Genomic DNA, 50,857 nt, shown 5'->3' with positions numbered 1-50,857 from the left:
CCAACGGCCGGCGACGGCGGAGGGTAGGCGGCTGGCGCCGCCGAGCGTTCTCTGACCCGCGAACCCGCCCCCGCCACCGCTCAACAACCCTTGTGCCCTGCCGAAACCTCCGCCACCGCCGGCGGCGGCCGCGGTCTCCGTTTCTTTGTCGTCTGCGCCTGCACGAGCATGCATGCATGGCGGCCACTTAGATTGCGGATGCGGTTGCGCACGCCCTGCGAAAGCTCGTGGGTGTCGCCACGTCGACGCCGCATCATCGCCATGCCTATGCAGCATGGGCGGCATCGCCGGCCTTCTTGACTTCCCCTCAGGCCTCATCATCGATCATACTCGTACCGTCATACCTCTGCATGCGGTTCTCTTTCCTCCGATGCTGATCGCTGATTCGTTGATGCTACGCCCGATTCAGTATACAATGTCGGGTCTCGTCCTAAACCTGTATACGTGCTGCCCGCAACAATAATGGATCAAGTTCGCTCTCGTCAGATTTTTTTTCTCTGTTCCTCCATCAACCATGCTTACATATGGTTATAATCGATGGCCACCAGCCCACAAGTCACTTGTCAGAGTCAGAGCTCGAGGCCGCCCGTACGCAACCTGAAGCAATGGCAACATGTTGCCAACATCTTGTACTCCAACACCAGGATCGACCGACCGGTCTCGATGCTAATCACTTTCTCTTTTCCTGCGACAAGATCGATCCCAACCCAACCCTAACCTAATCAGCATGCACCTGGGGAAAATCGACCGGCTGTTAGCTGCTAGGCCAAGGCATGGTGACACCGCGACGCGATGCCCGCAACTGTTTCGCCTTCCACGGCGACGTCAGGCAGCGAAACCGCCGCGCCTGGATGGCTGGATCTAGAGAAAAGAGGAGATCGCTCGCCACACATATTGCGGCCATTGACGCTAGTCCCCACCCAGCCACCCTGCTCACTACCTGGCTGCTGTCATCTCACCGAGCCGCAGCCGCAGCTTTTTCTCCGATCTTGATGGTCATAGTTCGGTTTCAGCCGCGGCGGACGTCACAGGCTAGCTCACAGCTGATGGAAATAAACATCAGGAATCGTGCGGTTTTCATTTTCTCATAGACAACCTGCTGAGCATCTCACTTAGGAGTACTATAGCAGTATAGCGTTGGATGTACTGTGAGTTGGTGAGGAGAGACCTAAACCAAAATGGACGGAGATCAGGCGGCTAATCAACACCGACATGATCACCACGGCTTTTGTGTTCTTTTATTTGCTCTTCGTTTTCTTCTCCTTTTTCTTTTTATTTCTCCGGCGTGCGCGACTGCTTCCTAAAAGCCCTCACCGAAGAATGAGTGTTAGGCGAAAAGAGGGCGCGATCGAGTTGACCAGGATCAGATCAGGACTGGGACCTCCCCCATTTGTCTCTGCCGGCTGCTTTTGGCGACACATGTATCTCGTTGATCTCGCCCCGCTGTTTAGGATAAGCAAATAGGTGCGCTAACAACAAGGCCTACGTGCCTTAGGGTTTGACAACAAAATATTATCATTATTGCACGGGGTTTGAAACCCGCAGGCAAACTCTGAACATCGCCTGCCGGCCGGCCCTGTGGCTTTCGTCAGGTCTCATTTGATCTGCACCCCTGATGAGGTGATGGCCTGCCTAGCTGCTAATCCGATAGCCCCTATGGCTACTGCTAGCTCGTTAGCACGCTGTCGCACGGCAGTTTTCCCTTGGCCCGGATGGTGTTTTTATGTCCCATCTGAATCGTCAGACCAGCTTTGATTTCCTAGGGTTTAACTTCCACTAGCAGTAGCAGCTTAGGGGGTGACAAAATGCAACGGAGGATTGGACAGGTCTCAAGCGGCAGCACGATCACGACGGTTATTTAGTACAATCCGGCTCTTGATGACCCTGACGAGACGATCACTGTATCATTTTCCTACGCCAAGATATATTTTTTCACACAGCCTACACTCTAGGCCTGAAAACGGCGATTCACTAAGACAGTAACGACGATCATGTGAACTCGAGTTCACAATGGTTGGCGGCAAGATTTGCCGTTTTCAGTCCCTAGAGCAGCGGTAGGAGGGGTTGCCAGGCCCTCTAGGACACCCGCGCCTCGAGCGAGGGAAGGCACACAATACTAGCGGGACGGTTGAAGTGGGCTCGGGGTAACGGCTACGGGCAAGACGACGGACAACCTGTGGGTGGAGAAGAGGTGAGGCGAAAGGAATCACAGTACCACACCCAGTGGCGGAGCTGGTCTGAAATTTTAGGTGGAGCAAACTTACATCTTCATTGGATGACACCGGTACATGCCCATATTGGGTGCTCAAACTTGCAGCTGACAAAGCCCATTCCCACCACTCCATTGTAATATAATCATTGATCAACACTTCCTTTGTTTTTTTACAGAAAAAGCAATACTGAGTATGTGGTGTAGGGGGTTGTGGTTTTTGGAAAAGCTGCTGTGAGCTGTGGGCTGTGGAAAAACAATTGTGGGAAAAGTAGAAGACAGTTTGGTTAGAGCAGCTTGAAACTGTAGGCTGTGTAAGAAATACCTATAATACTCCTAAGGTCTGTGGGTATGTTTATATGCAAATTGCTCGTAACAAAATAATGTGTTCACTAATTCGCATCTAAATGACTATTTTAGAAAGGAAAAAAATAAATTTATATGTTCTTCATCCATTAAAGTGATTAGTGCACATAAATAGAACAATATCCATCATAAGTTTTATACAATGATACCATCCCTCAACATTACTGTCCTCCTCTCGCACTAACCAAAGCATCAACTATCCTAGTACGAATGGTATTCATGGTATCCTCATTATCCACATCGTCACTCTCATCTCCTTGTGTTTGTCTTGTGCCACTTGTATGTTGTAAAAAGTAATCCTCATCATCATCACATGTCTTGAACTCCTTATCACACAAATTGCTATCATGGATAAAATTACGCAATGCAAGACAAACCATAATGATATGCTTCTGAGTACGAGGTGAGAAACTTGGCATGCCCTTCAAAATACGCCACTTCTGCTTTAAGACTTTAAAAGATCTTTCAATGACATTACGAAGAGATGAATGCAAGAAATTGAACATCTCGTACTTTCCTTGAGGAGGTCCCGAATGTTGCTGAAATTCTGGTATATGGTACGTGCTTCCTTTAAAAGGTGCAAGATACCCAATTTGCAATTTGGTTTGGGTAACCTGAGTCCACAAGATAATAATTTCCTACAAAACCAAGTTAGTGAGGAACATAATAATACAAGTATTGCTAACTTGATGAAGGAACCATGTACATCTTTAGGAGGCACGGGAAATGAAGGAAAAATTGCCAATGCATGGTTGAGGATACGTGTGTCATGTGCAGAACCCGGCCACTCGGCAACCGCAAAGGTGAACCTCATGTCAAAGTCACAAATAGCTAGCACATTATGAGATGTATATCCATGACAGCATGTGTGGTTAACTACTTCGTCCACTGGCACTACCACTTTAAGATGTGAACCATCTATTGCTCCAATTGCGCCTTTAAAGTATGGCCAAAAACGGTCCTCTCTCACCCTTTCATGCTCCGTAGAAAAAGTAGGATCTCTTGGCTTAATGTTGTCCTTAGCTAACTTACGCAAACACTTCAACACTTACGGAAACTTCATGTGAACTGTCCAAAGTGACCGTATGAAACGATTTTCAGCTTGTGAAAAAAATTGTGGTCCTTCGACGATCTACAAAAACATTGCCAATGACTCAGTAGATGAAACGTTATTGCTTGAGGTCAATCCGTAGGTTGAGACTAGCAAGTTACGAAGTTTCTCGAAAATCTTGGTGCTCATCCGAAACATCTTATAAAAATACCTCGAACATGACATACACCTCATCACCCATTGAACTCCAGTTTCTGACGTTTCCCTATATTCAGCTTTATGCAAATACCGCTCAATATACAAGTTGCCCATTTCTCCAATAGCACCAACATGCTAAGCAAGTTTAGCTAGCAGTAGTATTCCTTTTTGCACATATGACAAGAAAATAATCTGACAAACATGGAAATAAATCAGTGGTGCTTCATCATCTCCTTTTCTAGCTCCCTCTCAATCAAATCGAGCCTTCCTTTAGTTGTTTCTAGAGAGCTAAAGAGCTTCCTAAATTCAGGCTTAATAATTAGGGAGACGGCTGTGTACATTAGAGCAGTTCCTTCTTGCACCCTACATTCTTTCACCATCTTCATAGTCTCTGCAATGGTAGGTACTGGGTTGGTTGGAGGAGCTGATGATGCTTCAACACTTGTGGAGATCCTCTCTGCAGCATTTTCTATCTGCAAACAAATGTTCTTATACAAACGAAAGAATGGGCTCTTCTCATCCTTCTCTTCAACACCAATGGAGGTACCCTTGTGTTTCTTTTTTCCTAGGTTCATTGTCATATCCTTCTGTGTAGATTTTGGTACCTCTTCCACATCCTCATCACTTGCCTCATTGGAGGATATATCTCCAGGATAGGATGCAGAAGACCCACTGACATGTGCCTTGCCAAACAAAATATGTAGGTCATCAAGGAACTTCGGTCCTCGTTTTCGAAACTTCACATGGTGGCATTTGATTCCTTTCTCACGATTGCTGCATCTCTAAAATAAAAAAATAGCAAAGCAACCAATAACATAGAATGAGAAAAATATATTTAAAATGACAACATAGTTCTTACAACAAGGTGTTCGTTCCACCATTCTTCTGAGAAGTCAACAGTTTATTTTACCTCATCCCATCCAAGACCAGTAGCACAATTCTTGAACTCCATAAATATTGAGTACTCATTTTTCAAAAGATCTAACTTGTTCTTCAATTATTTTTTTTCTCTTATCATCGGATTTTTCTGCAATCTTGAAAACAACATTCTTCCAACTGGTAGTAGAGAAAATTCCCATCAGCCTATTCCCGGCTTCAATCTTTTCTTTGCAAGCATCAATCAAATACCTTAAAAAAGCATCACCCCAATCTGCCTTGTCACCCATTCCAAACATATTGTTTAATTCAATTCAGGGTCATTAGATAGCAAAATGGATCTACTGTCAACCGCCCTAAAAAATATTAAACATTAAGGAAATGCACCTACAATCAACCATTGCAAATGATCCAAAGTAAGGAAAAAGACTTCCAGAGTCATTAGATAGCAAAATGGACTTTTTTCAGGTAAATTCACACTCTGCTAATGTATAAGGACAGGGTCGGTGATTGGGAATTCACCAAATCCTCAAGAACCCCATATGTACAGAAGCATTCTTGCAGTTGGACATGTACATCACGTACATCAGATGCTAATACTTTTGTTTCTGCATGGTATATTCTACTGAAAGAGTAGCAACGCAAAAAAGGCCAATCCAAAACCCTACAACAAGGCCTCTACCAGATGCTATTTCGTTTCAGGTAACAGAGTACGATTGAAGATAAATATCAGAGGGTAGACCTCAATGCATACAAAAAAGGCCAATCCACGCTATCAGTTTCTTTCGTTGAAAATCATTCAAATTCTGCGCACTCTTTCATGCTTAAACCAATCTCAAAGGGGATAACGCACATCAGTGCTAGAATACCAAGAAAATTGGACGGTACCTCGCAGAGCAGAGCGTGCAGGCGCCGCGCAGGGGTATGCGGGAGGTGGACGGCGGGATGCGGTGGCCGGGGGCGGGGTCTGGCGGGTGACCGGGGCCGGTGACCGGGGGCGGCGGGCGGCGACCGGGAGCGAAGGGAGACGGTCCGCCAGGGCGGCGCTCGAATGTGGGAGGCGAACGGATGTGACGGATGACTTGCAGGAGAAATAGATCGGGAAAAAAACGAACCGTTACTTTGATAAAGAGTGGCAGGTGGGTAATTTTTTACCCCTAAAGTACTTCAAAGCAGGAGATGGTGCTTTTGCATTTGTACTAGACCAAAAGCAGCGTTTGGGCAAAAGCAGATAGAGCTTTTTGGTTCTTTGGTTGGCTTTTGGCTTTTGCAAAAGCAAAAGCAAAAGCAGGTTCAAAAGCCCAACCAAAGGGTAAGCCATATATAAAAGTGAACATGGGTCGATGTCCCGCCTAGGCAAAACCTCGAACACCTTGCTTGCATAATAGGTATAGATAAATTTAACCCGTAACAATTCATCACGTAAGATAATAACAAACAAAACATCCGTAGCCAATGCCATGTAATGTTGGAGGTATGCCCTAGAGGCAATCATAGAGATGATGATATTCTATTTGTATCCATGATTTGTATATTGTGTTCATTGAATATCCATTAAAGGCTACTTGAATTGATTTGCAATTATGTGAATTGTATGTGAAACTCTTTACTTGTATGGTTATTCTAAAGTTGTCCCTAGTCGGAGTTCATGTGAGGACACACATGAATATTAGACTAGCACATGTATTAGTTGATGACTATGTTTCATAAGTCATAGACATGGAGATGTTGAACTGATAATGTGGACACATGTGGAGACATGTGCTAGGACTGACCCAACACGAGAAGTAGTTCTCTCTTTAAACAACATATACGCTTTGTCCTTAGACCTGAGATTGTCGCATGTATTCAAGATGTGGATCGACCTACTTAGGGGCTATCAAACGCTACGCCGTAACAGGGTAGTTATAAAGGTAGCTTTCGGGTTTGTCAAGAAGCATGCTATGAGACATGGTCAATCAAGATGAGATTTGCCCCTCTCTGATTGAGAGTGATATCTCTGGGCCCCTCGAGTGATCGGATCCAAAATGCATGGCCATGCTACGTACGGTTAAGAGTTAACCTACAAAGGGATTCCAAATCACAGGATCGAGAAAGAGCGGTCGGCTTGAAGCTAGACCAAATATCGTGAGGCAAAGGGAATAGCATGTATATTATGTTGTGATGGTTCGTCTGATATGATCTTCGTGTGCGTATAGGAGTTGGCACGTCTTGCTAGAGGACGCTACCGACTATTAGGCCGAGTTGGAGTATTCGGGCCATGTCTACACGTATCCGAACCCATAGGGTCACACACTTAAGGGGCTGGAAGCCCAATTCGGATGTGATCCGAGTTGGATTAGGTTTAGAAGTACTAATGGGCCTCGGACCCAGAGGCTTGTTGGGAACCTCTATAAATAGAGGGGTGGGGGCGCCCTAGGGTTTACACCTTTTGGCGAAACACATCTGCCGCGTCTCCCACGCCCTCGCCTGTTGCAACTCGCGGATCTAGCAGTCCGGCTTGCGACGCTTCCTCCCTGCACGTGTGGATACTTTGGAGGTGTTGCGCTTGGAGCACTTGGACGAGCTGCCGACGAGCCACGACGAGCCGCCGATGAGCCGCCGACGAGCTACGACGAGCCGACGACAAGCCGCGGCACAAGGGCGATCTTGCTGCACGTGGACGAGCTGCTGAGGAGCTGCTGGACGTTGACGTGATCGACTACGTACGACTACGTTGATCGACTACGTACGACTACGTTGATCGTCTTTGCTGCATCGACGCAAATCTACATCTTCCGCACCAGTGCGTCGAGTGGTAATCCCGTGATCCTTATACGGCAGTTCTTCCTAGTTTTACGCGGTAGAAATTTTGATTTGCGCTAGTGTAGCCTACCTCGTATCCCAACATGTAAACCATGCATACGACGGTTGACTAGTCCTGACTTCTGAATCCAATTACAAGTACTCCGTAAAGAGGAAGGATGCAACACTGAAACTCACGGAGAGAGGGAGGGAGCTTGCCGCCGGATATGGCGCACGCAGGCTCAGCGGCTCCACGTCTCCCGGCTCCCCGGATCCAAGAAGACGCGGATGCACGGCTCACCGGCGTGCGGTGGCTTGGTTCGTCGGGCATTTGGCGAATACTCGGCGTCGGCGACGAGATGATGAGCCACGAGGGAACAAGCGACGCCCAACACAGAGACGATGAGAAACTTAACGTTTTGGCATTTGGGCTTGTTGACCTGTTGGGCCGCACGTTATCTATTGGGCGTGCCAACAGATCGACTTCCACCGCCGGCCCATCAACGGCGCTGCGCGCTGTTCTTCTTCTTCCTCAGTCTGCGTCCACTCGACATTGCAGCCACCAAACCAAATCGCACTAAGGAAGAAGGAGAGGGGGAGAGGGTCCTATGACGCAGGTAGGTGGGGCACCTGCCCCACCCTGGTGTATGGGGAGCTCCGCCTCTGACCACACCGACACAGGCACACAGCCGATCAAGCTTGGCGAGGTACGGATTTGGTGGGGGAGGGATCTAGAGATTTCAGAACATGAACATGGCAAAATAGAGGAAAAACAAGTGGCAATGTGACATCGATGGCGACCAACTTCACCCGAGCATGCTAGTACAGCTGTACACCGTGCAACACAGAGTCCAGTAGTTAGCAAACTCTGAACTCCCCCGGAAACAAAATGAAAAGCTGCCTTGACGCATCGACGGTCCTGGTGGTTCGGTTGGTGCACGCTTGCACGCACTGTTGCTATTCGGCGCACGCCGCATCAGCACGTGTGGTTGCCCGGAACACTAGCTAGCTGCACGCCCTAGCGATTCCTGACGGAACAGCCGCCGAGATGCAGGCAGGTTAGCAGGCAGATGTCACGGCTCACGCCAGGGAGGTATGATGTGCCGACTCTTTCTCCGCGGAGGGCGGGCGGACGAGGATGAGATGCGCACGCGGCGTGCATAACTGAACCGACAGTCTGCTGGCCGGGTGTGTTCCCCACGTCCTGCGCCGACTCTTTCTCCGCGGAGGGCGGGCGGACGAGGATGAGATGCGCGCGCGGCGTGCATAACTGAACCGACAGTCTGCTGGCCGGGTGTGTTCCCCACGTCCTGCGCCGACACCGCGGACGACGCGGACGCGCACGTTTCCGGGCGCGCCACGCGCTCCCTTTCGACGGGGCGTGGCGCCGGTCTCGCCCAGGAGGCGGCGGGAGCGGCGCGGGTGGGGGAGAAAAGACGCGCACCCAAGCGGCAAGCCCAGCTGCTGTTGTAGGCTCGCGGCGCGTGCCATGCCATCACGCTTGGGGGCCCGGGAGTCGTCGATTCAAGCTTGTGAATTGCACGGCCCAACAAAGACAGGCCGGCACCAAGAATTATATATATATATATTATGATTTTGCATAAATAAATAGCGGAGGAAAAAATTAGCACGTATTCCGCCGGATGACCGTTTCAACCGGCGGTGAAACCGGCAGTAAGAAAAGTTACCGCCATTTCAGCTGACGGTACCTGTGTAACGAATAAAAAAATTGAAAATGAGGTGTCGGCCATACATCCCCGGGCCAATCAGAAGATTTGTACGACCCACTCACGGGGACGTACTCGAGACATATTAGGACATGAAGACTACGCTACAGGGCAACGTAGACTATCTGGACTCCTGAAGAACTAATCGGAAGACAGTAGGACTACTCTACCGAGTTAGAATAGAACCCTCTAATCGCATCCGACTAGTACTCTTGTACAAAAGCTACCCTGTAACCTTACTCCTACGATATATAAGGGTGAGCAAGGACCCCTTCCAAATAGGTTCAATCGAATACAAGCATACAACACACATGACGTAGGGTATTACGTGATCTAGCGGTCCGAACCTGTGGCCTGAACCTGTCTAAATCGTGTTCTTGCGTCACCATCGACTCCTTGATTTTGGCAACACCCACCAACCAAAACACTATCACGGGTACTCCCTTGATAGGTTTGCCGGGTTAAAACACCGACACGGGGTGCCACGTCAGCAACCCTACGACACCGTGGCGCAAGGTCAAAAGGCAGCGGGGTGAAACCGCTTACCGCCGTCTGAAACGGCGAGCAGCACGCGGAATCCTGGCGGCCAAGGGGCCCACGGACTTACCGCCAGATGAAACGACGGTAGCTGGTTACCGCCGAATGAAGCGGCGGGAACAACCTTCCGCCGATTCAAACGGCGGGAGCGGGAAGGTCTCGCCGGATTAGTCGGCGGTAGGCGGTCCCACCCTTTAAAACACGAAGAATGGCCAGGGCCGGTCCAGAGGAGCGCGCCGGTTCATTTGGGGAGAAGAGAAGAGAAAGCGAGGGAGAAGATGAGAGGAGAGGAGGGGAGAAGAGAGGGAGGGGAGGAGGGTGGAGATTGAAGCGAAGCTCTGCCAGATCTGCGCTTTGCTTCAGGTATTATTTGTAATCTCGCAGTTTATCTTAACTCGTAGTTAGTAGATGTAGTAGTCGATATGATTTATAAATGGTGTAGTGTTAAGTATTAGATCAAATCTAGGTGTACCTATGAGGCATAGACAAATATTAGTTTGTCGGTATAGTGTATTTAGCTTAGTTATTTTGGTTAAAGTAAATTTAGTTTGTTGATTTATTTAGATAACTTTAAGATTAATATTATTGGCAATGCACGAGTTATAATTTTATATAGTTATTCAGAATGTAGGTGTTTTTGGGGTTAGTTCAAATTAATAACATTTAGTAATAATGTTTGTTCATGTCGTGTATAACTTTATATAGTTTTTCAGAATTTAGGTTTGATTAGGGTTAGTTAATATTTATTCGTGTATATTGACAGGGTAAAGTAAAATTAATTTGTTGATATATTTAGATAACTTTAAGATTAATATTATTGGCAATGCAAAAGTTATAATTTTATATAGTTATTAATAATGTAGGTGTTTTTGGGGTTAGTTGAAATTAATAACATTTAGTAATAATGTCTGTTCATGTCGTGTATAACTATATAGTTTTTCAAAATGTATGTATGATTAGGGTTAGTTAAATTTAGTAATATTTAGTAATGATCTCTCATGATGTCGTGTATATTGACAGGGTAAAGTAAAATTAATTTGGTGATATATTTGGATAACTCTAAAATTAATATTATTGGCAATGCACGAGTTATAATTTATATAGTTTTTTAAATGTAGGTTTTGTACATTTAGTAATGATATCTGCTCATGTCGTATATATTGATAGGCATGTTGGACAGTTTACTTTTCCAAGTGTTCTATGATCCGAGGAGGTTAGATATGGTTCAGAAGGGGTAGATTTGTCTGAATTTAAGTCGTTCTAGAAACAAATACCAAGAGTAAGAAACAAATACCAAGAGTAAGGGAGGACTTGTGCATCAATATGCAACTGGCTATTTAAGGCTTTCAAGCTTGATAGAGCTGTCTATTAGGGCTGTAGTGAGGTTTCAAACTGACATGATATTTTAGGAGTTAATGCCGCTTGAAGGAACCCATAACTGGATGGCCTATGTAAATGTTGCTACTGAGCGCGGTTTACCGCTGATATTATTTGTTGAAGTGTTTCAGAAGATTGGGTCTAGCAATCAGTTGCAAGAAGAAGTCGGTGATGGGGAAGTTAGATGCGAGGAAGGTCTAGAGATTACCGATGGGCAAACTGAAGAAGATAATGAATATGGGGTAGAAGAAAGAGATGTAGAGGATGAAGAGGCACCCCATGAGCCAAATGGCAAGGCTGATGAGGGGGAACACATCCCTAGGTTAGTTGAGCAGGTAGAGAGTGAAGGAGAAGAGCACCTTCATGCTATGGATGATGACTCGTTGGATGAGGATGATGCTAATTCTATCCTGCAGAATTGGTCAAGTTATGACCATTCGAATCTAGTAGTCAATGAAGGGTAAAATATCCCTTAGGAGTACAGGGAGAATGAGGTTTGTGTTGGTGCTTTGCACCCTAGTGGGGATGAGGTGAAGACAGCTATAAAGCGATGGTCGACTTTATCTTTGCAACGGCTGTTCAGGATGGTGAAGAGCAGCCTTACAATATATGATGTGTGTTGTGTCAAAAGCAATTGCCCGTTTAGGGTGTACGCATATAAGGGTAAGTGGAAGGATTACTGGGAGGTGACTAGATTGGTGGAGCACGAATGTGTGTTGGATGAATTGGAAGCACAGCACCGCAACCTCACTGCTGATTTTGTTGCTCAATACATGTATCCTCAGATAATCGAGAATCCTAACTATGAGCTCTAGTCGATTATTTGTGCCTAGGGAAGAAGTTCAAGTACAAAATTAGTTACAGCAAGGCTTACCGAGCCAAGCAGAAGGCGTTAGAGATAAAGTGAGGTACATACGAAGCATCGTATGATAACCTCCCTACTTTATTGCACACCATATGCTAGAGGAATTCAATAAGCTACTATGACCTGAAAGCCTATCCCTGTGCTCAGAATCCAGGCAAATAGGTTCTACAGCGGTCATTCTTGGCCTTGGGTTCTTGCATTGAGGCTTTTCAGCGATGTCGCCCAGTCATTTGCATTGAGACTTTGTGTATTTGCATTGAGACTTTGTGTACTCATTCATATCTTGAATGCATTGATATTAGAACTACTAGTCCTGATTGTGAAATATTTTTTTTTGGGATCGTGGTTGGAGTTCAAACGAAGAAGTCGTACCCAGATTTTGTTGGGCAGTTTGACGCTCTTGTCGACATCGACGTCAGATGGACACCTTACACCGTAGTGGAAATCCAGGCTCGTGTCCCGCAAGGGCTGCCTTCGTTGTGCCTACGAGACCAGGAGTATTGGATGACGAAGAAACCACTGGTGTATGACATCCATGTCGAGGAGTACGCGGTACAGCGTGTGATGAGACAGTTCCACCGATACCAGGACTCACCAGTTCTAGTGAGTCACATCGTCCCGGTCCACGTGCACAGGTAAGCCACATCTAATCATTTTTTGTCTAATAAATTTTGCATTAGTGAACACGTTGCACGATGGATATGTTAGGTGGACACATCAGGGTGGTGGGCCAGCGATGTAGTGGGGTCCAAAGCTGGTTTCGTACGTTGAGCTGTGGGCGGGCGCTTTTGGGGAATTAGTGTAGGAGGACCGTGTACACTCCGACGAGGCTTTCACAGTGTACCTATAATGGACCTACTGAGGACACGGACACGCGTCATGCATGTTCCCAGGCAGCCACCGATGGAGACCGCACCATTGACACAAACGTACCTGCATTCCACAGACGTACCTGCATTCCATGGATCAGAACTTCGACATCGTGGTACGCTTCTCCATCATTTGCCACTCATACTGCATTGGGTTATGTTGCACTTTGTACAGATTATTTTGTGCTTAGCTTGAACTATGTAATTGTCATCAGTACGACGTTATTGCAACAGTTGAGGTGACAATGTGGACCGGCATGGAGAACTACATGCACATGAACTCGCACGAGCACAAGTTGATGTAAAGGAGGATCACGGCCCTGTGTGCTAGGTTTCGGCGGGCCGTCAGCTGCCGTGGTGGTGACACCGATGTTCTACTTCCACCACGGGCTGCCTACCCCAATTCATCTTCAGCACCACCTACACAGCACCCCAATTCATCTTATGCTGCACCCACATGGCCAGCGTACCACGCGTCGTCTTCTGCAGCATAGGCACATGCAGCCTCCCTCGGGGCATGTACTCCTCCACATGCATTGTCTTGGGCAGCAGCTCGACCAGGTCCCTTCACTTATGCGCCAGGTTCATAGTCTTTCACCCCTACAAGTATGTGTTCCTTACTTTCTCATTTTCCATTAACCAATTCTATTCTAATTGGTCGTACTAACTTATAATTTCATGATACAGTGCCGCAGCACTTTAGAGGACTATCTTCACATGGACTCCATGTGGACGACATAGGTGCGTCATTAATACATGCATTCTATTCCATTACTAATACGAATTGAAATTGATAATAACACTTCTTAGGTCGATCACAGCGTACACAGACCAAGGATGGACCAATGACAAGTTCGTAGAGGACGATATGCAGAGGATGAGTACAGGGTGGAGTCCTTTTTCAACTGCAGCGCTGAGGAGATATGTCCTTCACAGTTGGGTGAAGTGCCAGTGCCTCCGACACTGGGCTCCACCCAGGAGTTTGCAACACCAGTTGCAGATGCACGAGGACGTCTGGCTCGCGAGGTTGCCCCTTTGGAGCCCTCTACGTACGACCAGCTGCAGACTAGAGCAGCGCAGTGGCCCGCGAGACGTGGTGCTGGTGCTGTGCGTCACAAGTGAGGACGCATTTAGTTTATAGGGCCTTCTTTATCTTTTGTAGGCCAGTGCATGCTATGATGTGTACGATGCTGTAGACTATAATGTGTGCTCCTTTACAGAATATATTATGTAGGCTGGTGCGGAGACTTTGATAGGTAGGCCGGTGCAGACTATGATGTCTATGCATGTTCTTTCCCTTTACCATGATGGACATGGCCCACGGACCATGTCACTAGCGTTCTATATAATACACGTCCAAGCAACATTCAAACGCACCACTACCATGGTCGAACCTGAATGCAACGCTTGTAGTGAGGCTGCTTGTCCCTCTAAGAAATGTCATCATGGAGGGATGACCAAAATAGAGTTCCACCATGGAATGAGCGTCCCAAATGCCACTGCGGCTTCCATGCGTAGTTGCAAGTATGGGAGGATCGATTAACTCGGAGAAAGAAGGGATGTAGGTACTTCAAGTGTCCCGACATTGACGATGATTTCAAGGTCCGTTCGTTCATAAACATTTTAAATATGTTTTCTATGTACCGGTACCTAGAACAATCACGAATCAACATGCAGGCTTGCACATTTATGGAATGGATCGACACTAGGCATTTAGGGGAGGTAGGCATAATCCCAGTGGAGCTAGAGACGAAAGGCCAATACCATGCTAGACATACAGAGGCTCGAGAGGCGGCACGTCTTGCTCGGCTTGAGTAAGAGCGACGCATCTGCCAACAACTGATCTGTTTGAAGGGTAAGGAGGATGAACTGTAGAGGTGGCGCGAGCAGTTAGGTGCTCGAGAGGCAGCACTGAAATGGCAGGAGGAAGAATTCAAAGCTCGTCAGGCGCAACTCCTCCAGGAAGAAGAGCGACATAACAACATGAAGAAGCAGGATGGAGAATGTTCCTCCAAAAAAGCGAGGATGGGGAAACTCCCTGGTTCACCCAGTAGAATATTAGTTGTGATCCACCAATTTACATTACCTAAGGCATTTTATCCTAGGCAAGGTGCTGTTTAGGTTTGTCATGTTAGGCGCCTCACATACCATTGTACTGTTGTTTGTACTGTGATAATATTTTGTCTCGATGCTTCAAGTACTCAGATTCCACCCTATTGCCATTATACTGCTCTGCTGCCAGTATAGTACTCAAATAGTGCTAATCCACTATTGACATGAACCATCACTAAAAAACCTATACAATAGACTGCAAGGACCCTAAACGTGAGCCTTCTTAGGCAGATGGGACTCCACACTAAGCCCTACTTCCCTGCACCTGCAAAGCCTACATCTAAACTTTTTCAGGATGATTGAACACGATAGGGTACTGAACAAATAGGGGCACATTGCACCTCCATCTCAACACTCCTTATATGGACCTCCCTCTCCCGTATCCTTCCACACCACTAAGTAGGAGGAAGAACAATGGCATCCACAAGAGGAAGGAAGATGAGGGGATGCTCTTATTCCCACCATTACTTGGCCAGGTTCTTTTGGCCCAATGGAGTATGAGGAACCCCTCGACGACTTCCCTCTGTATGATAGGGCTAACTACGCCCCTCCAAACTGCCTTATGACAATTGACATGATGAGTGGCCAATGTGTCACCATGGCGTGGTTTGCGTCGTGCAGCTGTTTGATGGCTATGATGATGGAAGCTGGCGTTTCTTTCGATGCCCGTATGGCTTGGTGAGTCATGTTATTACTTCCTTACTCTTGCTAAGCTTTTCGTGCTATAAACTAACATCATGTTCAGTCTTATCTCAATGAAGAAAACTGCCGCTATGCGAAGTGGGTCGATTCTCCACTTCCCGAGTCAACCCAAAAGTACATCCACTACGATCTTTGACCTCGAGCGTAGGGTGGAGGATCTTCAAGCCAAAGTTGATGCAAATCCTTGGACGGTTAACATCACAAGTGAGCCGATTTGTACCGATCTATGGTGCAAGTGCCCCTACCACCACAACAAGGATCGTCCATCGTCACCGCCTTCCTCTGGGGGTTCTGGATACTATGAGGCTGGGCCTCCTAGCTCTCGCAAAGCTAGTTCTACTAGAAAGTAGAGATGGCTCTATCCCCAGCTATTTCAATTACCTAAGGCGTGTTAGGTTTAGCAACGGCACATGTTTAGGATAGCCATCCGTGTCGCACATGCCACTACAATCTATTGTTTAGTCTAGAGTCATCGGTGTTCGTATGTTCAGCACGAATTTCATTTTCATGTGTTGTAATTTCGCTGGAAACAGCTATATATTTCCATGGCCGGGAAGTAATTCAATTTCTAATATTTTTTCGAAGCGCGCTCTCTCTCTCTCTCAAATTTGGAATTTCATATTCAAACCAATAATGACATATTCAAATACTTCGTGCTTCCAATCTAACTTTATACTCCCTCCGTTCCAAATTATAAGTCATTCTAACTTTCTTGGAGAGTCAAAGCATCTCAAGTTTGACCAAATTTATACAATAAAGTGCTAACATTCATGATCTCAAATAGGTACCATTAGTTTTTTCATTAAATGTATTTTCATAGTATATCTATTCGGTGCCATAAACTTTTGTGGTTTTCTCTATAATTTTGGTCAAACATAAAATGGTTTGAATCTCCAAGAAAGTTGGAATGACTTATAATTTGGAACAGAGGGAGTATATTTTTATAACTAAGGAAAAATATCACGAAATAAAAAAAAATTACACGAAGTTATAGGCATTTGAAACGGCTATAGCGTCTCCATCTCCAACAGCTGCCGACAGCTAGCCGTGTCGGCACTAACAGCGTGGCCGGCAAAGAAGAAGGGTGGGTACTTACCGCCATTTCAAATGGCTATAGCCGTTTCAACAGGCGGTAAGCTCTAGTGCTCCTACCACGTCACGTGACATGTAAGCTACCGCCGGTTCAAACGACGGTAATAATTTTAATTATTTTTTGGGTTAGTACCGTCGTTTGAAATGGCTATAGCCGTTTCACCGGCTGTATAAGTATACATCTGCAATTTTTTTAATCTGATATTTATTTTTGCAAAATCGTAAAAAGATAAATATAAAAAAAATTCCAGCACCAAGCAGCAGGATGGGCCTAGAGCCTAACACAGCAGCTGGCGGCCTTGCAAAAGCAACAGCAACACGCGGCCCAGAGCCGAGCAAAGTTTCCACTTTTTCCAAAAAAAACATATGTAAAATTGATGCCAGTATATTCTGAAATAATAGATTCAATATTTATTTAAAATCTAGTTTAACAATTGCAATAAACTATTTCAAAATTTATTTGATAATGTTGAACTAGTATATCTATAATGTTGAAATGGTATATTTAGAATGTTGAAATAGCACTTCCAATTTGTTGATTTTTTTAAAAAGATAAATAACAAAAAATATATTGTAAGATCCATGTGTGTCGACCAACTCAATTACCTACAATATCCTTTCAGGCGGCTTGGAATTGGAAGATTGGACAGGAAGCTAACCTACAATTTATCTTCAGTTTGAATGAATGAACGCGGCATAACCATTTTTTCAATTCAAATGCGGTAGAACCATAAGGACGACTAAGGTTGGGCATGGACGTCACCGTCGCCAAACACCACCAAGAGATCCTCTCCCGTTGCGGGTTGTTTCTGCTTCATTCCTAGCGTCACGCTTCGAGCTTCTCTCCCCCGAGAACTCGTGCCTCGTGCGCCGGCGCCTCAAGGGACGGGAGGACAGAGACACGCAACAGTCGGGGGCTTAGGTAGAACCTGTAGTACGACGCTCAATTTGAGCATACTAGCAGATCCTTCTCTTGCATTAGGTGCCATTTGGATCTACTAAAAATTATGCAATCCGAAAAGAATAATCACTATCCAATCCAAACACCTGTAAACCTCTCCCCCCTCCTAGTTTTTCCTGCTGAACGTCTACTGTATAAGCAATTTGATCTACACAAGGCCTAATGAAAAATTCAGGTGGGGATCTCCCCCCGTTGACCCTCAAAAAAAAAACATGGATTTTAAGAACCTCAATCCATAATCCACAATCCCATTCAACCTAGCTATCCGAAGATTATCATGAGTTTGGACTTTGGAGTCTTCTGCCTTCACAAATCACAACCAATTCATAATCAACATTATAATCCAGTGATCCGAACAATATAAATTATTTTTACTACTATGGAGTAGAATCGAAATTAGATTGACCGGATTAGATCATTGTGCAGACATTAGGCTAGCCGCTAGCATGGGACCAGCTAACCAGAACTCTGCTGCGCGCGCAGCGCGGTCATCTTCCCCCTCCCCCCAAGCAAGCCAGACCCAAAAAGTCGCGAGAGCAGATGCCGGAATCGCGCGGGCGCAGCGATTGCGAGCCTGGGCCCCGCCTCTCGCCGCAAACTCTGCTCGAATCCCCAAACCGCCCCTCCGCCTCTGCGCAACCAGCACGCCGTCTCCGTGGGCAGCCCGGTAAACTCCGTGCCGCGTCGCCCATTGGCTTTCTCCTCTCCCTCGCCCCCCTGCTACCGCTGCAGACCTGCCGCGCCTGCGCAGCGCTCGCTCGCTCGCTCACGCAGGCAGGCGCCACCCGCCACCAAATTGGAAAGGAAGTTATACTCGGCAACCAGGCCTGCTTCTGAGCTAGCTAGCATCGCGCCATCGCACACCACCACAGCACTGCACGCACTGCAGGCCTGCAGCAGGAAGAGAGAGAGAAGAAAGAGAGAGGGGATGGATGGAGACTTGCAGCGCAGCCCACCCCCGCGCCGCACGCACGGCTCCCTCCCCAAATTACAGACGACCCCGCAGGAGCAAGCCCAACCACCACTTAAACCCGACCACCGCCACCGCCACCGTTACGCTTTAGCCCCCTCCCCGAAGCCCCCAAACCCTAGATCCCCTTCGCCGCGGTGACCCGGCGCGGCGGCGGAGGGGATGGCGGCCGTGCCGGAGGACCTCCGCTGCAAGCGCTCCGACGGCAAGCAGTGGCGCTGCAGCGCGCCCTCCATGCCCGACAAGACCGTCTGCGAGAAGCACTACGTCCAGGCCAAGAGGCGCTCCGCCTCCTCAGCGCTCCGCGCCTCGCTCCGCCGCTCCTCCTCCGCCGCGCCGTTCCGCTCCGCCGCCGCAGCTCGCCTCCGCGACGAGGCCCGGCCCGCGCCGCTGCCGATGGCGGTCGCGAGGCCCCTCTACGCCAGGGTCGCCGGGGAGGCGGTGTACGTGGCGGAGCCCGTGCCGGCGCCGGCGCCGGCGAGGGGGGAGGTCGCCTACGAAGGGCTGCCCCTGGGCAATGCTGCCGGCGCGCGCACCGCGGCGGTGAGTTCGGCTGCTGCCTCGTGCTATGTTACCCGCGCTCAATTGCGTCTGCTGCACTGCTGGGCTCGTGTTGATTGCGCGCCGGTGATTGCAGGAGCTGGTCGGGAGAGGCACGGCGTGGTTGACCGACGCCGGACCGGCGGAGACCAGGAGTTGCCACCAGTGCCGGAAGGTTGGCGGCGTCCATTGGTGTTCCAGCTGCGACAGGAGAGGCTACTGCGCCGGCTGCATCTCGAGATGGTATGTTGCGCCATGGTCTGTCAGGAATCAGTTGCTGACTAGAGCTCATAGTGAATTGGTGCATAGAAAGTACCTCAGGTTTTGGGGTTAGCCATTTTATACTATTGTTATAGGAAAATGCAGCAGTGTCCACTAGGTGCGCTCAAGATCTAGATGACCATACTGAAAGAGACATTGCAATGATTACTGTTGGGCGTTGCATTGCAGTTCTGCCCAAACCACCTTCAAATCAAAAGCACCTGTTATGAAACTTTCAGAAAGCATGAGCCATCTTAGGCACTCGCTTATGAAACTTCCAGAAAACATGAGCCATCTTAGGCCATTGTTATTGCAACATGTGTCCAAAATGCAAGGATATTTAACTACTCATTGTCTTATTCATTTCAGTAGCGTAGCCTCTGGGTTGGCCTCTTAAAGGCAAAATTTGGCGTCAGTCCATTCCAAATCGTCAGATGCGAAAGCAACAACTCACAACTTCAGGTGCAACAGTTGTCATCTTCTTATAAAATAGTACAACTTCTGAGTCATAGAATTAGTGGTATGTTGTTTGGATGTAACCAGGATGATCTCAAGAACTTCGTCTTTTGATAACTTGAGTTGAAGATGATCTTGTGGTGCAAAACTGCAAGGCTTTTCTATGGTTCCTCGTCAGTACTTTTAAGTTTTAACCAATAATATCTTCATATGTTTTGACTGTTTAGAATTTAGATTGATCATGTGAAGATATGACTAAATTTGTTGGGGAAAAAGTACTTTGACAATACTTTTACTTTTAAATATAGCACAATACCAAACTAGAGGTCCTAGTATACTTTGGAGACTCCTCCACGCCTTTTATTTTTTGGACTAAGTTAACACAAATGTAATGCAGGTACTCTGACATTCCAATAGACGATGTTCGAAAGGTTTGTCCCGCATGCCGTGGCATTTGTAATTGTAGAGTTTGCTTACAAGGAGACAACTTAATAAAGGTACATAGCATCTGATAATTTTTTCATTCCATTTCGTTACCATACATTTGACTTTATGCTGTACTAACTTGTCCTAAATGTAACAATGTTTTTTTATACTTTAAAGGCCAGGGTGCAAGAAATACCAGTTGTTGATAAGTTGAGATATCTTCATTGCCTTTTGGCGTATGTTCTTCCAGTACTTAAGCAGATTTATTCCGACCAATGCTTTGAAATAGGTGTTGAAACAAGATCTTCTGGTACTCCAATATCCCTCTCATCTTCTCTTGAGATGTTCTCATCTGAAACTTAGCACTCCTCTGACACTATTATTTGCGATAGGACCAAAGACAGATATCCTCAGAGCGAAAATAAATTCTGATGAACAAATGTGCTGGTATGGGCGTATAGCTTTGTGTTGTTTTGTCTGTTTCTTACTTCATCATTGGGCCCTTTTATTCATTATTAAAACTATATATTATATTGGAATGGTGCCTTAAAACCTCTTCTTTATTTTGCAGTGATTTTTGCAAAGTGCCGGTTTTTGATTATCACCGCCACTGCCCAAAATGTTTGTATGATTTATGCCTTGATTGTTGTCGAGACATACGGCGTTCTCGGGCCACTATTGCAAGAGGAGAAGATAATGAAGATCATGTTGAAGATAAAAGTAGAGATTCTTGTAGTAAAAGAGCAAGACTGGAACCATCTACAGAAAGTGTAAATGACAAGTCATGCTCTCAGCAAATGGATCTAAATAATATTGACATTAAATCTTTAGTTCCTACATGGAGAGTCAGCAATGATGGCAGCCTCACTTGTGGGCCTCATGAGGCTGGTGGCTGTGGTTCATCAAAGCTGGTGTTAAGGCGAATATTCAAAATTAATTGGATTGCTAAACTTGTAAAAAGTTCTGAAGAAATGGTCAATGGTTGCAAAGTACACGATCTGCAGGATGGATGTTTGTCTTACAGTGATGGCAGACGGTTAGACTTAATTGGTCAGCAAAACCTTGGTCTCCCAAAATGCTCAAACAGTGAAGACATTAGTGGGAATTGCGTGTACTCTCCTGTATTGGAGGACTTGAAACATGAAGGCATCATGCATTTTCGTAAGCATTGGATAAAGGCGGAGCCTATTGTCATCAGGAAAGCATTTGAGCCTTCTCTATCATCAATCTGGGACCCCGTAAGTATTTGGAGAGGTATCCAGGAGATCATGGATGAAGAGATGAATGAAGATGTAATAGTCAAAGCTGTGGACTGCTCAAACCGATCAGAGGTAGGAAAAAAGCGCTAGTTGCTGCTTTATCTTTTGTACAAAATGTTGTTGTCTGGAAATTGTTGTAATTTTTGCTGAGAGGTTCCAAAGTACCGTGCTATTAGTTACACTGCTATCACTGGCCTATTTTAGCTTAGCATTACCACTTTTAGAAGTATATTTTGCTAAAAAAATTACACGACCACGTGTCATACCAGCTTTGCAAATCCCTTATGACCATCCTCTACTTGCATCACAAGTGGGTTTTTAAGTGGAAAAATTGTCAAAATGGAGAATTGGAAATTAGCTAGAAAAAATTTCTTGGTACCACTATCCTCAAAATATATATATATCCTGTTTTGTTACTCCTGTTCAGGTGGATATCGAGCTCAAACAGTTTATCAAAGGTTATTCAGATGGTAACAAGGGGGGTGATGGCCGCTTGTTGATGCTGAAATTGAAAGAGTGGCCCCGGCCCAGTGTCTTAGAGGAGTTTCTGTTGTGCCACAGACCAGAATTTATTGTCAATTTTCCTCTTGTTGATTTCATTCATCCTAGATGGGGTCTCCTAAATCTCACTGCCAAGTTACCACAAGATGCCTTACAGCCTGAAGTAGGGATGAAGCTGCTAATTGCATATGGAAGTCGTCAAGAACTTGGTCAAGGTGATCCAGTGATGAATCTAACGATTAACATGGATGATGTGGTATGTTTGGTCTTACTCAGTTTTCACTTAAAAGTTCTAGTCATCTATTAGATGTGAGCATTTGTTTTTCATGTATGTTGGTTTTCTGAATAACTTGAATATTGTAACCGACAAAAGTTTAAAACTTCACTGGCTAATGCTACCAGTCTCCTTCTGTAGGTTCACATGTTAATGCATGCAGCTGAAATGCATAACCAATGTCCCAAGAGGCTACTATCTAATGGATCTGAAAGGATTGCTAATGGAACTAGTGCGCATGTAAATGACCACTCTCCTGTTCCAAATTTGGATCTGGATGTGGGGGAGCGAGAGCACAAACATACAATTTCACATTGTGAGGAGGTAAAAGCTAACAATTTAGAAGAATCTCAGGCTGGTGCTGTCTGGGATGTATTCCGCAGGCAGGATCTTCCAAAGCTTAATGAATATTTGTCTGCTCATCAGGAAGAATTTGGAGCTAGTTGTCAGGCTGTGCCCTCTGTAATAACTACTTTCTTCTGCATCAGATTATTCTTTAATACATTCTGAAAGTTGTTTCATGATAATACGTTTCCAATGCAGGTTAAGTATCCTATTTACGATCAAACTGTGTATCTCAACAATTATCATAAGAAGACATTGAAGGATCAATATGGTAAGTACTAAGTACTATTAAAAATCATACTATTTTTCACTTCCAAAAGGTTGATGTATGACGTATTAGTTGTGGACTTGCTGACTGCTATGGCACTATAGTATCTTATTTCATTTAGTCTCTTCACTGTCGTCTCTAACTTAGCTTAAGTGATGCTTTGCAAACTTCAGCAAGCAGATGATATAAATTTGACAATTTGCCACTCCAAACTTTAGGCTTCACAAATTGTCACTCCAAACTTTAGACTTCACAAATTGCCACTGTAAACTTTGACTTCAACTATTTGCCACTAAAAATACGGGCCGCGTTGCTTCCATGCCATTTTGGCCAATCGACGTGGTCGAGTTTCTATTACATTGTCACGCCATGTAAAGAGACCCTTGTACCCCAGCTGTCTGAATGAAACAACTGAACTGGCCTCTCCATCCCTCACTCAACTGAGGCACCATCCCTGTGGCTGCATCCTTGGTCGCCCAGCAGCTCTGACCAGTCAAAGAGAGTCACCATGATCTCATTTGCCATTTCCCCAGTTGATCCCCCTCATCTGTTTTGCCTTCCACCACAGCACCACCTGATTGCAGGAACCAAACATGCTGCTGACATGGATTCGTCATCTCCAGCAAGCCACGGTCCAATTCCTCCCATTTATGATTCCCTTGACCTGAAGCATCTCCATTGATCTTTGGTCCCGCCTCTCCAGAAGGACTGCACCGGGGTCTTCGTCTTCCCTGATGTTGTGATCCACGCACCACAGTTGGACATGGTCATCGCTACTGCTCAAGAAACCACAGGGGTGCGTGGGTTGGTTGTGTAAAAGAAACTCAAACCTGGTGTGGAATGTAAGTGACTTATATTTTAGTGGCAAATCGTTGGAGCCAAAGTTTACAGTGGCAAATTGTCAACTTGTTGAAGCCCACAGTTTGGAGCGGCTTATTTTCAAATTTCTCACTCAAAGACAGCAACAAGATATCCGTGTGCTAGACTTGCTTCTTAGGAGGACCAACATGACATTTTGATTTGCATGCTACATGCTTTGTGGCAGTATGCTGCTGTCATGGATGTGGGTAGGTCCATCAAGTGGTGCATCATATGCATGGCTGCACCAGCAACAAGCTAGGGCTGGGGCCATGCTTTTAACGAAGCATTCAACTGCCATGGCCTCATGGATGTGCGCTAGGCCCATCAAGTGACGTACCAAGCGCATGGTTGACTAAGCTAGATCAGGTGGCTACATACTTTGATTAAGCATGCAGCTATCACAGGTGTGGGCTAGGCTCATCAAGTTGTGCACCAAGCACCAAGCTAGGTTTGGTACCAAGAACAGATCCTTAGCAATTACTACCACCAGACATAAATATTTGACGTTTAGGACGGATGGAGTAGTTTACTTTGATATATTAGTTTGATTCAAATTATTATCTGTGTTGAACCCTAGTTCCTTAGGGGTAAACACTGCCAGGAAGATAGCCGGGCGGAGTTGGCTTGGAGGGAGACTGGAGACTAGACTATCGGGGGACATGGGATTAATTCTTCTTCATTGCTTGCTTGACACAATACCATACGCCGCCTTTATAGAACTAGTCCTGCTCATGTGCACACACTCCTAACAATAGATCTAGCAAACTAACAATAATCCTATCTTATCTAAGGAACTGGCATATGGCCTTATCCTAAATGACGGGTGACTGGCTGGCTGGTGCCTGCCGTGTAGCACCTTGGACCCTAGCTGCCATGCCCATAACAATATGTTAGAGATCATATGTAGTAGTTAGTTCAATATTGTTAGGAACTCCTCTGTAAAATGTATGAGCTAGTCATCATGTTGAGAAGGAAGGCATCAGAGAATATCGATTGATATTCCCAGTTCCCTTCTCTATCCCTGCCCTTGTGCCCTTGTCCTGCTGCCGTGAGGCACTGGCATGAATGTGCTGCATGGATCCAGGGCCACCTAATCAATGTGCACGAGTCTAAAGCTGCTAATCTTAGAAGTGAACTTTGGAATTGAGATCCATTATATCATATTTGTGTAACTTCTGTTTGGATGTTCTTATAGGAATTGAACCCTGCACATTCCACCAACATATAGGTGAGGCTGTATTCATTCCAGCTGGCTGTCCTTTCCAAGTGAAAAACCTCCAGGTGATGCATCTTCCCTTTGCATTTACCCTTTCTCGTGCTCAAAGTCTCCCGCTCTTATTTTCATGTGAAGTCATGATTCAAAATGTTCAGCCTTAAATGTGTTTAATATTAGCTATAAAATTGCCTTCTTGGGTTTCCAGGAATTCCTTATTAATGTGTTCTAAACACTGCTTGCATGCTGATACTTCCATTTTCTATGTGAGCAAAGCTTTTGGCATTTACTCTATAGAGCAGAATGGAACTGTGGGACTTTCATGTCGTGGCAGATTTCTTGTTTGAATTTAGGTGAGATTTGCATGTGTGAACATACTAGAGGGCTTAAAACAAAAGCACTAGTAGCAGCGGTGCTCTGAAATAGAGCAAGAGAGTTATTGTACATCATCATGTGTTAAAGCTGTATTGTCACATTCAAACTTGCTTCCAGTTGACGCTGTGAATCATGTGAGCTGAATTTTGCGATACAGATTGAATTTGACTTGCTCGCTCTTATTTGTTGTGCTTACTTGAACTTAAGCTTTAGCTGCTCTGATCATTCCCTATTTTGATGTTATCTTCTATACTTGTGATTTGATTGTTGGAACTAGTTTTGTACTGCCTTTGGAGTTTGGACAGCTATACTAAATGTGGCTATTACACTTGTGATTTGCTGAAGTGACATTATCCTACATACTTCTGTGATTGTTTGAACTAGTTAAATACTTCTTCTGTGATTGTTTGAACTAGCTAAATACTTTATTTGCGGATATAGTTTACATTATTTTTCTGTTCTATTGACATGATCAGTCCACGGTTCAATTGGCTCTCAATTTTTTGTCTCCGGAGAGTTTACCAGAGTCAGTCCGGATGGCCCAAGAGATCCGTTGCCTGCCGAATGGTCATGTTGCAAAACTGAAGATGCTTGAGGTACGTTGTGATCTGCAACTACTAGGCAATTCAATAATGCTAATCATCCAGTGAAAATGAATGCCTTTTTCATTAATGATACAGGTAAAAAAGATCTCCTTATATGCAGCAAGTTCAGCTGTCAGAGAAATCCAGAGAATAACCCTGGATCCCAAGTACGTGCGCTGATGCCTGTTCTTATTCTGCCCACTGACTGACTGTAGAATTAATACTGGAGCATTAATGTCTTATTTTCCGTGAAGTGTTCCTCACAATATCACCTACTCTCCGTCTATCAATATAAGGTGTATTTTGACTAGATGGAACTCATACTTTAGAAGTTTTGGCCGGCAATTAATTGAATTATATGCATGTTTGGTGTATAAAAATGCACCAATAGATATGTACCCAAAGTAAAAACTACTTTGAAAGATTTTTCCACTATCAAAATATACCTTACATTGATGGATGGATGGAGTAAGACTTTAGGTAGTCTATGCAGTTTCTAATCAGTATCATGGGCAATTTTTCTCAGGTTCAATCTAGATGCTAGTCTCGAGGATCAAACTTTGACTAGGGCAGTTTCAGAAAACTTGGCAAGAGTGAATAAACAAAGGAAGGTATCTTTCAGTTGAAGTACTGGAGGCCTTGAAGAAATTGTGACATGCCATTCAGGATTGAAGCTGATGCAGAAGTAGATATAGTGATTGTACATGTATTATATTGTAACACATGAAAGGAGGACATTCTAATTCGTATTGGATAGCATATTGACCTTACCTGTATATTGTGGATTAGGACTAACTGCTGAGCTCATATAGACAAGATAAAAAGCATTAGAAAGCTGATTACAGAACCGAATTCTATCTTGTGAAATTTTGATGACAATAATGTCGGTAATTTCATGAGAACTATCAGATTTTCTATGGACATTCTTTAATAGCTTAAATTTTGTTTTACCAGTGAGAAGATTTGAAAGGTCGCCCGGGCCCAAACATGAAAATAAAATAATTCGTCGGCTTAGCCAGCCTTGGGAGTTTTATTTCAAAAACTATATAAATTTAGCTAGGAATTTAGACCCATGAGTTACCACGGCCTTGTTAGGATATACTAAGCTTGTAGATACATTTAAATCACACTCAACAAAGAGATCAATAATGAACCCAAAAGTAAATTAGAAAAAATATATAAATACGAAGAATATATGAACAAGAAAACCGAGAGTGGAGATGTGCTGATTTGTTTACCGAAGTTTGGCTATTTTCAAAGAAGCACATATGTTCACCCTTCCAAGGAAGCATCAACGGAGACGTTGAGAGGCTCAATAACACTTGAGACATGTCTCTTTCAAGTTTCAACCCTTTTCCTAGCTTCATTGTCTTTCCCTTCCTTTATGGAGGTAAGATGGATGCTTTCACAAACTTACAAAGGCTCACCACAAACTTTGAGCTCGCCGGGCAGTCGTCTAGGAGGATTCATCTCCAAAAAATAACGAATGCTTCACAAATGCTTGACGAAGTCCTCAAGTGCTCAACGATGTGAATGACTCACTTTCAATTATCTGATCTCTCATCTTCTCAACCTAACTCACATGATTTCTAAAGAGAACTCACAAAGATGGAGTGAGTAAAGCTCTACTAACTATTAAGAATGTCTCATATATGTTACATGAGAAGCCAAGAGGTGAGGGGTATAAATACCCACCAAAAAATTAACCCTTATGTGCTGTCTCGGTAGATCTCGACTGAGCCGGTACAACTACCACGAGCACTTAAAAACTCAATCTCAGTCCAGCATCAGGCTGACTTGATCTGAGTTTGGCTGAGCTGGTCCGAATCAGCTGAACCTATATAGTCAGCATATCTAGAAAAAAAATGCATTCCCGGTCTAAACCCAACACAACGTAACTTGAAAGAGCCATAACTTCTTACTTCAAAACCCAATTCAGTTGGATTTTAGACTCTACGAAAAGCTTATTCACAAAGTTATCCAACCCAACTAACAACAAACTCCAAGACCACCAAATGAATATCCTGTGCCAAATGTTTCTCTCAAATTAGTACTTAAATTTTGTTAGTTTGAGGATTGAGACTAGTCAAACCATTCAATGTCACATCCTATTTGGTAGAGCAGCATATTTATACTCAAGGCTAGGGTTGGAGGCCGAGCTAGAAACTAGCAAACTCTCCTATATCTAGAATGAATTAGAATATGTTGAAATATCGTAAAAAAGGAGAACACATCCTGTACTCCATACGGGTTAGCTACTCCTGCACTCCCACTTTAAAAATACACCACTAAAAGTGCATGAAAAATTACAACAAAAATATGGATGGATAGAGCAAGTAATCATCTACCATCATGCATCTAAAACTTATGTAAGAAGAAACAAAAAACTGAACCAGCCTATGAAAAGTAGCAGGTTGCGGGTTTAACAAAACAGTTGCAATCCGCACTATTCACAAGCTAATTTCTCTTTTTTATTTCTCCCTGCACAAGTTTTAGATGCAACCCAAAATTTTGCACCATGCTACATGATTACTTACTCTATCTATCCATATTTTTGTTGCAATTTTTCATACATCTTTGGTGGTGCATTTTAAAGTGGGAGTACGGGAGTACCTGAAGAGGTAGGAGTACAGGAAATTTTCTCCATAAAAAAAGATAAAAGCTAGACTAAGAATTAAGAGGGATTTAATAGTTAGTACACTTTGGCTATCAGCCATTGTTAATGACCTAAATATACATTTGATTTGCCGCATATACACTAGACCCTTCAAGAAAAAAAAAAGAAAAAAGGTACGAAACAATGAGTGTGTGATGTGTGGAACACATGCCAAGTAGTGGACAAATCTGGTTAAATCCATATCACCAGATCACAACATTACAAACTCAGTTCCACAAAGCATAAACAAATTTGACGTGCCATATTTAAAGTTAAAGTAAGTATACCTCCACTTTTCATTTATCAAGAAAAGACAACAAAAGAGGCACGACAATTAAGTATATAGCGTTATCTTGCCAATACATACTAAATATACTTCCAAAAAAATGAGTCATCAAATGTTGTAATCGACTCAATGACACATCATCTATGCTTATCTGGACTCCCAACACTTTGTTTACAAAATGCCAAAACCTTGCTTGAGGTACTTGATCTCCACATTCTATAAATAGGCCCCAAATCATATGTTAGCTCATCACCCATAGCAAGAGCAAACATAGACACTGAAAAAGCATAGCAAACTCTTAGCAAAGATGGCAGCCAAGATATTTGCCTTCTTTGCTCTCCTTGCTCTCTCGGCAAGCGTGGCTTCTGCGTACATTTCACCAGTGAGTGCTCTTGCCGCAACCGCTAATCCCCTGTACTGGCCTCAGGCTACTTCTATAGCAGTCACACACCCGTGCGTGCAGCTGCAAGCGCTGGCATCCGGTATCTTGGCCCCATCAGCCGTGCTCATTCAACAACCGCTTGCCATTCTTCAGCAGCAATGCCAAGCACATCTTGCAGTACAGAGCATTATGACTCTGCAGCAGCAACAACAACTTTTGGTGAACCCCATTGCTACCATGCTACCAAATGTGTTCAACCAACTGGCTCTAGCAAACCCCATCACCGCTGCCTACTTGCAGCAACAACAATTCCTGCCAAACGTGTTCAACCAACTAGCTCTGACGAGTCCTTTCGCCCAGTTGCAGCAGCAACAACTAGTGTCTAGCGTGCTCAACCAAGTTGGTTTGGCGAACCCCATCACTGCTGCCTACTTGCAGCAACAACAATTGCTACCAAACGTATTCAACCAACTAGCTCTGGCGAGTCCTGTCGCCCAATTGCAGCACCAACAACTTGTGTCTAGCATGTTTAACCAAGTGGCTTTGGCGAACCCCTACTTGCAGCAGCCCTTCATCGGTGGTGCCATCTTCTAAATGATGTATGGAGTTGTACTCCAATAATAAAGTTTGAAATGCCAATTTGTCATGAATTATGATAAATAATAAACAAAGATGATATATTGGCATCCTTTTCTATATTTACGTGTGTCTTATAATTGTTTGTGCCAAAGTTAAGAATCTAAAACTTTGAATCATAAGGTAAAAAAAACATATGGTTTAGGGTTCATCCCTCAATAAGATCTTTGTTTTATGGCACTGGTGAAATCACCAGGGTGACATGGAAGCGCAAGAGTAAATAAAGATAGGAAAGATATGATATCAGTGCATTGGAGTGTGCAGTGAGATGGTGGGACCTGCAGCAGTATTGAAATACGTTCGAGTTAGACGCCTTACTCGTCCACACTAGTGTAATATTTTTGCTCTTCTCTCAGCTCCATGTCAAATAAAACATGAGGTAAGCTGTGGATTTTTTTCTTAAACTACGCAGGTGAGCTGCGCGTCATTTCATTAAGAAAGAAGAGAACAGTACAACGATCCTAAAAAAATCCAGATTGAGGTTAACACCACACACACGTAGGCACGCACACATGTACACACACAGGACTTGGCACTAAAAGGGAACAAACATGACCTGGTGACCTTCGGGGTTTTAAACCGCCGTAGTCAACGACCGAGCAAGGAGCTCCTGCAGCCTGGATGCTCCAGCCATGCACCACAAGCTGCACTCATCCGCCACCGTATGGAGGAGTGTACTGACTTGGGTCGAGCTTCCCTCAAAAACACAGGCATTCCTATGCTTCCAGACCTCCCATGACACTAGGATGATAAGAAAATTTAATCCTCTTCTCATTTCCTTTGGCACACTCCGTACCCCACCAACTCAGGAAATGAGAAGAAGTCGTGGGAGCAGCAGCAGCAGCAATGTTCAGTTGTTGGAATAACAATGCCCACACTTGCCGGGTGAAAACACATGTGGTCAGGAGATGTTGTATTGTTTCTTCTTCCTGGTCACACAAGGGGCAAACATCCTGATGCAGCAACCCTCTTTTAGCTGTCCAACACCTATTGTTAACAGCGAGCCAAATGAAGAACTTGCACTGCAAAAGGGGCCCAGCTTTTCCAAATTCTTCTCAGGGGAAAAATTGACACTTCCCTCAAAGAAGGCTTCATAAGCCGATTTGCTGCTATATATCCCATCTTGGGAAAACTTCCAACGATGCTGATCTGGTGTATCATGTTGAAGGGCAATGTCATCTACTTGGTCCTAGATGATTAGATATTCAACCAGCACCTGCACTGTTAAGGCTCCCCTGATGTCACTCACCCAACTTCTATTGACTAGAGCTTGGGCAACCGTCCTAATTTTGGCAGTTCTTTTTGGGACCGCTTTCAACAGGTTGGGTGCCAATTCGGCAATTGTCTTACCATTCAGCTACCTATCTGTCCAGAAGCGAGTTGATTCGTCATTTCCTACAGATGTGACTACAACTAAATCAAATAGAGCCCGGGCATTTTGAGGGACTTGGATTGGTAGACCAGCCCATGGTCTTGTAGGATCAGTTTTCTGTGCCCAGAGGCATCTAATTCGCAGGGCCCAACCGAAGATTTCCAGGTCGTGAATGCCCAAACCACCAAGCTTCAGCGGGCGTTGCACCTTTGCCCAGGACACTAGACAGTTGCCCTCGTTGGCTTGCTTCTGACCCTTCCAAAGGAAACCGCGATGCAGTTTGTCCAGAGCTTTGATGGCCCATTTAGGGAGCTCAAAGGCAATCATGAGGTAAATAGGAGAGGCTGTCAAGACCACTCTGACAAGAACTAGGCGCCCAGCTTTATTTATAAGGGAGGCCTTCCAGCCAGGAAGGTGATCTGCCACTTTATCAATCATGAGCCTCAACATCTCCTTTGTAGGTTTGCGAACTGTGAGTGGTAAACCGAGGTAAGTGCATGGAAAATCCTTTACTGTACACGCCAAGATGTTAGAAGTATGTTGAAGATCTTCATCAGAACAATGAATGGGAACGATTGAACTCTTCACCAGATTGGTTCTGAGACCCGAAGCATGTCCAAAAATATCCAGGATGCATTTTGTAACTTGAAGATCATTAACAGAAGGTCTTAGGAACATAACTGCATCATCGGCATAGAAAGAGACTCTGTGCTTGACTTGGTGGATTGCTAATGGCTGCAGCATATGTTCCCTAGTGGCATAAACGACCAACGAGTTCAAAACATCCATCACCAGAATGAGCAGCATCGGTGAGAGGGGGTCTCCCTGGCGTAGGCCGTGATGGTGAAGAATAGTGTCCCCTGGTTCTCCATTCAGTAAGACCCGAGTAGAAGCCGTGGACAGGATCAAACACAAGAGATCACGCCACCGCTGCCCAAAACCCAGATGTTGTAGAACTTCCAGCAAGAACGACCAGGACACAGAATCAAAAGCCTTGGATATGTCTAATTTGAGAAGGATGTGAGCTTCTTTCTTCCTGTGCAAACCTTTCACCATTTGCTGAATGAACAGGAAGTTATCATGAATGTTTCTTCCCCTAACAAAAGCACTCTGATTTGTGGAAACCAAGTTGGGCAGCAAAGGAGCAAGCCGGTTGGCCATAATCTTTGTGACTAATTTGGCAAAGCTGCGGATTAGGCTTATGGGCCGATAATCTTTCACCTGGGTAGCGTCCAGTGTTTTTGGAAGAAGGGTTTTGTAGGCTGTGTTGAGCAGTTTGAGTCTGAAAACATGACCCCGGTGAATAGCCGAGAGAGCTGACATGAGATCCTCCTTGATGATGCTAAAACAGGACTTGTAGAACCGGCCCGTGAAGCCATCCGGCCCTGGAGCTTTGTCAAGTGGCATATCCTTGATAGTTACCCATACTTCCTCCTCCGAGAAAGGATCATCCAAAGTGGAAAGATCATGATTCTGGATGCCCAGAGCTTCAAGGTCAATTGTGTGCACCCTTTCCTCAGCCGAACCTAGCAAGTTTTCATAAAAGTCTAGGACATCCGCATGCTTTTCTTCTTGGGAAACAACCACTTGCTCCCCCACCTGTAACTTTGCAATAAAATTCTTCTTTTTTCGATACCGAGCCTGCTGATGGAAGAAGGAGGTGTCTGCATTTCTCCCTCCTAGAGATAGAGAATCCTAGAGCCGGGCTATGGTACGCTCGAAAGAGGCCAGCCCAAGGCAATGAAGTTTTAGTTTTCTTCTCAGCCACACTCCTCCCCTTGAGAAAGGTCCCGGGAATCCCTGGCAATTTCCAGCCGGTGAAGGATCTCCTTTGCCATTTCAAGTTGCAACCTGATATTACCAATCTTTCGTTGTCCCCACTTTTGAAGGCCCTTTGTGAGACGCTGCAATTTGAGAAAGAAACGCTCAACGACGCAATTTGTCGACATCGGAGCTTCCCAATTCTGCTGTACGGCCTCCATAAAACGTGGTATTTTGACCCAAAAACTCTCAAAATGAAATCGCCTTTTGCCACTGGAATTTACTCTCATGCCAAGGATTAGAGGGCAGTGATCAGATACAGCTGCGGCTGTACTCTGCAAAACTGAGTCAGGGAAAATTCCTTCCCAACCCAAGCAGCAAAAAGCTCTATCCAGCCGAACAAGGGCAGGGGATTGCCTCGCATTAGACCATGTATATTTTTGGCCCAAGAGCGGTATTTCCTTAACCCCCATGTCATCCAAGAAACGCCTGAACCTTCCCATCATGGCTCTGTCCAAGTTGGCGTTGTTTTTGTCAGCAGCTTGATAAATCAAGTTGAAGTCTCTTGCTACTAACCATGGACCAGTGCACAAAGCCCGTACATCCCGGAGTTCTTGCAAGAATGAGACCTTGTCTTCGTCCTCCTGGGTCCATACACCCCGGTGAACCACCAGTTTCGACCTTCTTGCTCAGAGAAATGGACAGAAATAAGTGTCAACACGAGTGGCAAGCGCCTAGCAAGAGCCCCCCTTCCATGCTATCAGAATTCCCCCCGCGTGTGCCATTGGCGGGCAAGGCAACAAACTCATCATATGCCGACCCAAACACCGAAAGATACATGCGTTGATTCATACTAGCAACCTTTGTCTCTTGAAGACACACTATATCAGCATTAGTTGATAGGATCACATCTCTTACAGAATTGCGCCGGTCCTTCTGATTAAGGCCTTGCACGTTCCATATCAAAATAGACGAGGGATTCATGACTGGAGAAAAAAGAACTACCCAGCGGCAGGACTAAAAAGCCACCAGCATGTCTGCTGACCGCATCTGTTCAGCTTCCTCAGCATTCCATCCAAAGATAGCAGCCAAGGCTGACACATGAGTAGGTGTGGCAATGTCCCCAAAGAGTTTGCTGTACTCGTCTTGTGCTTTTTGGTCAATTTCATCAGTAGTACTAAACCCCAGGCTGCGAATCAACTTCCTTTGAGCGACAGTGACGATGGGTCCGGGCGAGCAGGGTGGGGCACCCGCCACCCTTCTGCTTCTTCGACGATGTGAGCATGGGGGCGGCGCCTTGGATCTTCTCTTCTGAATGACCGGTTGTGGCAGCAGTTTGTCGATTGGCTTGCAGACCCTTTCAAACAACCTCTGAGGTGTGACCACCGGAGAGTTGGGAGGTGGAGAAGAAACCCTTGCATGGCGCCTTCTGGAGTACACTTGCATGGTCCCCGGATTCGCCTGAGATGGCCCGGGCGTGTGGGGATCTGGCACAACCGGTAGAGGAGAGACGACCGGAGGAACAGAATCGGCCACAGCTTCCTGGGTCGAAGGTTCGTCTGCCTTCCCAGGCCCAACATCCTGCGTCAGGGAAACAGGGAGGGCGCACAAAGTGTGGGAAAACGGGCTGTCGAATTCGCTGATCTGTTGGAGAAGACCTTATGTGAAAAATGGAGCTGAGAAAACATTTGGGATAGGTAGCCATTACAAGTTTATGACGACTAGTAGAAAGAGCATGTGTCCGGTGACTCCTAGGCTTGCTGCTGCCCTTCTTTTCCCATGTCTCTTCAAACAAATCAGAAAGTTTCATGCCACTCTCGACTAGATACGGTAGCTATCTCTTCCTATGGCTAGATAAATCCATCCTTGACTTTGCAACCGCTCTTTATCCCCATGTCTACCGCCACTCACTGCTAGCTAGGTTGATCTTTGCCCAATGTGCAGGGGGAGCTATTTATTTTGCTCTCTTCTTCCCTTCTACTGTCCTCATAAGAAAAATGTTCGTTAGGATCCCTTACATGTAAACCTGAAGACGTAGCCTTTTACAAGGTGACTAAGTCTCCAAAACATAATGAGCATCCACATGGCAGACTCAACCTCTCCCTACTCTGCTACTCATGATTCCATCTATAAATGGAGTTAATTGGCTCTAATTATCAGTTGAATCAATAAAAAAACTAAACAAAGAAAATAACATCCACTAACATGAGATTTTTCCAGCACGCCACCCAAGTGCAACACTTCAGACATCCCGTAGGCCAATACACCAGCGCAACCCCCTGTGTACCTGCAGTCATGACACTCCCGTTGTACCATACCACTGTACCAGCCTATGACGTTAGCTTCGCCGCACAGCTTTAAATGTACCAGCAAAAACTATTACTACCACCCCAACCATTGCAACCTCTAACAATGGGTCAAGGTCACATCATATCAAAGAAGAAGCCCGAGGCATCCACCTCCACATCCATACCATCTCTGGTGGTACAACTCTTGATCACGTGGTAACAATGGTTCATAGCGAGGGGCTGGGGCCTTGACCAAGCGTGGCTAGGATGCCTGAGCCACTGCATGGGTCAAGAGGCGGTGTGATATCCTTCACCATTGTTGATGCCTACAGGATCAATACTCCACATACCGATGCCTTAGTGATAACCGCTTTGGTTGCGACAACTCACATTAGCCTCTCTTGTTTGATGGAGGAAGCTCGACAAACATCATTTTGTGGGGGCATTATTCCTCCAACTAGGCATACCTTGAGAGTAGCTCTCCCCCTACCCAAGGACCACTATATATTGGGCTTCGACAAGCAGCCTCAGCATGGGCAGCCTCTCTAGGCACTAGGGTAAATTATTAATCTCCCCATTAGGGCTGGGTAAATTATTAATCTTCCCACAGCTCGGTTTGGATGGCTTTGGGCTTACTGTTGAGCTGGCTTATGGCTAGGAGCTCCAGCCCTAAAACAACTTTGCTCTGCAATTCTGGCTAGGTCTGTAATTGAGATGAGCTCGAGCGAGCATATCGCCTCAAGTTTGAGATTGTTAGAGCGTCGAGGCGAGCTCAATCCAAGCTTCAAAAGTGTCCGAGCCTACAACTTGGCTCGTTTGTAACTTGAGCCAATCTCGAGCCAAGCTTAAGGTGACCCAAACGAGAGTACTTCACGAGCTTTTAGATTTCTATTAGTCATAAAATAGTTGAGCAAAGTCTATATTGTAATTAGACTTGAGTCATTCTCTTGCATGTAGACTTTGGGGATTTGGACAATGCAATTAGGCAAGAAAAATATAATTCATGTGTATACACTTCATAGAGTCATAGTTGGTCGTAATAGACAAGCTTACTTGAGCTTCTCGATCTTGAGCTCGAAAAGCTCACGAGTTTATGATCAAGCTTAAGCTTGGCTTATTTAGAATTCCAACGGTCCACAGAACAAGACTAAGATGAGCTGAACATGAGTAGCACATGAGTCTCAAGTTTTTCCCGCCGACCTCTTCACAGCAATGGTGTTATAAACTTTCATGAAAAAGGAACTCTATCATACTAGCGAACTCTACGATCTCTAGGATGAAATAGAATATGTTATATTTTTGTAAGAAAAGAGAGAAGCTAGACTCTAGATTAGCGGTTAGTATCAATTGTTGTTGACTGCCAAAATATACATTTGGATTTGCCACATACACACCAGAGTCTTCAAGCCAACAAAAAGAACAAGGGTATGAAACGTCCGAGTGTTGTGACGTGTGGAACACAAGCTAAGTATGAACAAATCTGGTTAAGAAAATTTTAGATCCACATCAACAAATTGTTGACGCAAAATCTGGGCTTCAGGCTTCTGCGTTGAACAACACGGAGGACCTTGGAGATCTGCTTAACTCCAGTGCAGGCTCCAAATCGGCTCGCGAGGGTGTAAGGCGTCAATTTGACCTGTAATTGTAATTGTTAAGGGAATCATGAAATTCTTGAGTCGATAGGCAGCTAAGCCTTCGAGCTCATTGACAGGCGTTACTTTGAATAAACACCATTAAGATATGTTCAATGTAATCATGTGGTGTAAAGAAACAGAAGTATTGATGGCACATGGCATGTGCCATCGGCTATATGAGCTGATGTGCTAAGATAAATACAACATAAAACAGCAGCCATAAAAGGAGTCCTTGCTCACCATGGGCTAGTCAAATGAACTAACAGATCTTAATTAATGTCATGATACATGTATTGAACTTAGACAAAGCAACACGGCTGAGAGGGCATTAACCTTAATCTGTTAATCTAAAAGATTAGAGCACATCGGCAAAGACCTCTTGCCCACCACTTATGAGCCGATTAAGTTAACAGATCTAACTAATGTCATGAGACATGTATTGAACTTAGACAAGGCAACACGATTGAGAGGGCATTAACTTCGACCAACTAACTTAACATACTAATTCGTGGCAGCAAGGCCTCGCACGCTAGGCTATCGGCTCAATGACGTCATCCCACTACCAAGAGACATGGATAAGACAAAATCAAAGCTTTGGCTCTCATAGATAATGTTGTGACGTTAAGGATCCGACAGCTAGCAATGCGAGGACCAGGAGTAAAGATCTATCGGACCTAGCATATGTAAAGCAAGGAAAGCATGCGAGATCAAGCTAGCCGATACGATCAGATAACTGGTGAACGCTTAAACAGGATCAAGCAGCCGATAGAGATGACCTGATCAGATCTAAGCCGTTCGATAACTGTGAGTGCTTGATAAAACCAAGAGATCGATACGATACAACTTAATAAAACCAAATAACTCGATAACTGTTAGCAACATCGAAGACAAATAGAATATTGGATAAAGCCTAGAAAGTTCTAATTGCAATCTAAGTTAACTCGATAACTGGCCACACAATAAAAGATCAGAATATTGGACGATGGCTAGAAAGTTATGATACAGATAGCATAATGACCGGGTGACGGTACTTACAAGCTTGCCTGAGATCGAAGCCGATGCAGCTCTGTGTGCAAGAAGAAACTCGCCAATTTCTACTCTACTCATACTCCTAGGATTTTGGTGGCGTGGTGCTGAAAGGTTGTATTGATTGATTGATGATTATTCATTACAAGGTTCATGGGTTTATATTGCGGTTTATATTGCTACCAAACGTGTTCAACCAACTAGCTCTGGTGAGTTCTATCACCCACTTGCAGCAGCAACAACTTGTGTCTAGTGTGTTCAACCAAGTGGTTTGGCGAACCCCTACTTGCAGCAGGCCCTTCATCGGTGGTGCCATCTTCTAAATGATGTATGAGGTTGTACTCCAATAATAAAGTTTGACATGCCAATTGTCATGAATTATCCTAAATAATATCAAAGATGATTTATTGGCATCCTATTCTATGTTTATGGTGTCTTGTAATTTCTCTTTTTTATTTCTCCTTGCACAAGTTTTAGATGCAACCCAAAATTTTGCATCATGCTACATTTTCTCTATCTATCCATATTTTTGTTGCAGTTTTTCATACGTCTTTGGTGCTGCATTTCAAAGTGGGACTACGGGAGTACCTGAAGAGGTAAGGTGTACAGGAAATTTTCTCCATAAAAGAAGATAAAAGTTAGACTAAGAATTAAGAGGGATTTAATAGTTAGTACACTTTGGGCTATCATCCATTGTTAATGACCTAAATATACATTTGATTTGCCGCATATACACTAGACCCTTCAAGAAAACAAAAAGAAAAAAGGTATGAAACAATGAGTGTGTGACGTGTGGAACACATGACAAGTGGTGGACAAATCTGGTTGCGAAAATTATAAATCCATATCACCAAATCACAAAATTACAAACTCAGTTCCACAAAGCATAAACAAATTTGATGTGACATATTTAAAGTTAAAGTAAGTATACCTCCACTTTTCATTTATCAAGAAAAGACAACAAAAGAGACACGCCAATCAAGTATATATCGCTATCTTGCCAATACATACTAAATATACTTCCAAAAAAATGAGTCATCAAATGTTGTAATCGACTCGATGACATGTCATCTATGCTTACATGGACTCCCAACACTTTGTTTACAAAATGCCAAAACCTTGCTTGATGTACTTGATCTCCACATTCTATAAATAGGCCCCAAATCATATGTTAGCTCATCACCCATAGCAAGAGCAAACATAGACACTGAAAAAGCATAGCAAACTCTCAGCAAAGATGGCAGCCAAGATATTTGCCTTCTTTGCTCTCCTTGCTCTCTCAGCAAGCGCTGCTTCCGCGTACATTTCACCAGTGAGTGCTCTTGCTGCAACCTCTATGGCAGTCACACACCCATGCGTGCAGCTGCAAGCGCTGGCATCCGGTATCCTAGCCCCATCAGCCGTGCTCATTCAACAACCACTTGCCATTCTTCAGCAGCAATGCCAAGCACATCTTGCAGTACAGAGCATTATGACTCTGCAGCAGCAGCAACAACTTTTGGTGAACCCCATTGCTACCATGCTGCCAAATGTGTTCAACCAACTGGCTCTAGCAAACCCCATCACCGCTGCCTACTGGCAACAACAACAATTCTTGCCAAACGTGTTCAACCAACTAGCTCTGACGAGTCCTTTCGCCCAGTTGCAGCAACAACAACTAGTGTCTAGCGTGCTCAACCAAGTTGGTTTGGCGAACCCCATCACTGCTGCCTACTTGCAGCAACAACAATTGCTACCAAACGTGTTCAACCAACTAGCTCTGGCGAGTCCTGTCACCCAATTGCAGCAACAACAGCTTGTGTCTAGCGTGTTCAACCAAGTGGCTTTGGCGAACCCCTACTTGCAGCAGCCCTTCATCGGTGGTGCCATCTTCTAAATGATGTATGAGGTTGTACTGCAATAATAAAGTTTGACATGCCAATTATCGTGAATTATCATAAATAATATAAAAGATGATTTATTGGCATCCTATTCTATGTTTATGCATGTCTCGCAATTGTCTTTGCCAAAGTTAGACCCCCTTTGGCAAGGCTTCGACTGCGGCTTCTCCACCAGCAGAAGCCGAAGTCTGCCAATGGGCTATCTGCAAAACGGCTTCGAGGAAGAAGCTCCCCCGCAATCCGCTCTCTGGAGCCATTTAAGGGTGGGGGAGCCGAAAAAACTAGCTCCCTGTGGCTCCCTCCCCAACCTGCATCCTTAGCAGACCAAAATACCTCTGAAGTTGGACGCAATTATAGGGAAATTGCTATTGCCTCTCCTGGACGGCTGGACGCCGCGGCCATTTGTGTGGCCCCGCCCAGCCTCTTAGGTGGCGTGAGGTCCCACGTGCTTGCCGCAACATGGGCGGTCGGCGGCGTGCGCTGCGGCGTGGGGTGACGGTTGGCGCTGCGGCACGAGGTCGAGGCGGCCGGCATTGCAACACGAGGTGGAGGTGGCCGGCACTGGGAGCGAGGTGGAAGCGGCGCAGGGGAGGAGGTGCGGCTGGAAAGTACCGGCAGCGCGGCGGAAGGAGGTGAGGCAGGGGATCGAGCAGAGGGCAACGGGAAAAAGGAGGGCAGGAGGTGGCGGAGGAATGGATAAGGGAGAGAAGGGAAATTAAAGAGAGGAGAAAAAAGAAGTGAAGAAAAGAGAAAAACGAAAAATAAAAATAAAAAGGGTAAGAGCATTATGGATATTTCATCATTTTTATCCATGTTACACAGCTAGGAGAAGCCATTTTGCCAAACGTTTTTCCATCTAGACAAGCGAAAACTAAAAAAAGCTGCTTCACCGAAGAAGCCACAACCGCAGCCCTGCCAAACGAGCCCTTAAGAATCCAAAACTTTGAATCATAAGGTAAAAGACATAAGGTTCATTGGAATAAGCACCAAGTGTATGGTGTGGTAGTTGGCAGCTTAGAATAATTTAGGCTTGACTATACCCAAATCTGGGTAAGGTTCTATACATGATTTCGTCTTTGTAATTACTTTTCTTGTTTTGCCATGAAACGTTTGAAATCTTCTGAGGAAATAATAATAATAATAATCATGATGATGATGATGATGATGATAGTTATTCACAAGCATATTTGCTAAACATCAAGATAAGCCATGTGTGCTGCTATAGGATGACAAGTTGCATCCATCGGTTCTGTCTTCAACTAGATTTATTATTTTGTTTCTTGTAGATATGCATACCCACATCAGCGTACAAACATTCACCTGCATTATTCCAGCCTCTAAAGACAATAATTCTCCAAAAGTCTTTGACCCTGCCTAGGGATGTAAATTGGTTAGTGATTAGTTTCTTGGTATGCCATTTTAGTTCATTTCTCTTCCCTAAATTAGTTAGATGCCATACCATTGTAAGTGATTAAAGAAAATTTTTGGTCGGCCATCAACCCAATGGTCCAAAACAAGCAAAACTTGCTTCCCTAACCCCGCCCCACTTGTATTTCAGAAAGAGCCATAGAGGTACCACAAACAATCAAGCATATTGGTTCTGGATCTCATTCTCTTTTATTTTGGATCCATAAGCTCTGAGACCCCGCGAAGAATGCGCTGACATTTGTTTGAAACAGGCCTACATGTCCTTTATCTTGGATATGATCTAGTTCACGGGTCATTCCATATGTGAATGCTTTAATCACTCCCTACTGAACATATCATGCTATCTTAATCAACTATTAAAATGTTCTGTCAAGTAGTATATGATATGCCTAGCCTGAGTGATATTCTTAGAAAGTCATGATCCGCCAAATAAAGTGCATTTACTAGACACAGAGCAATTGAGGATTGAGCAAAGATGTTGATACAACATTGCTTGATCGAAGATGTATGGGCATGCATGCTTCTGTATCTGTATAATGTACATGAGACGAAAGTGGTGCATCAAATTCTTTTGTTGCAAGGCACGAACTCTTACTATTTCTTTATAGAAAAAAGGTAAATGGTGCTGTCAATATGAGTGAAACATACCCGAATTCCCATTTTGGAGAATTCAAGCCTACGCACCTCGGTAATAGTCCCAGGAAGGCTCACGTGCGAATCCCTATCTCAGATAGTACAAATCCATACCAACATAGAAATATAGAGCGACAACAGAGTACAAATATCATAAGTAACGAGTACATCTCTTCGGCACATGCCAGTACAAGTCCATCAGGACTGAATCAAGAAGGGTAAAATATCTACGTAGCGGAAACATAAGCTATGGCGAACTCCATCTCCAGAGGCGACTCGAGCAAAGAAACATCCTTAGTCTTCCCATCCATCATTGTCGAAGTCGTAGTCGGGCTCCAATCCTGAAAAGTCAACATCTACCGGAGAAGCGGGTAGGCCATGTCAACTCCCAAAAGCAGCAAGCTAAGGAAACAAGGGAATAATACTACATGCATGAGTAAAACCTATATTTGGTTGTAGTGGTTTATGTAGCAACAACAGCAGCAATCAAGGAAGCAGCAAAGCAACACTATTTCCGAGATCATCACCTCATCAAGGAAGTTGGCACAAATCATCGGATCCTTAACCCAAGGATCCAGCACCCAACACACTAGGCGATATAAGAGCTCCCTTCCCTCACATCTCAACGGCAAACACCGGCCTATCTCAAAAAGGGGAGGTAGAAAATTAAGCAAAGTCTAGTTAGAAGTAGCGGTAGTCAACAGCATTGTCCATAACCAATGGACACAGACTATAGCTATAGCTTTATACATTCTGCAGAGGTTGTACAACTGTACCCGCACGGATGGAGCCGGAACGGTAGAGATCCATCCAAACCCCACCTAACAGCCAGAGCCCTAGTAGGTGGATAACTCTCTCCTATTTCCTCGAGTCTGGAACCGTCCTCAACTGCAAGGCGAGCCGTCACTAGTGAGGACCTAGAAGCTGTGAAACCTACCCATGCAGGGGGGTAGTCTGGTCAGAGCAGGCCATCGCCTCGAACTCATTACATGATCCTCCAATCTGCGTACAGGCTGAGCACTATCCACCACTAGCCTCGGTCTGAACCCCGCCCATAACGTAAGCGAGTGGTATGTATGAAAATAGCTGCTGTGACTGGTGGTAAACTAACTCAGTCTTTAAGCGGCTGAGAGCGAGCACTCCAATCCGCAAGTATGTGCCGAAGCACCTGCAACTTACAAGTACGTAACCTGCTCCTCAGTAACAAACAAGGTACCCGTCGTAGGTATGGGGTATAGAGTGAGTCCAGAATGCTCTCTCCCAACAAGGCACTCCTTAGTACCAACCACAGCTCGCTCCTGCCAAAACAACTCAAGGAGTTACACTCACCCAAAACACACGTGAGAGTGTTCAAGGAGTCCCATACACAAAACCATGGCATATGCCCATCCATAACTCAATAGCTTGTATATGGATATAAGTGCGGTGGACTAGCTAGGGTTCTATAGCTAGTCCACAAAAATAGGTAAACAAGGAAACAAGATAAACAATTATCAAGGCATGGCTGATAACATTGGCTATGCAATCCATCATCATCAAGCATCATAAATAAAGCGCTAGCAACTAAGCATGCATAGGATCTATATGATTGGAAGTGACATGACACCTTGTCCATAGTTGTTTGGATCTTCCTCGAGCACATGGCGGCCGGGCCAGCGCTCGGCCCCGGCCGCGCGCCCGAAGGAGCTTGGCGTGGCGCGGCAGCTACGCGTGCGTGCGGGCATGGGGCAGTCCCAAGCCACGGCACTGCCATGGCGGTGCGCGGGGTCCCGATGTCCCAAGCCCGCGGCGACCAGCTGCGAGGGCGAGGGGCAGCGGCTCAAAGGCCGGACAAGGGCGCTAAAAAAGGACAAGAGAGGGAGGCGGTTGAGCTCACGGAGGGTGAGGGCGAAGAAGAAAAACGTCGGCGGTGGACGGCGGCTTCGGCTTCCCTCGGGCGGCTTCCTCTTTCTTCCCTTCTTCTCTTCCTCCTCCTCCTCCTCCTCCTCCTCCTCCTCCTCCTCCTCCTCTCCTCCTTTCTCCTCTTTCCTCCTTCTTCCCTTCCTTCCTTTCCCTCTCCTCTCTCGGGTGGCGGCGATGGGGCGGAGCCCTGGTGGCTAGGATGGCGAGGAAGGGCTCCAAGCGGCAATATTAATAGCGGTGAGGCACGGGTCAAGGTTTCAGAGGGGTGTGGCGGTGTGCTAGGGTTTGCGGGGCGGCGCCGGCGGCATGGACGGCCGGGATGCAGCAGCACGCGGCGCGGGTGGCATGGCACGCATCCGAAGCCACTAGCATAAAAGCTAAAGGCGTGGGCGAGGTCACAGGTGCGCGAGCGGGTGTGGGAGTGGGTGCCAGCGTGGATGGCGAGCTGCGTGGCTGTCCCATCCGGCGCACACGCGCGGCGTGCGTGAGGGGTACTGCCGGAGGAAGAAGAAAGAGGAACAAGGGTTCCTAACGGGCGGGTCCAGCACGACAGCGAGAGAGAAAGAAAGGGAGAGGGCGGCGTGGGCGGCGTGCGGGCTGGTCTGGTGACGTAGCCTGCTGGGCTGGCTGGTCGGGTCGCTGTGCTGCACGGGTGAAATGGCGAAGCAAGCTAGGCTCGGGCGAGAGCGGGTGAGGGCGAAGCAGGCCAAGCCGATGGGGTGCAGCTGGCCTGGTAGTTAGATAGGTTAGGTAGGTTTTGTTTTTATTTAGATTTAGTTTTAGATTTATATTTAGTTTTAATTTTGAATTAGATTCAAAATTCAAACACACACTCAAACATGAGATCCAAATAGAAATCCAAAAATATCCTAATCAAACCACACAAGTTTTGAAATGGAATTTTGGATAAGAAGAGAATTTGACCATCATCTATAAACAAGCACACTATTCAAACAAAAAGTTGTAAATTTTTGAAATTTCACTCAAATAAATATTACAATTTTTTTAATATTACAATCTCCCCCACTAAGGGAATCTCATCCTCGAGATTAAGCTTCAACCTCCTCCTCAAACAGGTGCGGAAACTGTTTCTTTAGATCAAACTCTTTCTCCCAAGTTGCCTCTCTTGGTATGGTTGCTCCAGAGAACTTTACAGTAAGGAACAGATGTCCTCCTTGTTGCTTTCTCTGCGTGAGCCAAGATCTTGACTAGGTGTTCTACATACTCCAAAGTGTCTTGTAGGTCTATCGCTTCAGTGTGAACCTCCTCCTCAGGTACTCTTAGGCACTTCCTCAGCTGTGAGATGTGAAACACTAGGTGCACTCCATCCATGCTTTCCGGTAAGGAAACCTTGTAAGCGAGATCTCTAATTCACTTAACCACCTGGTAAGGTCCCACAAATCTCGACGCCGGCTTTCCTTTAATAAGAAACCTCTTGGTTCTACAGAGCGGTGAGACTTTGAGGTAAACATGGTCTCCAACTTCAAAGGATAGGTCTCTCCTCCTCCTGTCTGCATAGCTCTTCTGGCAACTCTGAGCAATCTTTAGGTTCTCTCTGACCTTGCTCACATTCTCTTCAGCCTCCTTAATAGTTGTTGGCCCAAATAGAGTTCTTACACCAACCTCGGACCACATCAAACCTTTATTTCGTAGAGAGCCTCAAAAGGTGACATCTGAAGACTGGCTTGGTATCTGTTGTTGTAGCAAAACTCGGCAAAAGACAAGCTGCTCTCCCAGTCAGCGCCGTAGGTGAGCACACAAGCTCTCAGCATATCCTTCAAGATTTGGTTCACTCTTTCAGTCTGTCCATCTGTCTGTGGGTGAAACGTTGTGCTGTACTCCAAGGTAGTACCTATAGCCTTGTGAAAGCTCTTCCAAAACTCGGCAACAAACTGCGGACCTCTGTCGGACACAATACTCTTAGGTGCTCCATGTAACCTCAAGATGTTGTCCACATAAAAATATATGAGCTTCTCGGTTCTGTAGTTGCACTTCACGGGTATAAAGTGAGCGACCTTGGTGAGCCTATCCACAATCACCCAAATCGAGTCATTTCCCCTCTGAGTCCTGGGCAAACCCACAATGAAGTCCATAGAAATGTTTTCCCACTTCCAAACTAATACCTCAAGTAGTTTAAGCAGTCTTGCCAATCTTTGGTGCTCAGCCTTCACTCGTCTGCAAGTATCACAATAGGCAACGTGGTTGGCTATGTCGACTTTCATATCTTTCCACCAGAACCTCTCCTTCAAATATTGGTACATCTTGATGCTTCCTGGATGAATTGAGTACCTCGAGTTGTATGCTTCCTTCAAGATGGACTCCCGTATAGCTGATCCTTGGGTACACAAATCCTGACTTTCAACCAAACAGTGCCTTTGTCATCCATTCGGTAGTCAGTTGCCTTGCCTCTTTTCATCTGTTCCCAAAGAGTCTCAATTTCTGAACATCAGGTGTGTGCCTATCTGATCTGATCTTCCAGGTCATAGGTCACTTGCAGTTCACACAACTGTCCATACTCAACAATTTCCAACTTAAGTTTCTCCATCTCTTCATACAAGGTAGGTTGCTCTTCTTTCACCATCAGGCTGTTGCGATAGGCTTTCCTGCTCAGAGCATCGGCCATTATGTTGGCTTTATCAGGGTGGTAGTGAATCTCGAACTCGTAATCCTTAATATCTCAAGCCATTTCCTTTGCCTCATGTTCAGCTCGGACTGAGTGAAGAAGTACTTCAAGCTCTTATGGTCTGTGTAGATCTCACACTTATTGCTGATCAGATAGTGCCTCCAAATCTTGAGAGCCTGTACCACAGCTGCCAATTCCAGATTGTGTGTCGGGTAGTTCTCCTCATGCCTCCTCAACTGCCTAGACACATAGGCCATGACCTTTCCTTCCTGCATCAACACACATCACAATCCTTGCTTGGAAGCATCACAGCATACCACAAAGTCCTTCTTGATATCCGGTAAAGTTAGCACTAGGGTGGTGGTAAGTCTCGACTTTAGCTCCTGAAAGCACTTCTCGCAAGCTTCTGACCACACAAAATTCACATTGTTCGTTAGCAGTTCGGTCATGGGCTTGGCAATCTTGGAAAAGTTATCAATAAACCTCCGGTAGTATCCTACAAATCCAAGGAAGCTCCTGATCTCTGTCACGTTGCGAGGCTGCTCCCACTCTGTGGCTGCTTCAATCTTAGCAGGGTCAACGGCTACTCCCTTTGTTGACAACATGTGCCCTAGGAAGGCAACTTCCTCTATCCAGTACTCACACTTGCTGAACTTAGCGTAAAGTTGGTGTTGTCGTAACCTCTCTAGCACGATCTGAAGGTGCTCCTCGTGCTCTTTTGCTGTTTCTAAGTAGATCAGAATGTCGTCAATAAACACTACCACAAACTTTCCAACTCCTCCATAAAGATCTTGTTCATCATATTCATGAAGTAAGCTGGTACGTTGGTCAAGCCAAAGGAAACCACTGTGAACTCAAACAATCCGTACCGAGTGGTGAAGGCGGTCTTGGATATGTCGCTTTCTCGAATTTTTATTTGGTGGTATCCTGACCTCAATTCAATCTTGGAGAAGTACTTAGCTTTTTTGAGTCGGTCAAGCAGATCGTCAATCCGTGGCAACGGGTACTTGTTCTTGATGGTCATGGAATTGAGTGTTTGGTAATCCACACACATTCTCATCGAGCCATACTTCTTTCTCATGAACAGAATGGGAGAACCCTAGGGTGAAGCAGTCGGTCAAATGAATCCTTGTTCTAGCAACTTCTTCAACTACTTCTGTCCATCCAGCTCATCGACCGACATCCGGTACGACCTCTATGCTATCGGTCCTGCAACGAGTATAAGCTCAATCGCAAACTCAAGATCCCGGTCTAAGGGTAGTTTTGTCATCTCTTCTGGAAACACGTACGAGAAATCACACATCACGAGTACCTCTTCGATGGTCTTGGGGTTCAAGTTGCATAGCATAGGGGCTTTGTTGGGGTATAACGACTCAAACTGTACTTGAACTCCGCTTGGATGTTCCAACCTAACAAAACGGGGGTTACATGAGACCAGTCCTTTGTGCTTGGCCAACCAATCCATTCCCAAAATCACATCAATGCATAAGGACTTCAATACTCTTAGATCTGCTAGGAACTGTTGCTTTTCAAGCACCAACGGAACTGCCTTGCACTCTAGGGTGCTCCTTACTTCTCCTAGGAGAGAACTGGTTATAATAGGCCTTGGTCGAGGCATAGTGGGGAGATACTGTTTTTCCACAAACTTGGTTGAAACATAAGGCACCAATATTGAACAAAACTATAGCTTTGACTGAATCAACAAGGAACTCACCGAGAGCAATATCTGGGGTTGTTGCAGCGTCCTCGGCGGTCAGGTGGTTCAGTCATCCTCGGGTAGGTGGTGGTGCGGTCCTTGCCGGGATCCTCTGCTGGGGTCCTCCTAGTGCTGGTGTCTTGGCTGGTGTCTGGTACTGGTTGGTGCGGTTCTATCCTCCTGCCTGAGCCTTCTGCGGACACTCGAACGACTTATGCCCTGGCTGACGGCACGTGTAGCAGACAATCATCTTAGCATCCTCCGGAGCGGTAGACTACTGGGGCCTCAGCTTCCAAGTACCAGAACTTCCACTTCCTCCACTGATGCTTCTGTGCTGCTGTAGCTGTAAGGGGTAGCTGTGAGGTTTCTGCTGCTGGAACTGTGGGGGTCCTGTCCTCGGCCTCTTAGACAGCCCTGAGCATCCAAACTGATCCTGATGCTTCCTCTTGTGCCCTCACATCTCCTCGTACTCCAGTCTCAACTTCTCCACTCGGAGTGCCGTGCCCACTAGAGCATGCATAGTAGGTCAGTCGTGAGCAGACAAGTGCATCTCCATGCCCCGGTGAAGTCCTTTGCGAAACCAGTACATCTTCTTCTTCTCTATGTTGGAGTTGTCCGGTGCATACCTCATCAGTTCCTGAAACTTGTTGGCGTACTCCTGGACTTTCATGTTGCCCATCTTCAAGTTTTGAAACTCATCTGCCTTCCAATCCAGGACTGCCTCAGGAATGTGTTGGTCGTGAAATGCTGCAGTGAACTTATCCCATGTGATGTGCGCTGGGTCAACGTGAGAGTCACAGAAGCTGTCCCACTAGGCACGTGCTCTCCCAGTCAGCTGGTGGGTGGCCAGCGCCACGCACTCTTCATCCGTACAATCTGTCAAGTCCAGCTTCTTCGCGATCTCCCTCATCCAGTCGTTTGCGTCTAGAGGGTTGTCTGAGTTGTCAAATGTGGATGGATGGAGCTTGGTGAATCCTTCAACCTTCCTCTATAGCGACTCAACCGGAGGCTTCCTGCGGTGTCCTCCTTGCTGGTTGTACTGGAGCAAAGTGTTAGCCATGGTTTGCATCAATTGTGTCCGGACTGCCATCACCTCTACTAGGTTAGGTGGTGGCGGTGCCTGCTGGTTTCCTGCACCTCCAGCGTTCATGTTTTGTTCCTGCTCCCCCTGACCCACCCGGTGGACTTCTCCTTCAGCGCCAGCTGGGTCTCCCTGTACCTCAATCTCTAGGACACGGCCACCACGTCCTTCGTGACGACCTCCATGGTGTCCGCCTTGGGGAGCGCAACCTCCGCGGTGACCACGACCTTTGCTGGGGTTAGGCCCATCTTCGTTGGCTGCCTCCTCGAAACGGTGTAGCAACCGTCCCGACCTCCTCAAACCCGACATCTGTTCCAAATGAGATCGTGATCAGTGGTTACTTCTTAAGAAATTATATAGGGGGTTACTGAATTATTAAAGAAATATAAAGCTAAAACACACAAACAATTTCACTCAAACAATAAAAAGCATAAGAACCATAAAATCCATGAATATATCACTCATGCAAAGGCACCATACAAAAGAGGTGTATATCTCGAGGTCTACAACAAAAACCTTCAAGATTACACGAGGATCATCATACTACTACATCGACAATCATGGGGTGGTAATCTCTAATGCTATTACATCATGGCGAGTCTAACTCGAACCTAACACTAGATCAGATCAAAAGCAATCCACTCAGTCGGAGTACTGGAAGTCATCATTGTCCATGTCCCCAGGGTGGTACTCAGGAGTAGGGCCTCTCCACGGACCCGACTCATCGTCTGAGTACACTGGCAGCTCAAGCGAGTCTCCTCCGTACAGCTGGGAGAGCGTAGACAGAACTCTGGTCATCTCCCCGGTAGCAACCCTGGCTGGTGGGTGCTTCACTTGTGTGTATAGTCTGGACAGTGGTAACTCGAAGCTCTCCACACGGGCTTCCCTCCTATACTCGATCGGAACCCATGAGCTCAACTCCTCCGACTCCATCATCCTTCTGCAGTCTGAGCGCTCCCACGCAAGCTGTAGTCTCTCTGCCAAGTCCCTATCATGGTAGCAACGTGAACCAAGGTGGACCAAGTTGCAGTAGTTCCTATATAGACGGTGGTGGAGCTGCTCAATGACTCTGTTCTTGGTGACCAGTGCGGCATCCAAGGTGTCAACCAGCTCTTCCTTCTCCTTGAGCAAGGCGTTCTTCTCATCTATCACCCTGTCCCTGGCCTTCTGTGCCTCCTCCATCCGAACAACTCTCACCTTCAGCGTGGCAATCCTCAGCGAGTCCCTCTCGTCATAGGTGTTCGGTGCAGTGTCCACCTCATGCTGCAAGCGACGATTCATTCAGTCCAGGTCAGTCAAGTAGCGCTCAAGTCCCAATATCTTGCCCTCAAGCATGGAGTTGGCACCGATGCAGTCGTCCCAACCCTTGCGAAGTACCTCCACTTCTCTGTCGTTCCAGAACAGTACCAAGTCCTGGGCGTGGATGCAGCGGGAAGCCACGCGAAACTTCTCGTCGGCTTAGTGTAGGCGTCCTTGTAGTACCGATGGGCTGAACTCTTGAAGTCCCTCGGACC

At 45.7% G+C, this 50,857-nt stretch overlaps 3 protein-coding genes and 1 pseudogene across 3 annotated transcripts; 3 read left to right on the top strand and 1 right to left on the bottom strand.

Annotated features, from left to right (window-relative positions):
* Nucleotides 1–4,036: 4,036 nt before the first annotated feature.
* Nucleotides 4,037–4,990, bottom strand: LOC140221217 (uncharacterized; annotated as a pseudogene).
* Nucleotides 4,991–18,451: 13,461 nt separating this feature from the next.
* On the top strand, nucleotides 18,452–26,976 carry LOC117837736 (E3 ubiquitin-protein ligase JMJ24). Its single transcript, XM_034717488.2, has 13 exons — nucleotides 18,452–19,239; nucleotides 19,334–19,479; nucleotides 20,351–20,450; nucleotides 20,557–20,689; nucleotides 20,772–20,826; nucleotides 20,951–21,710; nucleotides 22,066–22,395; nucleotides 22,555–22,875; nucleotides 22,957–23,029; nucleotides 25,083–25,168; nucleotides 25,952–26,071; nucleotides 26,156–26,226; nucleotides 26,586–26,976. Exons 1-13 carry the CDS (start codon nucleotides 18,859–18,861, stop codon nucleotides 26,683–26,685), a joined length of 2,676 nt encoding a protein of 891 aa, XP_034573379.1. The 5' UTR covers nucleotides 18,452–18,858; the 3' UTR covers nucleotides 26,686–26,976.
* Nucleotides 26,977–29,265: 2,289 nt separating this feature from the next.
* On the top strand, nucleotides 29,266–30,079 carry LOC117840433 (22 kDa alpha-zein 16). The gene has a single exon (XM_034720941.2). It carries the CDS (start codon nucleotides 29,309–29,311, stop codon nucleotides 29,975–29,977), a length of 669 nt encoding a protein of 222 aa, XP_034576832.1. The 5' UTR covers nucleotides 29,266–29,308; the 3' UTR covers nucleotides 29,978–30,079.
* Nucleotides 30,080–39,309: 9,230 nt separating this feature from the next.
* On the top strand, nucleotides 39,310–40,057 carry LOC117835715 (22 kDa alpha-zein 8). The gene has a single exon (XM_034715051.2). The coding sequence runs from the start codon at nucleotides 39,338–39,340 to the stop codon at nucleotides 39,974–39,976; it is 639 nt and encodes a 212-aa protein (XP_034570942.1). The 5' UTR covers nucleotides 39,310–39,337; the 3' UTR covers nucleotides 39,977–40,057.
* The last annotated feature ends 10,800 nt before the right edge of the window (nucleotides 40,058–50,857 follow it).

Source organism: Setaria viridis, chromosome 9 (genome assembly GCF_005286985.2).
Source record: "Setaria viridis chromosome 9, Setaria_viridis_v4.0, whole genome shotgun sequence".
Classification (NCBI taxonomy): Eukaryota; Viridiplantae; Streptophyta; class Magnoliopsida; order Poales; family Poaceae; genus Setaria; species Setaria viridis.
Note: the sequence above shows the minus strand (reverse complement) of the source record. Positions and strands in the feature narration are given on the sequence as shown.

Excerpts from the sequence above, each read along its gene's own strand:
- LOC117837736 (XM_034717488.2), top strand. The coding sequence starts at position 18,859 with ATGGCGGCCGTGCCGGAGGACCTCCGCTGCAAGCGCTCCGACGGCAAG. Across the intron at positions 20,690-20,771 it reads TGTTGAAACAAGATCTTCTG|GACCAAAGACAGATATCCTC; the intron begins GTACTCCAATAT and ends TATTTGCGATAG. Across the intron at positions 26,072-26,155 it reads CAAAACTGAAGATGCTTGAG|GTAAAAAAGATCTCCTTATA; the intron begins GTACGTTGTGAT and ends TTAATGATACAG.
- LOC117840433 (XM_034720941.2), top strand. The coding sequence starts at position 29,309 with ATGGCAGCCAAGATATTTGCCTTCTTTGCTCTCCTTGCTCTCTCGGCA.
- LOC117835715 (XM_034715051.2), top strand. The coding sequence starts at position 39,338 with ATGGCAGCCAAGATATTTGCCTTCTTTGCTCTCCTTGCTCTCTCAGCA.